The sequence below is a fragment of the Hemicordylus capensis genome, chromosome 3 (assembly GCF_027244095.1).
Source record: "Hemicordylus capensis ecotype Gifberg chromosome 3, rHemCap1.1.pri, whole genome shotgun sequence".
NCBI lineage: Eukaryota > Metazoa > Chordata > Lepidosauria > Squamata > Cordylidae > Hemicordylus > Hemicordylus capensis.
In genome coordinates, this window is record NC_069659.1 from 353,056,811 (window position 1) to 353,128,403 (window position 71,593).

Consider the following 71,593-nt stretch of genomic DNA (forward strand, 5'->3'; position numbering starts at 1 on the left):
GAGTTTACATAATATAATAAAATGCAATTTTAAAAATGCTGGAAATATTAAAACAGTTTTTAAATGGGCGGGGGGAGGGGGGATGTGCGTGTGGGGAAACCAGCACTGGGTTTTCTAAACCCACCCGGAGGATAGAAAATGCTTTCTTTCTCCGGTGCTGAGAAAGAAGGATCAAAGATACAGATCTGGAGGGGATCAAGTTGCACACTGAGAAAGCTGCCATGGCAAAGGCCTGGCTCTGTCTGTCGAGGCAGACTCAAAGTGTGATGATGGTGGGGTTTTGAAATAGTGGGTGCTGGTTGAAGAAATCAGCTAGCCAGCCTATCTCCATGAAGATAATTTGAGGCCAGGGTGGTGTTTTTCAAGACTGGTGTAATATTTTCAGAGCAGTGGGGCTGCTCCAAAAGCACATTCAGCTCAAATGTTCTTTTGCGCTCCTTAAGGATTGAGCGCTAGAAAAAAATGCTTCAGCAACTTTGAAGTGGAAGCAATTTGTGCCTGGTGTGGATGCGCCCCCCCGTGATGTCATCAAGAAACCTCCCTGCCCCATTCCTCAATCTGCTATGCGGATGCCCCAATCCACATAGCAGTTTCACACTTTTTAAGAAGCTTCCTTTAAAAAATATGAATAACGCAGCACATGAACAATGACATGCACGATGCCCATTTAACAGTTCAGATTTTTTAAATGGTGAACAGCACATCTGAAGCATGGATGGTGGGGGGGTCTGTCAGGGTGGCTTGTCCCCTATTACGGATGTCCCTAGAGTTGCCAGCTAGAAGTAATTCCTGGGGATTCCAGATGAAGATCTGCAAGATTGCTTTCCAGAGACGGCAGTTCCGTTCCTGAAGACCCCAGACCAGTCCTGCGGAATTAGGAAACCCCTCCACTGCAATAAGCTTTTAAGGGCCTTCCTCCAGAACACTGTTTGAAATCCACTGAACGAAAACAAAGCAAAAAGGGAGGCCTTGTTTAGTGAAGCTTGACAGACAGGCTCTGTCCTCCCCCTGCCCCACAAGAAATACCCAGAAGTTTTGGACTGTGTGGGAGGACAAGTTTTCCGGCCTAGGAGTAGAGAGGTGTGGCCAAGTTTGGGCCTAGTTCACACAGGCGCAGGAAAAAACATTCTATATTTAAACCCAGGAGTTTCTGGGGTGGGAGCGGCTTGTCTCTTCCCTTGGCAACCTCCCTCGCCCTGCCAAGCGAGCCGGAGGGAGGAGGAAGAAGCCGTGTGTGTGTATGTGTGTGTGTGTCTGGCAGCAGGCCGCACCCTCGTCTAGTTTGAAACTGTTACAGGCAGCAACCTGGTTGCCAAAGTGCAGTTTCATCAGAAGCGGGGCGGGAAATGCCTGAGGCCATAACAGAAGCTGCTTGTCCTGAGAAGAACAAGGCCGGCCTCTGTGTGGCAGCAACAGAGGGCCACAGCTACACACAGAGCCCCACACGTGGGAGGGGAGACTCCCACTCAAGACTGACTTGTTCACAAACGGACTTGCGTGCAGCAAGGTTTCCTCACAGGAAGGAACATGCGTGCTCTCTCTCTCATGCAGCCTGATTTTATCATATGCACACAAGTGTCCACACACAGAACTGATCCACCACACGGCCACAGCTATCTGCTGAAAGGCTGTGCCCTGGCCTGGAGCCTAGTGGGTGCATGGCATTGCTGGCTACCATCATGTTTCCATCTGTGTGGTGTGGCTACTATGTGCACCCAGCGCAAAATGGCCCTCAACTGACTGCAGCACTTCCAGAAGTGGACTGGTGCACAGAGTGCTCAGTGGGGCGTTTGTCCATTGGATCATGGAACTGGCCTCACATCCAATCGAGCAGCCTGCACCAATCACTTGAGACGGATCTTGGCACATGCCACCAGTGCAGTTCCTTAGGAACATAGGGACATCGGAAGCTGCCATATCCTGAGTCAGACCATTGGTCTATCCAGCTCAGTATTGTCTTCACAGACTGGCAGCGGCTTCTCCAAGGTTGCAGGCAGAAAGCTCTCTCAGCCCTATCTTGGAGAAGCCAGGGAGGGAACTTGGAACCTTCTGCTCTTCCCAGAGCCACTCCATCCCCTGAGGGGACTATCTTACAGTGCTCACACTTCTAGTCTCCTATTCATATGCAACCAGGGCAGACCCTGCTTAGCTAAGGGACAAGTCATGCTTGCTACCACAAGACCAGCTGAATCAAGAGACAGACATAGGTGTAAGCAAGGGGGAAATGGCATGTGCACAAGAAAAGGCCTGTGTGAGTTTGTGGCTAGAGGTTTTGCTTTTCCACATGGCCAGGAAGCTCCCTGGATGGGTCTTGGAGAAGCCACATGCTTAGGCACATTAGCACACATGTAAGAGCCCTTCCTATGCATGCACAGATATGCACATCCTGCAAATAGACACACACACACACACACACACACACACAAAATTTTCTAATAACACACTTAGTCTGGTTTTTATCAGTGTTGTTGTCAGCAGATTTTTTAATGCCACCTTTCCATTCAGAAAATGCCCAAGGCAACTTACAAAATCAAGGTCTACAAAATCAAAATACAATTAAATCAGAACAACCATGAGACAACAGGATGTTCTGTCTCACACACACACACAAACACCCCGTTCCTGGATGGTCTCCTCCTCTTCATGGGCAGCACAAAGCGGAGCGGCTGAGAGGGGTGCTGTGTTGGGGTTGAACAGGGACAGTTGCTTTTCCCCAGCTTAGCATAAGAGAGCCACCACTTTGAAAGGCGCTTCTTTGCCCTGCGGGGTGTGTGTGTGTGTGTGGGGGGGTGTGATTCCCAAACCAGTGTGCTACAAGAAGGCCTGAAGATTGTTCCCTCTTCCAGAAGAGCTCCCCATGTAAAAAGAAAGTTGCACGAGGCAGAAACCCAGGGGCGGATTAAGCTTTTTGTTGCCCGTCGGCAGGTAAGGATTTGTCGCCCCCTCTGGGGACAGCGCGGCGGGATGGGGTGACGGGGCCAGCGGCAGGGAGAGCGAGCCCCTTCCCAAGTGACTGAATGGCCCTGTGGCACACACGGAGAAAGGCCCCAAACGGGCTGCCTGCAGACAGGGCCATTCAGTCACTTGGGAAGGGGCTCTCTCTCGCTGCCTCCGTCACCCCATCCCGCTGCACAGGCAGCAGTATTAGAAGGTAAATGGGGGGGGGTTTACTTTCCTCTCGCCCCCTCCCCACAGCTGCCCCCAGAGAGGGGCAGCAAATGTTGAGGAGCGGCAAATTGCCGCTCCTCAAATTTTGCTGCTGGAGGCAAACGCCTACTCTGCCTCTCTATTAATCCGCCACTGCAGAAACCTGCAACAACAGTCACTGGGAGGATGCTGTTTGGGGCTGGATAGGGGCAGTTGCTTTCTCCCTGCTACGTACAAGGTAACCACCACTTGAAAAGTTACCTCACTGCCCAGTTAGCAGAGACATTACCATAATGCATTATACTACACATGGGGCTACCTTTGAGAATTCCTTGGAATTCAGTTAGTTCAGAAAGGGCTTGCTGTTCCTCAGACGCTGGAAATTTGCTGCCAGTCAAAGCAGACAGTTCTGAGCTGGATGGACCAATGTGGTGTGACCCAATCCAAGGATGTTTCAGACGTCTGATTAAGCCTGGAGTGGATTTACACTCAATTAAGCTTGAATTTATACATTCGCGTAAGCTTGGATTTATACTCAAGTTTGGAGCTACACATCCACTTCAGCTTGAATTCAGCTTGTTCAGGGAGCCTCTTTAGGTCAATGACAGAGTCCGTGCTGAAGGTCCCAGGTTCAGTCTTGAGTTTAAAAGGTCTTCTGCAACATGGCAGGAAATATCTCTGCCTGAGACTTGCTGCCGGGCAGACAGCACTAAATCTGACTCAGAACAAGGCAGCACCGTATGTTCAGACTGTGTTCATGTAGAAAAGAGACCTGAAAAATCAAGTAATTTCTTACAGCGAAAGGTTCAATAGGTAAGAACTAACTTCATCTGATGCATTAAATTAACAGAGGAGTTCTTGGGTATGTATATGGGTAGAAAGGTACAGTGAATAAAGAGTAGCATTGCCAAGTGGGACAGGAAACATGCTTTCAGTGCAGGCTTATAAGCAGGAGTGTGATACTGACCTGCACACGGCTGAGCGTACCATCACAGTGCAGTAGAGTACATGCTCTCTGAAGGGCCTATGTATGTGGAGACCAACTCAAATATATGGAAACGCAGTTCACCCTTTCCCACCCACACACCCGTGCAGGGAAGACTGTACACACTTGACGCACAAAAGAACCTCAAATACAAGCACACCCACTCATGTCAGTCACACGCAAGCAGCACTCTCACTCGGAAGAAGGCGGGGTGGGACCTGCCCGCTTTGGCAAACACCTTGAATTATTGCATGCACAACTGCCTTTCTGCGGGCTGATGGGGCACTTTCCGGGAGCTTGTTCCTCTTCCTCCCTTGCCAAGGGCATTGCCCCATCCCCGGCCTGGATGGCAACTGAATTGACAGAGATCAGCTATAAGGCTTCCCACTGCTGCGGGCCCTCAGTGCAGCCCTACTGGGACCTGCAAAATAAGAACATAAGAAGAGCCCTGCTGGATCAGGCCCAATAATGCCCATCTAGTCCAGCATCCTGTTTCACACAGTGGGCATGCCTTCTCTCCTGCCATAACTCCCCTGCAACTGGTTCTCAGAGCCATCCTGCCTTTGAGACCGGAGGTGGCCCACAGCCCTCTGACTACTAGCCATTGATGGACCTCTCCTCCATGAAGTTATCCAAACCCCTCTTAAAGACATCCAGGTTGTTGGCTGTCACCACGTCCTGTGGCAGAGAGTTCCACAAGTGGATCACGTGTTGTGTGAAAAAGTACTTGCACTCTTCAGACACCCAGCAAGGACCTCATGTGATTTAGTAACACAGGTTGCTGCCTTACACCAAGGCAGACTCTTGGTCCATCTAGCTCAGCATTATCTACAGTGGCTGGCAGCAGCTTTCCAAGGTCTGAGGCAGGAATCTCCCCCAGCCCTACCTGGAGATACCAAGGATTGAACCTGGGGTCTTCTGCATGCATATGCTCGTCCACTGAGCTTTGGCCACATCCCCTAAGGGTCATATCTTACAGTGCTCGTTTGTAATCACCCATCCAAATGCAAACCAAGGCACAGCCAAGAAGACTATTTAGGGGACGGGGATGAGGCCACTCTGGGAAGAGAATCTGAGGTCCCAGGTTCCCTCCCTGGCATCTATCTCCAATATCGGGCTAAGAGATATTCCAGCCTGCAACCTTGGGGAAGCCAGTCTGGGTAGACAATACTGAGCTAGATGGACCAAGGGTCTGACTCAGTATATGGCAGCTTCCTGTGTTCCTACGAAGAAATTACCCTTTGAGAGCTGCCCTTCCTTCTAATGACCATTCTTCTCACACCTTTCTCTGTGGCTGCCAGTGGAGCCCCATTGTGAACTGAGTTGAGCCTCAACTCTAGGCACCGGGTTTCCTAACAATGACTTGAGACAGCTGTGGACCTTGGAGTACAAGAAGTTCAAAGCTGCAAAGGGGACAATTCATACTCACTACTACAAGACCAGCTTTCCTCCCTATAGCCCACCTCCCTAGATCTCTGTAGATCTGCCAGGAAGAGAGGTCTGCTTCATGTGCCTGCTGAAGCTTGTTTATCATCCATGCAGGACAGGGCCTTCTCAGTGATTGCCCCTTGGTTGTGGAACTCACTCTCCATTGAGACCTGTATGCCCCCCCTCCCCTTTGATTTTTTTTTTTTTTTTTTTGGTAAAGCCCTTTTTATTCAGGCTTTTGGCCAGTGAATAAAGCCAAAAGGGTGGTGGGAGTTGTAGTCCAACAATATTTGGGGACCCCAGGATGAGAATCCCTGTGTTAAGCTTTAAGCCCACTTCAGAAATTAATCACCTGGATACACTGTACCCCAGGTAAAGCGGGAACGGGAGTGCACTGGCTATCCATGCTCCTCCGCACTGCTTGCCACACCCCTGGGTCTCCCTGTCTTCAGCACTGGTTTGCAGAAGCAGGTGTCACATGCAGGGAAATTTCCTCCTTTCATGATTTGGAACAAGCGCTGAAGATGAGGATAGCAGGGGTGTGGCTGCGATGGACGTCAGGAGCAGGAGATGCGGCTAGCTGGCACTCCCTCATTGCCTCTGAGCCTGGGCACGACTTACCCAATTATGATGCCTGAAGAGGGATTCCGTGGGAATGGGTGGCATCTTTTGACCTTCAGAGCAGTCCAGTACTAACCACACACACACACGACACAAAGTCTTATGGGGCACGCATAAATCCTAGGAGTGTGCATAAATCCTACCATGTTTGAAATGCGATATCTGAAGGTTAAGCACAATTCAGCTCAGGACATTTCCCGGATAAATAAATCTGGAGTGCCGACAGACAGGCCCTGACTTGTCCAAGAGCATCTGGGGAATGTGTGTTGGAGGGCAGCGAGGCAGCAACTGGCGAATGCCAGCGGCTCCTTTGCAGCTCCAGCGGGAGATTTGTGCTTTGGTGTCATCCTCCTGGAGCAAACTGTGCCCTGAGAGAAGAAAGAGAAGGAAGTGAGAGGAAGGGTGGTCTTCTCCAGATCTTGCAGGCCAGTCCTAGCATGCTGCAGAGAGCAGTTCTCCAAAGTCCTCCTCCAATAAAGACCAAAGCAGCAGACTGGAAACAGAAAGTGCATCACAGTGAGAATCTGTGCCAAACAGGACGAATGACCCAGCTGGGCCTGCCATTATGCCATGGCAGGGGTTCTCAAACATGGGTCCTAAATGTTGTTGGACTACAACTCCCATCATCCTCTGCCACGATAGCAGAGGATGATGGGAGTTGTAATCTAACAGCAGCTGGGGACCCAAGTTTGAGAACTGCTGTGAGATGACTAGCTGCAAAATGGGCTGGGACTATCCTACCTTTATATTTGTGTTGTTTAGAAGAGGGAAGGGAGAGAATCTTCCTCATCTTCCGACCTTGCTTAAGCACTGAGGGCCAAGGGCTTGGATATATTAAGGAGGCCTACAACCCACTGGTAGAGCACAGACTTTACTTGGAGAAGGCCCCAGATTCTGGGCTTGGCACCTCCCAGTTGGAGGACTGGGAAAGAACTTTGCCTTGAATAGTTGTTTCCAGTCAGAGAAGATCTGGCTTCTGTCACCCCTGCTTTAGTCATGACACATTTGGATTATTGCACTGCACTCTACATGTGGCTACCCTTGAAAAGTATTCGGAAACTACAGATGGTGCAGAATGCGGCTGCCAGATTGCTCTCTGGGACAGCTTGCAGCGCACATATTACTTCAGTCTTGAAGGCGTTGTACTGGCTGCCAATCTGTTTCTGGGTACAATTCAAAGTGCTGGCTATCACTTTTAAAGCCCCAGAGAAGTTTGTACCTTAGGGACTGTCTGCTCCCAACTGAATCTACCCACTTGACTAGATCGGCTGGGAGCCGATACCTGCTGAGGCCTGTTTGTGGAGCACGCACGGCAGGGCCTTCTCAGTGGCTGCCCCCAGGTGCTCTCAGCTGAGTCCTGCATGGATGGCTCCCTCTCTCCCATCCTTTAGGAAGAGAGTGAAGACTGCTCTTTTTGTTCAGGCTTTTGGCCAATAAGCAGCCCTTTGCTCTCTTTTTTTTCATTTTTAGCTGCATTTGTTCTGTTTTTATTGAATTGTTTTTGTCTTGTAATTAAATGTCCTGGGGTCTTAGGAGAAAGGGCGGCCAATAACTAGCTAAGTAAGTAAGGCTAAGCTAGATGAGCCTGACTTGGTAGAAGGCAGTTTTGTGTGTTGGTTAAGGGGAGAGCCCAGAGCTTGGCAGTAGAGCACATGTCTCCTTGCAGAAGGTCTCTGGTTCAGTTTCCAGGACTGGGGAAAACCCACCCTGAGACAGGGGAATTTTGAGTGGGTCAAATGGGGGTGGGTGGGTGGGTGTTGGAGCATGGCAAACTTTGTGGAAGGGACCAACTACCTGCTGATTCTTTTTAACCAGACATTTTCCAGTTCTGCAAACAAGCTTTCATTGTTCAGCTGAAGCTGCCACTAAATCCTGTTTTTGGAGAAAATCTTAGATGCCTCCTGCATAGATCTGCATAGAAAATCTTAGATGCCTCCTGCAATTTGTTCTCCAACAATGTGGCAAAGCATGCATTCTTTTCCAGCGAGCCAATTTGTGAATGCATATTCACAGCAGAAGTCTCCCGTGGAGGAATTTCCCACCTCTTGGGGAGGGAGCAAATAACAATCCCCTGGTTAAAGTGAGGCCTGCTTAATATCTGACATTTCCCCCTTACCTGTATGGTTGGAGCCAGCCAAGTCTATCTGAAGAGGCCTCAGACATGCCAACCAGCTACTGGGAATTATTCCAAAATCTTGTACTAATTAGTTCCTTAACTCCATATAATCCATGCACTCAGACAGGGAACATTTTAACATAGTCAGTCGGGCTGGCTTCACCACACAGCCGGCTGACTTTTCTCCCTGGAGACATTTGCTGTGAATTGGTTTTCAGGAGAAGGTGCGTCAGTTTTCCCTTTCTCCCGCCTCAGTTTCAAGAAATGGCCTATCCTACGACTGCAATGCACAGGATCGCATTATAAATTCGACTGAACTGTAGGGTTTTTTTCTGAGTAAAGAAGCATGTCAATTAATTGGTTAAGTTAGGCCTGGCTCACACAATTGTTTAAACCTACGTTTAATGTGGGTTACTGAAATTAGTGTGATTGTGCGAATCCATGCCAAGGCAGGAACCTCAGATTCATCTTGGACCTTGGCGTGGGCTCACATATCGGTAACCTACGCTACACCTAGATTTGAATGATTGTGTGAGCCAGGCCCATATTGATGAAACAAAATTGTAATTGACTGGAAAAGGTGCCCCCTGATTAATGAATAGTTGACTTTTTTAAAAAAGTTAATTATCCTATATAATAAAAGGCTAAGTGAGTGGCCGTGGCTTTGGAACGTTGGGGATCTGCGTCCCTGCCTCCCTGGGCTGTTCTGGGCCTGCGCGAAGCACAGGCCCAGAAGAGCCCAAGGGACACAGGACCTCAGACACCAGTGTCCCACAGCCACGGGCGGCCATTAGCCGGTGTGTGGCGGCGGGGGAAAGTGAGGAGGCCGAGGCAACCAGAAGCGGCCGCCCTGAAAAAGGCGAGGGCAATGGCGGCGGGGGAAGACCGAGACGGGGGACAGGGAAGCTGGGCGAGGTGGCGGCGAAGCCGCCAACGAGGCCCCTGCCCGCTCACAGCCGTCGCCGCCGCCTGCTCACCCGCCCTCCCAGCTGCCCAAAATGAAGCTGGGCAAGGTGGCGGCAAAGCCGCCAACGAGGCCCCCGCCCGCTCACAGCCGCCGCCGCCTGCTCACCCGCCCTCCCAGCTGCCCAAAATCACCTTCCCCGCTCCCCCCCAAAAAAGATTAAGGGCCAAAATGGCCCATGAGAAGGTCGCCGCCCCCGCCTATCGCCCTCCCGCCCACCCAGCTGCCAAAGACCACCTTACCCGCTCCAGCCCGAGGGAAAAGAGAGGCGCTCACGAGCAGAGCTCCTCTCTGTGCTAAGTCACTGCTCAAACTGCCGCTATGGATGCAAAGGACGCCTATTGCGTCCATTGCGACAGTATGGGCAGCAGCTTAACACAGAGAGTAGCTCTGTTTCCGAGTTCCTCTCTTCTCCTTCGGGCTGGAGCGGGTAAGGTGGGCTCCGGCAGCTGGGTGCGCGGGAGGGCAATAGGCGGGGGCGGCCACCTTCTCATGGGCCATTTTGGCCGTTATTCATCCACCCCCCCCAAAAAATAAGTAAAAGCAAAATAAGGAAGAACAAAAACAGAGACAACAACAAAACAAAAAACAAAAAGAGAGAGGGGACAAGGGGGGGGGGAAGAGACAGAAAGAGAGAGAGAGAGAGAGAGAAAAGACGGGATAGAAAGCTAGCGCCCGTTATCATAACGGGCTTAAAAATACTAGTTTTAATATAAGAAATTACAAAAACTGTGAGTGGCGGAAGCATCTTAAAAGAGGTATTCACAATAGCTTCATCCTCACACAGGAGGGAATCCCTCTTCTGAAATGCTATCTGCTAAAGCATGTGTCAGTATCATCTAAGAACTAGCAAAGAATGTTTTTCTTTCCTTTTATTTATATGCAGCTATATGTAGATTTAATCGATTGATTGACTGACTGACTAAACCTCACACAATTAATTAACTTGGGGTGGTGCGTGCTTGCTACATATCCAACACACATACAGTCTTCTGAGGACTGGGACCTGGGGGTGGGATTTGTTTGACTAGTAACTGGGTTAGCCTAGCACTGATTGGCCAGGAACATTTAACTCTGCTTCTTAAAAAATCATAACTTAACTTCCTTCCTTTCCCCCAGGAGCTGGGTGCTGATTGGCTGCTTTCCCCCCCTTTTTAGGCAGCAAGCCCCTCTCTTACTGGAGCTGATTTAAATGTTTAAAGGGTTGCACAACTCAAATGCCCTGGTGGGCCTGAACCATCAACAACTTGGGGTGCAGGGGCCAAGGTCAATTTTCAGCACATTATTACATCAAATTGAAAGAGATTATTAGTGACTTGTGGATCTGTTCCCTGTCAATGGGCCCATAGTTTTAACCAAGGAGAGTGGCCAGAGAAAAGGTCCTGTCCCTGCTCATTGAGTGGGGGCCCCCCTGGAGTGCATGCCAGCCCCACACAAATGCTGTCTTCTCCTCTCCCTAAATGGTTGTTGCTTTCCGCCTGCAATGTTAGGTATGCTTACACGGGAGTAAGCCTCACTGGGCATACCAGTGGAGCATATTTCTGAGAAAGTCTGCACAGGAAGGCACTATAAGGCCGTTTCCAGCTCTTGTGTTGCTGCAGGATACCTGGGGGCCAGTGAAATAGTCACTGCGGGCTGAATCTGGTTTAAATGCAGTGAAGAAAGGGTTACAAAAGATCAAATAAATACTGAACAAATACTGGAGCAGACAAGCATGCTGCATGTTTGGGGCCATCCAGAGGTGCACCTAGGTAATTTTTGAGCCTGGACTTAAAGCCCTTTGGAGGCCCCCCTCCCCTGCAAATTAAGCACCATCATGCTCGGCTGGGCGACCACGCCACCCGGGACAGACGAAAGAGGATCTGGGGGGGGGGCGAAGGGGCTGTGGAGGGCCTGGTCTTTGGCCCGGAAGTCCAGGGGTAAGAGCACATCTGGTGACATCCCCCCTCCAAATAAAGCTAAAATCCTGACCAAATCATGGAGGGGGAGGTTCAGCCAATGGGCTGTAAGTGTGCCAGTCGAGGAGCAAAGCTGGGGCCGGGAGGGAAGGAGAGCTTGCTTGCTCCGCAGCAGAAACAAGAAAGCCACTTGTTCCTTTTGGATGCCACATTTGTCTTGGCTCTCAGGGTTCCGCAAGCAGCTCCTTCCCTCTTTTCTTTTCTTTTCTTTTCTTTTCTTTTCTTTTCTTTTCTTTTCTTTTCTTCCCAGAGAACATAGATGCCATCTCTGACTGAAGCTATTCCTGGAGATTCTCTCCAAACCCCAAACCCCACCCTCATTATTCCCCCCGCCCACAGTTTTTCACATCATCAAGCCATTAAAATCTCTGGGAATATTTTTCTATATTTTATGACTGGAGGCTTGAGGCTGATCTTGGAAGACTGGCAGCCTTACCAAACAATGTGGTTGAAATACAGTAGAACCACATTCCACAGCACAATGGTTTTGTGGCTTGGGTCGCCGGGTGATGGACTACAGCTCCCATCATGCCCAGCCGCAATAGGCGAAGAACCACCAGCAGCTACAGCCAGAAACCTTATTTCTAAGATAAGAAATTATTTGGGCTTATTATTTCACTGTATGTGAAGCCCTTTGAGAAGGCTTGGCCTGAAAGGTGCTATACAGGTAAACAGACGGATCTCTCTCCCTACTGCAAACATCCAGAATCATACCACCCAAATATGGGATCTACAGTAGCTCAGGGGTTCTCAGAATTGGCTCGCCAGATGTTGGACTACAACTCCCGTGATCCCCCACCACCATGGCCTTTGGCACAGGATGACGGGAGTTGTAGTCTATCTGGGGACCCAGGGTTGAGAGCTCCTGCATTAGAGCTAACAAGGCTTTAAGCATCTTGTGTAGTTTGGCCTTGGAGATGTCTGGAAATCCTTGTGGTATTTTTCCTCCTGTGGAGCAAACTTGGCTCCCCTCCACTTATGCAACGTTTTTGACAGCCATACTTATCTGCAAATCAAAGGCTGACTTGAGTCCTTTGTCTTCTGCATCCTTCCATGCTTCAAGTGGGCTGTCTGCTTTCATTCCCTCTGCCCCAATTCCTTTTTAAAATACAGCTTGCAAGTTTGCCTGATTTATCATTCACTCAGCACCTGGAAACAAAACAAAACAAAACATTTTTAGAGGGTTGAGAAACGGATCCCAGAGAGTGGGAGAAATGGATGCACAACATTAGAAACCGACCACTCCCCGACTTGCGCAGGGCACAGCTGGCTTCTGCCCCCCTGGTCTCTTCCCAGGCTTAGATGTGGAGAGAGAATTATATGTGTGGACACAGTGAGCGTGGTTCCACAGTGGATCCACCACCACTCGGAGTATGGATCTTTGACTCTGTGGGGAGAACCCAGGAGAGAGGGGGAGGCAGTCGAGAAGAGACCACCCGATGCCTGCTGTTGCTTCCGCTAGGCCAGGGGTTCTGTCTTCCTTTCTTGGCTTAAAGTGATTATAAATGTGAGCTGCTGTGGAGACTCCGGTAGAAAAGTAGGACACAAACCTATTTCCATTACCTCCACCCATCTGCTTGTCTATTAACTGTTAATTCTTAACTGAGTTCACAAACATTCTGTCCCATTGACTAAACCGGGGGGGGGGCAGTTTTGTTTTTTTCTTTCCTTTTTTCTTACTTTTGCTCCCTTAGGCTTTTTTCTACATATTTGTTGTACAAGGATATATATGCAGAGAATCCCGAGTCTCTTGATACCTCCCCCACTTGCCTGAAGGTGTTCCAGTTATCCATCCTTAAGGATCCCAAATTTCAACATTTCACAAACAGTATACAGTGGATGTAGATGTACCCTTAGGGTGAAAGTAGACACACACTGTGATGATTGGTTCCCCCTTTGCTTGTTTTATGGTTCTTGTACATTTTGTCCCACAGAGCAAATAGCAGCTTTGGGGGAGGGGGGGAGGGAAAGAAAACAATGTGGGGTAGAAGCGGAGAGCTGGTCTGGTGGTAGAAAGCATGACTTGTCCCCTCAGCTAAGCAGGGTCCACCCTGGTTGCATATGAATGGGTGACTTGATGTGTGAGCACTGCAAGATATTCCCCTCAGGGGATGGAGCCGCTCTGGGAAGAGTAGAAGGTTTCAAGTTCCCTCCCTGGCAGCATCTCCAAGACAGGGCTGAGAGAGACTCCTGCCTGCAACCTTGGAGAAGCTGCTGCCAGTCTGTGAAGACAATACTGAGCTAGATAGACCAAGGGTCTGACTCAGTATATGGCAGCTTCCTGTGTTCCTGTGTTAATGCTTCTTCCTCCCAGCCCTGCAGTGCCAATCTGATCTCCTCCCCGCCCCGCCCCACCCCAGCACCAGTAGGAAGGTGTCTGAACGACCCAGGGAGGCGCTAATCGAGGCACAGCTGCCTCTGGTTCCCAGCAGTTCCAGTTGCTCCTCTCTTCCCACTTCCACTCCACCCTGGCATTAATGAGAGCCATGCTGCCTGCAGGGTGGCCATTCACCAGGTAGAGCTGAATGTCCAGATAGATAGATAGATAGATAGATAGACAGATCGAAAGAAAGAAGCTACCAGAGCTGCCAGTAACCAGATGGCTGCTCCTTGTTTAGCGCCCCCTCCCTGGGCTGCTGTCCCCCCCCCCGCCCCCAGTCTGGTATGGTCCAGATACAAGCTAAGTTCTTGGCTGAGAACTGGGCCCAAGTTACTGGCCTGGGTTCCTTTGTTTTCCCCTGTAGCTACGTTATTTGGGGAGGTTTCGTTTGCTTGTTTCTCCACCGAGCTTGTCCTGCTAATATTAACAGTGTGGAGCAACCTGATCATGCCTTTAAAGACGAAAGCTGCTTCTGCTCAGACTCTGCAATGCATTCTCCCCAAGATCTGTTCCTCCCCAGTTCTGCCTGGTTTGGGCAAAGGCCTGTCCCCCCCACCCCCAACCATGTTCTTGGCCCTTCTTCCACACAGATGGACCCTGTGCTGGGAACGGTGCCACTGGCACAGAAGGAAGCTGGTGGGGATGGGTGGGGGGAGGCAGAGGGGGGAGTGCCAAAGGATTGCTGCAGTGGTTCCAAAGGAACCCAGCAAAGCTTGAGGCCTTGGGGTCCAAGTTGGACAGGCACAAGAAGCCCAGATGTTCCCTAGCCCCATCTGAGTCAGCAGCAGTCCTACCACCATTGAAATAGAGTTGCCAGCTTACCAGGGGGGAAAAATAACCTGGCCTGCTCTTGTGTCTTTAAACAGCAGCCTGATCTGATGTGCCAATTTCAGCACTTGAAATTTTCAGCAGCATGGAGACAAGTATCTGCTTATGTCTGCAGATCAAGCTGCAATTAAAAGCACAAGAGCAGGGGTTGGTTAAAAAAAAAAGTTGGTAACATTGAATGTTGGTCTCCTGTTTTGAAATCTGATTCCCTGTCTCCTGATTCTGCTTTTGTTCTGGTGCTCCCAAGGTTTCCTACAGAATGTTATTGGCAGTTAAGGTAGCTGTCCAAGACCTGAGCTTGTCGGATCACCATTACAAGAAAACAACAACAAAAAAGAACACAACAAAACCTTTTGTTATCCTCTGTAAATTAATTAAAAGAAACCCTGCAGAACCTGAGCAGATTGATCATAGCAGAGCTCCTGACAAGTTCTTAGTTCTTTTGCAATAAATTGAACGTTGCTGAACATGATCTGTTTAAAAGATGAGAGTTAAATTCCATCCTAGACTTCAGCATTAGCTCCTCTGCTGGCAAACTAAGCAAGCAAATGTCTAGAGTCTAGACTGAGGTTTACAAGCAGAATAGTGTAAGAATTCATTGTATAATGGAACCACTTAATGGTTTGATGTTTAGTGTACACTTAGCAACATAAACTCTGGATCAATGCAAACATTACATTCTGCCTTGTCCTTGTCTTCATTGTGAGTCAAGCAGAGAAGAGAGTCTTCAAAGTTAGAGCTCACAGTTTGGAGTCCTATCTTGCATTCCTTCCCACAACTCACCCTCTTCACACATTATGTTGAACACTGTACAATCTATGCACAGTGTACTCATGTACAGTTAATCACACATCATGCTCAATGCACATACAGCAGTACACTTCCTTTGTTCCCTGCATTTGAGGAGTCCATACCCAGGTTCACTTTTAAAATAAACTCACTTGCAGTCATTCACACAAAAATCTATTATTAATTTTTATTTTATTGTTTACATTTTATATCCCGCTCTTCCTCCAAGGAGCCCAGAGCGGTGTACTACATACTTAAGTTTCTCCTCACAACAACCCTGTAGAGTAGGTTAGGCTGAGAGAGAAGTGACTGGCCCAGAGTCACCCAGCAAGTCTCATGGCTGAATGGGGAGTTGAACTCAGGTCTTCCCAACCCTAGTTGGGCACTCTAACCACTACACCACACTGGCCATGATGTTTTATGCACATACAACATAATGTCTGAATAGGGCTGTAGACATGCTTAATTCCTCGAAGAGGGACGCTGTAGGCACTCTCTTCTATAGCAGGGTGAAGTGCCTTCAGTCTTGCCTGGATGGCTCATTTTATTAGAACCTCTGTGGTTTAATTGTGTTGTCAATTGACTAAACAGGAGGGCGGACTCAGGATGTCTTAACAATTAAGGCTGTTTTAATCTTGTTTAAACAATCAATCTGCACTAAACGTTCCTTAGACTAAGAAGCGACATGCTGGGTAGAACCCAGATCCATTGAGTCCAGCACTCTCTTCGATCTACCTTAACATAATAGTATAAGAACAGCGCTGCTGGATCAGGCCCAAGGCCTATCGAGTCCAGCATCCTGTTTCCCATAGTGGCCCACTGGATGCCTCTGGGAAGACCACAGGCAAGAACTGAGGTCATGCCCTCTCTCTCGCTGTTGCTGCCCTGCAAGTGGTCTTGAGGGGCATCTCGCCTCTGAGGCTGGGCTAGTAACCACTGATAGACCTGTCCTCTGTGAAGTGATATTGTCTGCCCCGTTTAAAGCCATGCAAGCTAGTGGCCATCACCACATCCTGTGGCAGAGAATTCCATAGATTAATTATGTGTGGTGTGAAAAAGCACTTCCTTTTGTTGGTCCTGAATTTCCCAGCCTTCAGTTTCATGGGATGACCATCTTCTGCCAACCCCAGCACCTAATAGACAATTATATGGCCATATTGTGGTTCAGTTCCATAATGTTGCAGCATGAGGCCATGATTAATTTGATGGGAAATAAAATCAGGCTGGCTGGGGGAAGTACTTCTTTACACAATGCATAATTCATGTTTGGAAGTTGCTGCCAGTGGTTGTGGTGATCAAGGCCAGCTTCAATGGCTTTAAAAGGGGATCAGACAAATCCATGGAGAAATCTACCAGTGACTGCTAATAATGACGCTGTGACGTGTCTACACCTACAAGGATTAGAATGGTTTGGACAATGGTTTTCCCCGTGACACCCTATGGATGTGAAAGCTGAACTTTGAAGAAGCAGGATAGAAAAAGAATTGATGCTTTTGAACTTTGGTGCTGGAGAAGACTTTTGAGGAGACCATGGACAGCCAGGAAAACCAACAAATGGATCATAGAACAAATCAATCCAGAATTTTCACTCGAGGCACAAATGGCCAAGGCTCAAACTATCATATTTTGGACACATTATGCAAAGATCCAGCTCCCTTGAGAAGTCCATAATGCTGGAGAAAGTAGAAGGAAAGAGAAGAAGAGGACGGCCAGCAGCAAGGTGGATGGACTCGATTACGACAGCAACGAATGCACCACTGAGAGACCTCAAAGGCCAAGTCGAAGACAGATCATCCTGGATAAATAGATAATCTCTCTATGTGGTCTCTAAGAGTCAACACCAACTTGACGGCATTTAATCAAACATCAATCAATCACTCAATATGGAACCTCCATGTTCAGGGGCAGTCTGCCCCTGGATACCAGTTGGGGCAACCTTAGGAGAGGTTGTGGGCTTCCTAGAGGCATCTGGCTGGACACAGTAAAGGGAAAAAAAGGGAATGCTGGATTTGATGGACTTGGGTCTGATCCAGTGAGGGCATTCTTGTTTTCTGTACTGTGCTTTATTTTTATGCACTTCATGCTGGCATTAGCCAGGTGAACAGGGGGTTGGAAAATTGGATGAGGGGGGAAAATGAAATGGGAAGGAGAGAGAGAGTGTGTGTGTGAGAGAGAGATTGCATACTGTGGGTTGAAAAAATACAGCAGCTAGGAAGGAATGAGAAGTAAGTGGGTGACTCAGTTGGGAGGAGGCCTGGCGAGAGGGAGAAGGAGGTGAGGTGTTTGTTTGCCATCTCCAGCGTTACCGTTTCCACAGAGTCCCTGCCCCCTGGAATCTCTGGTGCCCCCTTGCCGCCTCCTTGGAGGAGGATCACGCCACTCACCAAACAATACAAGTTAAAAATATCCCTAGCCATTGTGGGGGCCATACAAAGATGTAGCCACCCAACTTGCATTCCCAGTTTTCTCTCTCCTGCAAGACCGACCTCAGAAACATTCCCTGCTGCCCTGAAGCTCTGCAAAGGACAGCCATGATCCGGGCATGCGGAGGAGGTCCCAAAGGGGCTGGGCTGGTTCAAGGCGCAGATGCTGATAATCACCAGTGCCTTCTGTGTACAGGAGGAGTTGTTTACATTTTATATCCCACTCTTCCTCCAAGGAGCCCAGAGCAGTGAACTACACTGGTTTCTCCTCACAACAACCCTGTGAAGTAGGTTAAGCTGAGAGAGAAGTGACTGGTCCAGAGTCACCCAGCTAGTATCATGGTTGAATGGGGATTTGAACTCGGGTCTCCCCGATCCTCGTCCAGCACTCTAACCAGATGCTGTTGGATTACAACTCTCTCCCGTCCACCCTAACCTTCAGCCACTGTGGCCAGGGATGATGGGAACTGTAGTCCAATAGCACCTGGAGAACCAAGTTTGAGAACCCAATAGCACCTGAAGACCCAACTCTTCACCCGAGCTTTTTCAGCTTTTTAAATATGTAGGTTTTAATTTCATGCTGTTTTTAAATTGTTAAACTGTTTTAACCTTTTATATTTGTTTTAATTGTTTTAATGTCATTGCTAACTGCCCAGAGGTGAAAGTTTGGGTAGTATATAAGTTAAACAAACAAACAAACAAACAAACAAACAAACAAACAAACCCCGGGGGGGAGGTCTGGGGATGAAGGGTCTGATTGTGCCCTGAGCTGCACTGGAAAGATGGGTTTTGTGGGAAGGTTTGAAGGAAGAGGCCCTGTGGGCGAGGCATTCTGGGAAGCAGAAGTCCCAAGCATTGCTTCTCTTTCTTTCTTTAACATCTGTATATACTGCCTAAAGCTCACGTCTCCGGGAGGTTTGCAGTAAAGCAACACAAATTAAAACGAAATCAAAACATTAAAGTGAGGAGCAGCAAGGGAGAAAAGAGTTTGAGTGAGGAGGCAGAGCGCAGGCGGGGGCGAAGGGGGAAGGCACCCTTCCCTTTATTTATTTATTTACTTATTTATTTGATTTGATTTGATTTGATTTATATACCAAAAATAGCTCAGGGCGGTTTACAACAAACAAAAACAATTAAAACCCATTCACAGTTAAAAATCAAAACTAAACCAATTAAACAATTACAATTATGTAAACATTAAAAGCACGCTGTTGTCGGAATCTGGTCCCCCCACGTCACACATGTGTAACAGACACCCACAAGGGACAGAGATGGCTGCCCTTGCCAGGCCTTTTTTGGACCCCGAATGGGGGAAAGGGAGCTCACGGAGGCCACCCGGCGGGGGGGGGGGGGAGTTCCCCAGGAGAAATAGCAACATAACACTTGAAAGACAGTGAGTGCCGGTCCCTTCTCTCATCAGATTGTTCCTTCCTATCAACGTCTCTCTTTGATTTTGCTCTCTGTAGTGGAACCCGACGCGTTTTGTGGCTATCCAGTGGAGGCTGAAGACAACTGGGGGTGCTGCCTCTGCAGGGAGGAGAGCTGGTCTTGGGGAAGCCAGCACAGGGGCCAAGGAAACCACGCCCTCCTCCATGGTTTGGGCACATTTGTCAAGGCCCTTCTGCTTGCACTGGAAGCCAGTTTTTCTCAGTGAATTGTGGCAGGGGCTCCCACCACCACTGAAACAGAGTTGCCAGTTTACCAGGGGAAAAATAACCTGGCCTGCATTGTGGCAGGGGGTGATGGGAGTCGTAGTCCAGCAACCCCTGCACTGAGGGCAGATCGCCAATGACATGCCAATGTCTGTGCGCTTTTGATGTTCCCTGTGAACAAGCCTGATCTCTTCCTAATGTGCCCTCAAGATCTCACCACCAGCAGCCTTGCCTCCATCCCCACAGCAGTGCCTGCCCTGAACCCAGGGCCAGCCACTGGAGGTGTAGATGTGAAGAGAAGAAGCTGGGGAGAAATGGACCACCTGGAAGCTGCTTTCTACTGAGTCAGGCCTTTGGCCCATCTAGCTCAGTATTGTCTACGCTGGCTGGCAGCGGCTCTCTATGTTTCCAGGCAGGAGTCTTTCCCAGCCCTACCTGGTGATGCTGCCAGGGAATGAACCTGGGACCTTCCGTCCGCATGCAAATGTGCAGATGCTCTTCCCCTGAGCTATGGCCCCATCCCCTCAGGGGAATACCTGACAGCACTCACATGTAGTCTCCCATCCAAATGCAAACCAAGGCAGACCCTGCTTAGCAAAGGGGACAATCCATGTTTGCGACTGCAAGACCAGCTCTCCTCCCCTTTGCACTATTAAGCTGCTTAGCTCCCATTAGCTTCAGCAGGATCGAAGCAGCTGAATCGAGTGCAACATGGCTGTCCAGAAAAGAGGGCAATCAGGGGAGGGGGGGCTGCCCCTGCCCCTGCCTTCAGCCGGTTCCCATTGAATTCAATGGGACATAATCCCAGGGGAATGCTGGCTCCATGAAATCCCTGGGGAAGGTCCTCTGGGCGCCCAAGGTGTGCAAGATGTCAGCCTCTGCCTTGCTGTCTCCAGAGTTTCTGACAAGGTTCAGGCCATTCCTTGCAGGGTGCTTGAAGGCTGCTGGAAGGGAACAGGCGGTGCTGAATCCACTAGATTAGCAACTGTGCCAAGCTCACCATGTGGCTGTGTGGGAGCGACACATGGCAAGGCCGCTTCCCAGGCAAGATGGGGGAAGCCACAGGGCTGAGAAGGGAAACGAGAGCCCTGGGAACGGAGATGATGCAGGAGCCTGCTGGGGCTGGTGAGTCTTCCCTGTTTGGCCCTGGGAATCATGCCGAGTAGAGTAGTGTCCGAAAATCACCTGGTAGCAAAACTGGATGCTGCTGTCTGTGACTTGGTTTCGACATCCTGGATGGCTTTGTGCAAGCCCCTTCTCCACACATCTACCCATAACACACAAGCCAGGAAAGACTAGACATAATCTGGTGAGGCAGATGTCCTCATGGAATCTGCAGCATGGGGGAGAAGAGGAACCCACCCCTCTTCTATGGGATGCAAAATCCAAGGCGGGGGGGGGCAAATGAAATTCACACCCCTTGGACGTCTTTCCTGTGGCACACTAGCCCAGCTGCACAGGCAGCTCAAAGAGTTGCATGTCCTCTTAGCAGTCCTCTTAGGGGAAGAGCCGTCCAAGGGGGGTTGTCTCTCTTGCCACAGGATGCCTTGCTGCAGCACAGAGAATGCTAGAAGGCCGTTCCTTGAGAACGTGCACTAACATGCACACACCAGAAGCTCTGCCCCCAATAATCTCTTGCTAGAAAGAAATTGCCAGAGATCCTGGCAGGACTTCTTGGATTGTAAGCACCTTCTTTCTGGGATAGCCAAAGACTGGGGTGGAGGCCTCCCTGGCTGCAGAGCCAACTAGGTTGATTTGCTTGAGCAAGAGGGTTCAGGGAAGAGTTCAGGGCTGAGGGGAACGACAGTAGTGTAGAGAGGAGGAGCACGTGTGTTGCATGCAGAAGGTGCTAGGTAGGTTCAATCCCTGATATCTCCGGATAAGCCTAGGAAAGAGACCGATTGCAGTCATCCCATGAAACTGATTGCGGTTATCCCACGAAACCGATTGCGGTTATCCCATGAAACTGATTGCCAAGAAATTTAGGAATGACAAAAGGAAGTGCTTTTTCACACAATGTATAATCAACCTATGGAATTCTCTGCCACAAGATGTGGTGACAGCCAACAGCCTGGATGGCTTTAAAAGGGGCTCAGACAAATTCATGGAGGACAGGTCTATCAATGGCTACTAGTCTGGTGGCTGTGGGCCACCTCCAGCCTCAGAAGCACGATGCCTCTCAATCCCAGTTGCAGGGGAGCAACAGCAGGAGAGAGGGCATGCACATACCTATTGCCTGTGGGCTTCCCAGGGGGATCTGGTGGGCCACTGTGTGAAACAAGATGCTGGACTAGATATTATTATTATTATCATTATTATTATTATTACCTTTATATCCCACTCTTCCTCCAAGGAGCCCAGAGCGGTGTACTACATACTTAGGTTTCTCCTCACAACAACCCTGTGAAGTAGGTTAGGCTGAGAGAGAAGTGACTGGCCCAGAGTCACCCAGCAGGTCTCATGGCTGAGTGGGGATTTGAACTCGGGTCTCTCCGGTCCTAGTCCAGCACTCTAACCACTACACCACACTGGCTCCAGCAGGACTTTTCTTATGTTCTTATGACTCGGCTGAAACCCTAGAAGCCTCTGCCAGTCAATGTAGACAATTCTGAGCAAGGTGGACCAAGGGTCTGACTCACAAGAAAGCAGTTCCTGTATAAGCGATATAAGGAGCAGGGTTGCTCCTTGGAGCTTCTGCCGTCATTGGATGCAATGATGGCTACTAATTTAGATGGCTTTAAAAGGGGATAGGAACACAGGAAGCTGCCTTCTGCCGAGTCAGACCCTTGGTCCAGCTAGCTCAGTATTACCGACCCAGACGGGCAGCAGCTTCTCCAAGGTTGCAGGCAGGAGTCTCTCTCTGCCCTGTCAGGAGATGCTGCCAGGGAGGGAACTTGGAACCTTCTTCATGCAAGCAGGCAAATGCTTTTTCCAGAACACTGCAGCCTAGATACCTGTAGCCCCATATTTCTGGAGGCCCATAAAAGGTATTGGGGGCAGGTGGGGGGTGGCAGCAGTCAAGAGGTCCGAGGAGGCGCAAATGAAATCTGTGAACAAGGCTGGGGCAGGGGAGGGCCCCTTCGCATCCACGCTGCTGCCTGCCCGAGCGCTTCTCTGTGGGAGCTTTCAACTGCAGGGCTGCTCAGCTTCGGCCCTCCTGCAGAGGTTGGCCTGCGACTCCCATAATCACTGGCTATTGGCCACTGTGGCAGAGGATTATGGGAGCTGTAGTCCAAGAACAGCTGGGTGGGGGGAGGCTAAGTTGAGCAGGCCTGCTTTAGAGGGAGGCCATCTCAAGGTGAGCGGCTCTGAGGCAGGGCGAGCTGGGAGGGCCGATCGGCCAGAAGGCAACTGTGGGATGAGGGAGCATCCCTTGCGCACGACACATGCGGAGCTGGCGCCCTGCCCAGCCACGTGGCCTCCCGGCGGCTGGGAGCACGAGGAGGCCTCCAAGCAGCGGCTCTCTCTCTCTCCCCCTCCCTGTGCAAAGCACTGCCCAGCACTGCCAGACGCAGCAGCAGGCCAGCCAACCACGGCGGCGTTCCCGGGGGGGAGGGAGGGAGAGGATTACTGGGCACTGCGCTGCAGCTGCTGCGTGCCACTGCTTGCCCACACAGGAGCACCGCACTCGCCCCACTGCCCTTTAGGAACAGAGGCAGCTGCCTACCTTTGGCCGAGTCAGACCCTTGGTCCAGCAGCTAGCTCACTATTGTCTACCCAGACTGGCGGCGGCGGCTTCTCCAAGGGTGCAGGCAGGAGTCTCACTCAGCCCTGTCTGGGGATGCTGCCAGGGTGGGGACTAGGAACATTCCCCAAGGAGAATATCTCAGTGCTCACATATGTTGTCTCCCATTCAAATGCAAACCAGGGTGGACCCTGCCTAGCAAAGGGGACAATTCATGCTTGCTACCACAATACCAGCTCTCCTCCCCGGAACAGGTTAGACAGGTTCATGGAGGAGGCGAGAGAGTATCAGTAGTCACAATGGCTATATGGTGCCGCTAGGTTCAAGTACAATATGCTACTGAGAACCATTTGCTGGGAAGTCACAGCAGGAGAAGGAAGACCCCCCCCCCGCAAGTTACTTGTGGGCTTCCAGATAGCCGGCCTTTGGTTGGCCATTGTTGAGGACCCTGGTCTGATCCAGGCAGGTCTTCTTCCCATCCCCATCCTCTTCCAAAGCCATCTGACTTTAAAGGCTCACAGGAATGACCAAAGGGCAGATCTTTTATGATGTTGGTGCTGGAGGCAGCCTCTGGAAGATACCATTTCCTCTTGCCATTGTTATGGGGCACAGCAACTGCAGGTGCTCAGGAATCCTTTATTCAAACAAAGGAGGTTTCAATGAACGTGTGTGTGTGTGTGTTGGGGTGGGGATTAAGATGGGCTGGGTATAAAACCACAGGGATAATTTGGCAGGGTGGGGTTGGGGGAGGAGAAGCAGATGGGTTTCCCCTTAGCTTCCTAGAACAGGAAAGGTAGATCCATCCAATGGCCTTTATTTGGATGTGCTGGTGTTAAAATTGTGGCATGCAAACTTTGTGAAGGAAGCAAAACCCTCCCTTGGACTAAGTGTAAACGGAAAAGATGAAGTGTAGAGAAGTAAATGCAAAATCTGTCTGCGTGTTTGAGAGTTCATGGTGTGGGAAAAGCCGCTGCTCCGAGAGGACGACGGAGCAATTCTTAGATGGTTGTCTATTGTGGCAGTCAGCCTGAATTAATTTGTTATTATTACTAATTTATTATTTATTCAAATTCTATACTGCCCTTCCAAAAATGGTTCAGGGCGGTTTGCACAGAGAAATAATAAATAAATAAGATGGATCCCTGTCCCCAAAGGGCTCACAATCCCAATCCCAATAAATCCCAATCAAAACAAAGACAGCTTTTGTTCTTCCACACCTGACTCATGGCTCTCCTGTAGAACAGGGGCAGCCTACCCGAGGTTCCCCAGTTGTTGTTGGAGTACAACTCCCATCATCCTCAGCTGCAACCAAGAACAGTCCAAAGGAACCAGAGGATCTTGATTGAGTTTATTGAGTTCAGGTGCCCAATGACACAGTACCAAAGAAGGAGATTTGCAAAGCAAATGCATTTGACTTCGGGGCTGGGTGAGGCTGGTGGGAAAGGCCCATCATTCTGAAGCATGAGTCAAGAATTACTCATCAGGCTGCTTTGACTACTAGTGAGTAGGAGAACAACAGGTCTTCAGTTGCACTCACTCTCTCTCTCTCTCTCTCTCTCTCTCTCTCACACACACACACACACACACACACACCCTCCCTCCCTCCCTCCCTCTTTTGTACTCACAACTGCAGGTAGCCAGGGTTCTCAGCCATCCCTGAGAGAGCCCACACACATGGAAGAGGGAGCCCTGCCGTGCGGGATTCCCAGTGTTGAGGTTGGGACCCTAGATATTAAGATCCTTCACACAACCCAAATCCCTGGTGGCTAGGGAGGGCTGGGGTGGGGGAGAGGAGTCTACCTCCTTCTCCCCACTGGAACGGTAGTCTCCTGTTGTGCCGCGCACACGATCACCACCGCAGCGAGTGGCGCAGCATTCTGGAGGCTGGGGAAAGGCTGCCTGGCCTCCAGAAATCCCACAATGCACCGCACAAGGAACATGGTGCCCTGGGGGATTCCCTCTCAAGCCAGGCGCTCTAGGCACCGGGCTCTCTGTCTGCTTGGGCTCCAGGCAGCCTGAGGAGATACATGACTGAGATCCCCATGTGAGCAGCCTCATTGTTGGACTACAACTCCCATAACCCCCAGCCACAACAAATATGACGAATACGGTGACTATTTATATACTGCTTTTCAACAAATGTCCCCAAAGCGGTTTACATAGCTATAAATACATAATTAAAATGGCTGCCTGTCCCCAAAGGGCTCACCATCTAAAAAAGAAACATAAGGTAGGCACCAGCAACAGCCACTAGTGCAGGGAGTCTCAACCTTGGGTCCCCAGATATGATTGGACTTCCTCCTGTAATCCCCAACCCCAGTGGCCTTTGAGTGGTGATTATGGGAGTTGAAGTCCAATAACATCTGGGGACCCAACATTGAGAATCCCTGCACTAGAGGGATGCTGTGCTGGGGATGGATAGGGCCAGTTGCTCTCCTCCTGCTAAATGCCCTTCAGCTGTGGAACAAGGCCATAGCTCAGTGGCAGACCATCTGCTTTGTGAGACCTCTGGGGACAGGAGTCCATCTTATTTATGCATTTATTTTTATATGTAAACCGCTTTGAGAACTTTGGTTGAAAAGTGGTCTATAAATATTTGTCATCGTCGTATTTGCATGCAGGAGGTCCAGGTTCCATCCCTGGTGGCAAAAGCATCTCCAGGTCAGGCTTGGAGAAACTGTTGTTTGACCATGCAGAGTCACTGCCCGAGAGAGCAGGCAAGACTGACCTAGAGGAACCAATGGCCTGAGGCTGGAGAAATCCAGTTTCCATGTAGGGATAGGGCCAATAGCTCCGTGGAAGGCATCTTGATTCTGCTTTGCTTCCAAAAGGTCCCAGGCTCACTTCCTGGCAGCATCTCCAAGTCGGGCGGGAGAGACTCCTGCTGTCAGAAATACTGACGAGCTGCTTCCAGTGTAGATAATACTGAACTGGATGAACTAAGGATCTGCTTCCTGTGGGGCTCATGTCTGGGCAAAGCCTGGTGGCCACTCAGGTGGCCAACCTGTGTTGGGCTGTACCACTTGGAGGTGTGTGTGTGGGGGGGAGTAGGGGCTCACGTAACTGAATGTGTTTTCATATAGAACATTTCTCCCCCCGCAAAAAAACAGGTGTCAAGGAGAAAGGTTCTAGCCTAGCCTTCATCTTGTGATGCTAACTTTCCATGTTCAGGGAATGTCTTGTGGTATAGAGGAGCACTCATGAGCCCCCAGCGGCTGTCTCAACCGGCACAACCCAGGGACAGGTTGGCCACCTCCAATCCCAGTCTCACTCCATTATCAGGATACAAAGATTACTACAGTCCCGGCACCCGCGGTTTTAGGGATCCATGGTTCGGAAATGTAGACCTGACCTCGGTATACGTGGTTTGAAAAAAATCAGGTTTTTAAAAAATCACCTCTCTGGGGCTCAGTGCAAGAACCTCGACAGGGTGGCCAGAACCTAAGGGGTATGCACATCCCCTGACAGGGTGGCCAGAACCTAAGGGGTATACTCGTGGGTCAAATGGGCCGTAAGCCAGAATTTGGCTTTTAAAAAGCCAAATTTGGCCACCTAGCTGCACAATCAGGCACCTGTGTGGAGTCTCCAGTGGATGGTCTATGGAGTTGTGGAGGAGGGAAAGGGGATTGTGGCCACTCCTGGCCAAAAGGAGTGCCACCCTGGGGAATGTACGGTGGGGCAAAGAAACCTTCCCCATAGGCTCACTGGGTAGCCTTGTGCAAGTCACCATCTCAGTTCTTCATCCTTAAAATGGGAAGGGCCTACTCAGTGACTGTCACAGATGTCTAAATTGCAAGCTTCCACTCTGAATGTTCAAAACTATCTCCAGTACCCTCCTACAGTTGGGATTCTCACTGGGGGCCCAAATGTTGTTCCAGCCACAGTGGCTGATGGGATTTGTAGTCCAACAACATCTGGGGGACCTATGGTGGGAAGCCATGAACTACATTGCTGGCATGTGTAACTGCCAGCTTCTGTACTGCAGATATCCACCCCTAAGGATCCAGGGTGGTAAACAGAGTGGCTTGACCCAGCCTGTAAGTGGAAGCAAGAAGCCCAACATCCCCAGAGATCCAGGCAGCTGCTCCCCAGAAGTGGCTGCCCTGCAGCAGCGAACCGGGGCGTCCCAGAATGCTTTGCAATGCTGCAGAGGTTCCTCGGATGCAGCTGCCCATGTTTGTTTATCATAGTTATATACTGCCTGATGAGTGTGTCTCTAGGCAGTGTACACAATTCAAAACACAACATATATAAAACAGGGTAAAAGCAATTAAAACGATTTCACAGAATAAAAAGGTCAAAGCCATTTCAACCATGAAGCTGCCTTGTTCTTCTGGATCAGGCCACCCGGCCCAAGAGCCCCCAAACAAGGCTTCTCCTGAGTCCTCCTAAGAAAACCTTAATGGCTGGTGCCAACCAAACCGGGCACTTTGTTCCGCATGCAAAGCAGACGTTCTGCCTCTGAGCCAGGGCTCCACCCAGCCAGGAAGCTGCACACTCCGCAGTCTCCAACTGCCCATTCGCAATTCGGGATTGTGACACGCAGCGCTGCTTAATTGTGACTACACGTGACTGCTTAGGTTGCATTCGCATAGTTCTCCGAGGCCGCCGCCCGCTTCACAGAGTAACCATCAAGGAGGTCCCTGCCCTGAGCAGCTTACAATACATCAGCGCGTGCGTCCCTTCTTCCTGGCTGGCAGGGTTCGGAGAACCAGGCTTCCCCTTGCAAAGCGATAGACAGCAGCAGTTCCGACGGCCTGCGGTTACGGTAGGCGCCGATGGGCGCCCAGCAGCACGGGCCTACCGGGCGCAGTGGTGGCACCTAGTGGTGGAAGCGCGCCTCTGCAGGGAGAGAGCTGTAATCGGCCTCTTCCCCACCCCCGCGATCAATCCGTTCGGCTGCCGCCTCCCCTGCTCTGCAAAGGACCGAGCGGGACTCCTTTTGTGCACGTCCGCAACGTGCCGCGTATTAATAGCATATGCTTGCCTGCGGAAGGGGGTATCATGCTGCTGGGGGAGGGGGAATTTGCTGATTGCCATGGGAAAAGGAGCAGCTGGGCGGGGAGCCCCGATCCGCGAACGCTTTCCCTCCGACTCCTCCTCCCTCGCCTCTCCTGTCCAAGGGGCGCAAATCCTCCTGCGCGTGCCCGCCCTGTTGCAGCTTAAAGCGGGGCGGGGGCGGGAACGGAAGGGTTTGTGGGTCAGCGAGTGAATCCAGGGAAAGAGGCCACCAAGGCAGGAGTCGCCTTTCAGGGAAAGCGGTGCGGAGGCCCCCCGAGGCTAGGCGCCAGGCGTTTCGAGTCGACGCGAGAAAACTCGCCCGACAAGCGTGGCTGCGGGTTCTGCACTCTGCATGCGCCCAGAGGCAGCCTCTTCCGTGTTATTACTATGACTTGATGTGTTTTCGAAGCTGAGCTCCTGACTCTAAAGCCCGTGTGTGTGAGAGAGAGAGCGCGAGAGAGCGCGCAAAGGGATATAAGAATCCCCCTGCGAAATCTGCCAAGCCAAATGCCCTCTGGAAGCCCACAAGCAAGCCATGAAAACAGTAGCCCGCCTACACGGGTTGCCCTTCAGGCACCTGGTATTCTGCCTCTGAACATGGAGGTTCGCTTTATTTATAATCCGAGTCAGTTGTTGCTAGAGCTCTCCTCTCCTGCCTAAAGGAGTCTCTCCTTTTAAAAGCCTTTTTCTCTCACGGCCACATGCTTGGGCCGGGAGTTCCTTAAGCTGAGGACGCCTTGCAGGAAGGGCTGCCTCGCTGAAGGACTTGCCCGTCCGTTTCCCGGGGAGAGCGGAGTCCTCCACTCCACCGTGCGTAACGGGTGTCCGTCTCTCTTTGCGCTTGGGCAGGTTGGGCTCCCCGTTCTGCTCCCCCCTCGCGCGCGCCGGCGGCGGCAGCAGCAGCAGCAGCAAAGCGCTTAGTGGAAACAAGATTGGTGGGGGAGGGGAGAGACAGGTTTAAGACACGGAGAGGCGCTGGAAATTAAGGAAAGGCTGCAAGGGAGAGGAAGGCAGCAGAGCAGGAAGGCTGCTTGCGGGGAGAGGAGGCGGCCGAGGTCCCCAGAAGATCCGGGAGAGAAGCCAGCCCTGCCAGCGTGGTCCTGCGGAAAGGGAGCCGCGGAGCGGGTGATCGGGGACCGCAATGCGCAGCGTTGCCGGGCAGTCCGAGCGGGCTCGGTTTGTCTCTCTGCAGGCCCCGATTCCCGCTCTAGAGGAACCAGAAGGGCGTGCCAGGACTGCCGGCCCGACGCGCGCTTGGCTTGGGAAGAGATGTCGGGACGGGGGCCATTTTGCCTCGACTCGGACGTCGCCCGGGGCTGACGAACTGGGAGGGGGATTGTGGCATGCCCAGGCTGGGCATTATTTGGGGCGGGGGGGGGGCAGTTGAGGTTCATGCTGCCTAAGGGGGGCTGCTGGACCACGGAAGGGAGGTCGATTCCAGGAGACGCAAAGGGTGTGCAGCAGCAGGAGGGGTACGTACTGGGGATGGGTGGGGGGTGTCTTCTGCATTTTCATACCCACACGCCTGACTTTTCTTCTTTGGCAGCGCAGATTTAAGGCGGCGAGTTGACCTTTACTGCTTGGGAAATCCCGTATATATGTACACAAAGAGAGAGAGAGCATATTCTGTCCTTTTTATTTTTATTTTAAAAAGCATTCGGAGGTCTCGTGTTTTCTGCTCTCCAATTCCTCCAGGTACACTGAGGGAAATAAGTATTTGATCCCCTGCTGATGTTGTCCGTTTGCCCTCTGACACAGAAATGACCAGGCTATAATTGGGATGGTAGGTTTATTGTAGCTGTGAGAGACGGAATAACAACAAACAAACCCTCAAAAGCCCAGTGCCCAAAAGTCAGCGATGGATTTGCATTGTAGTGAGGGAAATAAGTATTCGATCCCCTATCAACCAGCAAGATTTCAGGCTCCCAGGTGTCTTTTCACTATATGCAGGTAACGAGCTGAGATGAGGAACACCCTCTGTAAGGGAATGCTCCTAATCCCAGCTTGTTACAGTACCTGTATAAAAGACACCTGTCCATAGAAGCAAGCAATCACTCAGCTTCCAAACTCACCACCATGCCCAAGACCAAAGAGCTGTCGAAGGATGTCAGGGACAAGGTTGTAGACCTGCACAAGGCTGGACTGGGCTACAAGATTATCGCCAAGCAGCTTGGTGAGAAGGTGACTACAGTTGGCACGATAACTCGCAAATGGAAGAAACACAAAACAACTGTCAATCTCCCTCGGTCTGGGGCTCCATGCAAGATCTTACCTTGTGGAGTTGCAATGATCATGAGAACGGTGACAAAGCAACCCAGAACTACACGGGGGGAACTTGTCAATGATCTCAGGGCAGCTGGAACCATAGTCACCAAGAAAACAATTGGTAACACACTACGCCGTGAAGGACTGAAATCTTGCAGTGCCCGCAAGGTCCCCCTGCTCAAGGCAGCACATGTACAGGCCCGTCTGCAGTTTGCCAATGCACATCTGAATGATCCAGAGGAGAACTGGGCGAAAGTGTTGTGGTCAGATGAGACCAAAATCGAGCTCTTCTATGAGCCCAAGAACACCATCCCCACCGTCAAACATGGAGGTGGACACATTATGCTTTGGGGGTGTTTTTCTGCTAAGGGGACAGGACACCTTCACCGCATCGAAGGGACGATGGATGGGACCATGTACCGTCAGATCTTGGGTGAGCACCTCCTTCCCTCAGCCAGGGCATTGAGAATGGGTCGTGGATGGGTATTCCAGCATGACAGTGACCCAAAACACACAGCCAAGGCAACAAAGGAGTGGCTCAAGAAGAAGCACATGAAGGTCCTGGAGTGGCCCAGCCAGTCTCCAGACCTTAATCCCATAGAAAATCTGTGGAGGGAGCTGAAGGTTTGGGTTGCCAAACATCAGCCTCGAAACCTTTCTGACTTGGAGAGGATCTGCAAAGAGGAGTGGGACAACATCCCTCCTGGGTTGTGTGCAAACCTGGTGGCCAACTACAAGAAACGTCTGACCTCTGTGATTGCCAACAAGGGTTTTGCCACCAAGTACTAAGACATCTTTTGTGAAGGGATCGAATACTTATTTCCTTCACTACAATGCAAATCCATCGCTGACTTTTGGGCACTGGGCTTTTGAGGGTTTGTTTGTTGTTGTTCTGTCTCTCACAGCTACAATAAACCTACCATTCCAATTATAGCCTGGTCATTTCTGTGCCAGAGGGCAAATGGACAAAATCAGCAGGGGATCAAATACTTATTTCCCTCACTGTAAGTATGTACCCACATCTCCATTTATTGTCTGTCCGCTTTCTCTCCTTAGACATACTGTTCTGCATCCTCGAACCTATTTTCTTTGCCTGCCTCATGATCTGTCCCTACCCGCCCCCGCCCAACATCCATCTCCAACGCCCTCTGTTATTCAGCATGTACAGTCCGATCCTGTGCATATTTACTCTGAGGAAGTTTTGACAGGGTTCTGCAGGGCCTCCTGCCATGTAATTGCGACTGGGATGGCAACCTTTTAATTTTAAAAGTGCAATCTTAAGCCGCACGCCAACAGCTCGCAGCCTTTATCTGAGTCACAGAGTGCAATCCTCCCTTCACTGGAGGGAATTTATTTCTGGAAAGTGTGCATTTCATCCTCCCTCTCACATCTAGCCTTTTGACTATTCCTTCCATTCTGCAGAGGGACAACTGAGGCTGGAGATGGACTGACTGTGTATGTGGCTTTACAGTATTCGAATGAAGAGGCATCTCGCTGTGGACAGTGCTTGTCTGCTAAACCAGCGGTCCCCAAGCTTGGATCCCCAGATGGTGTTGGACTACAACTCCCATCATCCCCAGCCACCGAGGCCACTTTGCTGGGGATGGTAGGAGTTGTAGTCCAGCAACATCCGGGACTGAGCTTGGGAACTGCTGGGCTATACTGTGCCGATTAATTTTCTGTCAAAAGCAATGTGGGTTAGAGGGTCGGTCTAGTCCGGGGTTTCTCCTCCTTTTCCTTTGAACCTGGAACGCATCCATGTCTGCATTCATCCATTGCCCATTTGTCCTTCCTTCTCCCCTTTCTCCGTGCTTCATACTACTCTTAAGAGAGGAATAAAACATAAAATTTATGAGTTTCCCTGCTCTCCTCTTCCACTTTCTATTTTTATTATGCACAATAATATAATGTCAAATATATATATGGTGCTTTACAGAGTAACAAACAGAATATCGGGTTTCTGTCCTGAGGAGCTTACAGTCTAAAATTCGACAGGAAGTGGCTGCAGAGTGGGAGGGGAAGGGACTGTTGAGGGTAAGATAAAGGTAAAGTGTGCTGTCAAGTCAATTTTGAGTGGACTCCTGGTGCCCACAGAGCCCTGTGGTTTTCTTTGGAGGGGTTTACCGTTGCTGCCTCCTGCACAGTATGAGATGATGCCTTTCAGCATCTTGAAAATAACCCTGGAAGATATGTATTCAGTTGTATCTAGGTAGGCTCAGAGAGAGACTAAGCCAGATACATACACAGAAGTCACATACACAGTCTCCTCTCATGGAGCTGGTCTTGTGGTAGCAAGCATGACTTGTCCCCATAGCTAAGAAGGGTCTGCCCTGGCTGCATATGATGTGTGAGCACTGCAAGATATTCCCCTCAGGGGATGAAGCTGCTCTCGGAAGAGCAGAAGGTTTCAAGTTCCCACCCTGGCAGCATCTCCAAGATAGGGCTGAGAGAGATTCCTGCCTGCAACCCTGGAGAAGCCGCTGCAAGTCTGTGAAGACAATACTGAGCTGGATAGACCAATGGTCTGACTCAGTATATGGCAGTTTCCTGTGTTCCTAAGTTGAACAGTGAATGCTGCTGGGTTTGGCTATGGGGGGATTGGGATCGAATTCTTACTCGGCGGTGAAGCACCCTGGCTGGTCCTGGGCAACCCATGAGCTCTCTGCTGTCCATTGGGACATTCAACCCCTCTCCCCTCCATGCACACAGCTGAGTGAGATTGAGAAAGGCCCCTTTTCGTCTCGAGGAGCGAGCCAATGTTGGCCAGGCAGGACAGAAAGTATGCGAGCCCATTTTAATCGCTGTTTCCCCACCAACCTCCACCCAGCCCAGGTTTTGCGTCTGAGTTTCAAGCCAAGGGAAAGCAAAGACACAGTACACAACCCGGGAGGAGTCTACACTGTAGGGCCTTTCGAGAACGTTCTGCTGAAAAACACATCTGCAGCAGCAATTCTACGCAGACTTACCGCGGAGGAAGCCCCACCGAATTCAGTGGGACCTACTTCTGAGTAAGCCCGTGTCCATGCCTTAGATTATGCTGCCTAGCTGTAACCCTAAACACTCCTACTCGGGAGTAATTGCCTTTGTGAGTAAACCTGCTTGTCGCCGTACGTTGGGATGCCTTGCCTACGGGGAAGAAAGCCGAAGAAGAGAGCTCTCTCTTAAAAAGGCGCTTTCCATGCCCTTGCCCAGGCGGCCACGTCTCAATTCGATTTCCAGATGCAGGAGAGAACATGTAAACACCCAGTTCAAGCTCTGCTTCTGAAGCGGGTCAGATCCAGTTTCTGTTTTCTTGCCGCGTCCTCCTGGGGCTTGCGAGCTCAGAGGCAGAAACCTATGGGGAGAAGGGAGTCTCGGAGCGGGTGGGATGTCTGAGAGCGCCGGGAGGCAGCTCTGCCCTTCCCCTTGCTCCTTCCCCGCCGCACACACGAGGCGCAGAGCACGCGGGACCCCGGGGAGTGGGGTGTGGTGTGGTGGCGGAGAAGCGCGCATGGCGGGGCGCGGAGGCGCAGCTCGGACTCCACGGCAGGGAAACAAAAGAGCCCGGAACGTGTAATGGAAAAATACACCCAAGCGGCCTCCAGGGAGGAGAGCGGTACCAATGGGCGAGAGCCGAAGGGGGAGGCTTGGCAGGCCGGCCGGCCTGCGCCATCCAGGTTGGGGTGTCGGGGGGGGGAGGAGGCAGGAACGAGACATGCCCCCTCTCCTCCTCCACGACGGCCCCCCTTTCAGCATTGTTCACAGCCGCCGGACTGGGTGAAGCACGCCGCAGCGACGGGTGGGGCTGCAGCTGCTGCGCTCCCAAAGCAGTCCTAACCAGCCGGGGGGGGGGGGCGCCCAAGGAGGCGCAGCTGCCTCTGCTTCCGGGCACCCCTCCCTCCAGAGCCACACTGCCTGCAGGCCGGCTGAGAGTGGAGCGGAGCCACCCCAGCTGTCCCCAAAGGCAGGGAAGGTTTGCCCGCAGCAACGTGTGGGACGGAGAGAGGGAAAAGCTCTGGGGTGCCCAGAGGGCGGTTTGTGTCTTGCCACTGGGGAGCTCATGGTCGCAGCGGCGTGAAGGAGGCCCGGGAACCCCCCTGCTGCGAACACACCTGCTGGGGCCCAGGGAGAAGCCGCGTGCCGGGCAGGGAGGGGTCTCCATGGTAGCCAGAGTTTCGCTCCAGCACCTGTTTCCAGCGCAAGAGTTCTGTGTGACCCAGATAATATTAACGCTCCAGCCATTTCACAGAGGGGGAAATGAGCTCGGCCCTGGATTAGAACACAGAACATAAGGACAGCCCTGCTGGATCGGGCCCAAGAATGCCCATCTAGTCCAGCACCCTGTTTCACACAGTGGCCCAGCCGATGCCCCTGGCAAGCCCACAGGCAAGAGGTGAGGGCAGGCCCCCTCTGCTGCTGTGGCTCCCCTGCAAGCGGCATTGAGAGGCATCTTGCCTTGAGGCTGGAGGTGGCCTATAGAAACCAGATTAGTTGCCAGTGATGGGCCTGTCCTCCGTGAATTTGTCTGAGCTGCTTATAAGAGGCTTTATAGGACCCCTTTTGTGTCCTCAGACCAGTCACAGTCTCTTCTTCTCCATCTGTACAATTGAACTCGGAGCCCCCAGATGTTGCACTCCCAAAGACCCTTGTGGCTGGGAATGATGGGAATCATAGTTCCGACAACATCTGGGGAACCCAGGTTGAGGAGGACTCCTGGACTAAGGGTAGCTTCACCAATTTGGTTGAGAAGATAAGCTTCAGGGCTGGGAGGCCATTTGTAATTCAACTTATGCAGCATAATGTGAGAAGTAAGGATAAGGTGCTCTTGAGCACGTGTGAAGTGTCTTTCCTTTGCCAAGTGCAGATCAGATTTCCCATTCTCTTGCCATCTTGGTTAGGAATCATGGCAGGGGCCTTCAGGGAAGCAAAGTCAAGTATGCAGTTTGGTGGGCAATGCTTTCCAGGATATTTATTTGCCCTCTCCAGGTGTAGAATCCAGCCCTTGTACAGCCCCATTCATTTCATGAGAACGTCCCACTGGATTCTGCCCAAGTTCATTAGGCTGAGAAGAATAAATGGATGGCCTTGTCTGTTTATCTGAAGGGCAGATGTCCAGGTTGCTGTTCTTTGAATATGTGCTTTTGAAAGCTTGATCCAACATGGGGGTGGGGGCGGGTCCGTTAAATGGAGCCTCCATGTATAGAGGCAGTATGCCTCCGGATAGCCACTACCGAGGGGTGAACTACCTGATAGGGCTGGTACCCTCGTGCTTTGTGAATGGGCTTCCTGGAAGCCTTGCTGAGGAGAGCAAGACCAGCTCTCCTCAGTCACCTGTGGACCCCTAGATGTTGTTGGACTACAACTTCCAACATCCACAACATTTGGGGGTTTTAAGACTGGGGACTCCTGTCTTGGGGGGTTGAGGTCCATAAAGAACTAGCATGTTGTGTGCATGACACACAGTGCATAAATGCTGGCAACAGAGAGGAGGGTGTGTTGCGGAAAATGTGAGGGTGTGGCATTTTGAGGGGGCGGAGAAGCACTGGTGACTCACCTACTGAACAGGGCGGAGGTGGGGGTGGGGGGGAGGGAGTGCAGCACCAAAAAGGAAAAAGCCCATCACGCACGCTGCTTGTTCCCCATCTGAATGCATTGATGTGCTTCAGCACAGAAGAGGTGGCTTGTGCCTCAAAGGAATTTTGTGGAAATAAAGTCTAAAAATAGCCAGAGGCTTACAAAATGGGTTGGTGGCGGCGGCAGCAGCAGAAGGGAGAGGATTGGTTGACTTTGGCACATATGTATACACATACACACACATATATATATATATATGAGAGATGACTAAATGGGTCAGGGACCTATGGCTGCAGAGCCAAGAATAGGTGGATGTGCTGTCTATTTATCTGATTAACAGAAGGAAGAAGGGTGGAAAGGAAGATGATTGGGAGTGGGGTGGGTGGGTAAATGAGCCCGGGGTATGGAGAGGGGGCAGAATGGGGGTGAGAACGAGAAAATGTGGTTGGAAAATATTGTGCAGGGGAGCAGAGAAAAGCGGCATGGGGGAGAAGTGATGTTGGGGGGGCACAAGATATGGATGGCAGAGGAGATGCAGCTTAGTGGTAGAGCATCTGCTTAGCATGTAGAAGGTCTGCTTAGCATGTAGAAGGTTGCAGGTTCAATCTCTGGCATTTCCATGAGCCACAGCCAGAGCAGACAATACTGAGCTGGATGAACCAATGGTCTGACTCAGCACACAGCAGCTTCCTATGTTCCTAAGAAACAGGAGGCAGAGGCTGGAGTGGGAAATGGTGAGCCCTTCTCATCATAACCCCATACCTGTGCCATTCCATGGACCTTTCACTATCCCGTGACCCTTGCCTCCCTTGCAGAGTCTAAATTTAGACTGTAACCTCATTGGGGCAGAGATTTGTCTTTTCCTCTTTCGGTTTGATGCTACTCTTTCGGTTTGCTGCTACTCTGTGAAGCTCGGTGTATATCGGCGGTGTTAAATGTAAAATTAAACAAATGAGAGAAGTAGCATTCTGTACTAGCCCAGGAAATATGACTATCTCCCACCCACCAACCCTAGCAGCAAAGAATAGAGGGTGGGGGCAGGCTGGTGGGGGCCTTGAATACACCCTGCTTGCTCTTCTGGCAGCAGAAGCCAAAAGTGGCTCGTCCTAAAGAGAAGGGGGCTGGCGGCAAAGGAGGAACAACTCTCTCTCTCTCTCTCTCTCTCTCATATATGAGATATATATCTATATCTCCTGCCCTACCCCAGAGTTAAAGAGAGCAGCACTGCGGGCAGGCTGGCTTATTCGTCAGGTAAACCTGTGTGGTCACGAAGGGCCACCCTGCAGGCAATGTGGCTCTCAGTAATGCTTGCTGGGCAAGGCGGGGTGGGAGAGAGGATCACATGCAGCTCCAGAATGGAGAGAGGCAACTGTGTCTCCTTCGCTCGCTCGCCAGCGCTCCTGGCAGAAGCACGACTTCAAGGCAAGGCAGAAGAGCTGGAGGCAAGGCAGGAGAGAGGAAAGGGCATTTACGGGGCTATAATCCTCCTGCCCTGATGGTGTGGAAAGGCTGGGAAGTGGGATGCAGTTAACTCACAGCAACTGGGAGCAGCAGCCCCTCTGCTGAAGCCAGCCTTGGCCTGACCTCGCCCCATAATCCAACAGTCCACCAGCCGTGGGGAAAGGTCAGCCAGGTTACCTCTGGCTGCATGAACCAATCTCCATTTCCAGAGAGTTCAGAGGGAGGCAGATCTTTCCCCGTGGAACAAAAGCAGCGCTCCCCAGAGAGTCCCATGACCCGAGGAATCCAGGGTGTGTGGGAAGCGGTTATGTTTGAGTATCACGGCTGCCTTTTAAAGGAGGTCTTCCTTCTTGACAGCTTTCCCTGCACACTTTTTGTAAACCAGGAAGTCCCTTTTAGGCAGAGAATTATTCACTGCAGTGGGTGGAGATGGCCTCAGAGTTGCCTGCCTGCCCAGTTCAGGGCTCTGCCCTGTTTTGGTGCCTGCTACAGGCCCTGCATGCTGTGTTTTCATCCGAGTCACACGACCGGCCATGTTTGGAGGCTCAGTGCATGCGTCTCCATTTCATGTGCTCTGGCCGCAGCATCCAGCCGTGACTAAGGCCAGCATGTCTTGGATGCACGATGAAAAGCAGATCCAGCTGGGGCAAGGAAGGAGAGAACGAGTGAGGCTTGCTGCTGGCATCTGATTCACGGCATCTTTTATTGGTGCCTTTGGAGTCAAAGCATTCCTTGGGCTACTGCGTTTCTTCAGAACTCAGTGGTGAAACAGAATGGCAGAGCTCGCTCTGCAGTCTTGACAGCTGATGCGCACGAGTCGAGGATAATTGTTTGAGATCAGCGCTTTTAAAAAGGAAATTTTAGAACCGCACAATGGCATGAGAGTGGAATTGCGTGCGTAGCATGTGCCATGACAACACACACCTATGCATTTTTGTCGCCTGTGCACACCTACTTTGTTGCCTTGAGTCACATCCCATGACATTTAGAAGCCTACACAGAGTGGGAGAAAATCCTCAGAACTGGAAATCTGACAGCACTGTTGCAGAAGAGTGCTATATTCACTGGTGAAGGCTAGGGAGCAGCCGTGGAGACGACTATGGGGAGCGTCTTTGACAGGAGGAGGAGACAGGGTACACTTGATTAAAGTCTGGGTTCTAGAGGCACCTGGACTACTCACTTCACTTTCCTCATAGCTATCATTCTCTTCTTACACCATCTAACATCATACAACTTTTCTAGACTTGAATTTTTGAACTGCACAAATATTCTTTTAGAACTACACTTAAAAAGAAAAATGAAATACTGCACGATTTGTGTCTGGTTGCACATTTTTAAAAGCCTGGTTGCAGATGACTGAGCTGACAAACAGCAGAGGGTATAGAACATGGGGCTTGGGCCCTTTGCTACCCTTTCCCCAACATTTCCCAGGTGGCTCTGTGTTAAAATACATCTGGAGCTTGGCAGAATCTGGAGCGGACGGGTTTTTCAATAGAAAGTCGGTGGTTGCTGTGTGTGGTCTTTTGCTGGACTAAATATGCAATCTTAAATTTCGTCAGCTTGCATTGGCTCCCAGTCCGTTTCTGGGCCCAATTCAAAATGCTGGTTTTAACCTGTAAAGCCCTAAATGGCTTGGGACCAGGCTACCCAAGAGAGCTCCTTGCCCCATATGTCCCTACCTGTACCTTAAGATCTTCTTCAGAGGTCCTCCTCTGGGTGCCCCTGCCAAATGAGGTGACATGGGTGGCTACCAGGGAGAGGCCCTTTTCAGCGGTTGCACCCCGTTTATGGAATAGCCTCCCCAGTGAGGCTTGCCTGGCTTCATCGCTTTGTTCTTTTAGATGCCAGGTAGACCTTTTTGTTCACCCAGGCCTTTTAAATTCGGGTTTTTAAATTCAGTGTTCAGATTTGTTCTGCTTTTTAACTAATTTTAAAATGAGTTTTTGTGTTGTATTTTGTATTTTCTTTTTACCTTTTTTTTGGTTTGTTGCAATTTAATGTGTTATGTGTTTTTGTTGTATGTTTTAATCCCCTGTTGTGAGCCACCCAGAGAACAATTTGTTATGGGGCGGCTAACAAATAAAGTTGTTTATTATTATTATTTCTTGTTTACACAGTCAGACAGGTGTTATTGACTGGTTTGTTTTATCCAGACATCGAGTCCTTCCCAAGGACCTGGGATGGCTGAATTTTATTGTCAATTGTTATAGATATCGTCGCAGAATATAGGCTGTTCTCAGTAAAGCTGCTTTTTTAAATCAGCTGATGGTGATTTCTGTGACTCCTATGGTGTTGAGGTGCTCTTCAAGGTCTTTTTGGTCTTTTTCTGCCACAGCCTTTCAATTTCAGTTTGTAGATCTTTGTATTTTGTGATTTTTTTCCCTATTTCTTTTTCTTCTATTCTGCTATCCCCTGGTATTGCTATGTTGATTATTTTCACTTATTCACAGTATTCTTCATGACTTCTTTGAAAGTCATATATTCATGCATTGGTCTATGTTGATCCAGTAATATTTAACATAGCGTTGTTCTGTTCTCCTTACTGAATTAATTTACTGAGCTGACTGGTTGAACTGTAAAGCAGTTCAATTCAATTAAGTGTATTAACCAGTCAGCTCAGTAAATTAATTCAATAAGCAGAACAGAACAACACTATATTAAATTTTGAAAAAAATGAAAACTCTCATACAAAAAGACCATATACAACTAGCATGCAAGACACAGAAGAACTGAATATAGGCCATGAGTTCCAGAATGAGCACATCTGATTATTGATAATTCTGGCTTGTGTTCTCATCACTTTCAGCAAGAATTTTGCCATAATTTCTTATTACCCCTGTTAACTGAGCAAAGAGACACCTTCAAGTGGTGATTCTCTTGTATTTAGCAGGGGGAGAGCAACTGGCCCTATCCAGCCCCAGCATAGCATCCCTCCAGTGACTGTTGCTGGTGTCTACCTTGTGTTTCTTTTTAGATTGTGAGCCCTTTGGGGACAGGGTGCCATATTATTTATGTATTATTTATTTTTCTATGTAAACTGCTTTGAGAATTTTGTTGAAGAGCTGTATATAAATATTTGTAGTAGTAGTAGTAGTAGTAGTAGTAGTAGTAGTAGTAATATCTGAAAAGAGATAAAACAGAAGATCTTCCATAGGATACATAGTGCTCAGTGGGTCAACTAGCCTTTGCTGTAGTTCTAAATAAAAATTACAAAGGAGTTACACTTGACTTAATGTTTCAACTTTGTCTTCAGGCAGAGAATTAAAAAATCCCTCTAAATTCCCCATCTAGCCAGGCTGAAGGTAGGAGCAGCAAGGGTGAATGTCCTCCTAAACTTAGTGATATTTAGATTCTGTGAGTAATGTCATTTGATCTACTCTGTATCTTCTTTTGAATTACATGACACTGGAACAGTTGCACAACTGAAAGTATGCCAGAGGAAGGACCCACATTCTGCGGTTTCTCTGAACCAGTTGCAGTTTGACACCAGCTGCTCCTGTGCTGACACAGTGTCTGACCTTATTTTCACCTCTGTTTAATTTGGTCCATTTTTATTCCACTGTCTTCAAATGCAGCCCAAGCCACATGCAGACATGAAGACAATCTATTAATGTACACAAACAACACAATACAAATCCATCTGAAAACACAAGAGTCAAAACAATCAGCAGCACCTACACAGCATAAAAACGGTTAAAGCAGCAGTGGGGGCGTGGTGGGGGAATCATACATCCAATGCTTGCCAAAATATATGATAATAGAGCCCACCTCAAATCTGGGGGTAGAGGGAGCCCCAGGGAAGGAATTGGCACCCCCCACTAGGAAGGCCTTGTCCTGGGTACCTGCCAACTCTATTTCCAATGGGGAAGGGCCAGCCATCAATCCTAGCTGCAATTTCCAGATGGCGATAAGTTGCAGGATGTTTAAAGCTTTTGCACAAGTTCCAAGCATGATCTTATTCATGATACACATGCTGCAGCAAGCTTCAGTGTTAACTTCTGAATGCAAGCTTATCCTTTATATACACACCAAGCAGAGACCTCATGTAATTTTCACAGCGCCACCTACTGACCAGTGCTTGCATTCCAAGAAGAACCCACCTTTCCCCGCAGCTGCCACAATAAAAAAAAGGGTGGTTTCTTCTTGGAATGCAGAAGCTGGCCAGCAGGTGGCACTGTAAAAACCGCACAAGGTCTTTGCTTGGCATGTTACAGAGGATAACATCGTGCCAGGAAGGAGTGTGGAAGTTCGCTGTAGCGTGTGTATGGGGAGTAAGAAGAGTGTGCCTGGAACTTGCCCGAAAGCTTTGAGCATCCTGCGGTTTATTGCCATGTGAAAAGTCTCTTGAGTCAGAGCATTGGCCCATCTAGTTCAGGATGCCCACTCTTGATTGGTAGCAGGCTCTCCAGGGTTTCAGGGAGGGGTCCTTTCTCAGATGGCAGGGACTGAACCAGCAACCTTCTGAATGCAAGCAGGGGCTTTACCACTGTGCTACAGTTCCTTCCCTCTCTCAAGCCAGCAAAATACTGTCTGGTTAGGTAGTCTAGATCAGGGATTCTCAACGTTGGGTCCTCAGATGCTATTGGGCTTCATCTCCCATAATCCCCAGCCCCAGTGGCCTTTGGTTGGGATTATGGGAGTTGAAGTCCAATAACATCTTGGGACCTAATGTTCAGAATCCCTGGTCTAGATGATATTCCAGCCGTGGGTAGCGACACTGGTGGCAGAGGCTAATTTTTTTGAGGGCTAAGTCTTTTGGTGGTGGCCACTGCTCACCCACGGCTTGCCTCCACAGCCCCCTGCCCACCTGGTGCTTGCCCTTGTGGCCCCCACTCATCTGCTCACTCACTGCCACTGTTAGGCCTGACATGCTTGTCCTGGAACGAGTCCATCCCATATGGAACAGGCGCCAGGATGGTGATGTCATTATATAAGGGAAGGAAGCTGGTGGCAACCGTGGCAGTGGGTGAGCGGCCGAGCAGGGGCCACGGAGGTGTCTCATGGGAGGTGGGGGCTGCAGAGGTGAGCAGTGGGTGAGCTTCATTAGCGCCAGGTGGTGCATGGCAGCCCCTCCTTGCCCCATCTGGCGGCCAGGGCGTTCTGCACACATTCGCTCCATTACGGATCTGCCCCTGTATCCCAGTCCTAACCGAAGAAACTTGTTTCCTTCTGCAGTGGTGGGTTCTCCCTGCTGCTGTTGGCCTAACGTTGCCTTCAAGCCACTGTTTACAGTGTGCTGTGCGTGTTTTTCAGGTCATCGCCCAGTTCCCAGTCACCACCTGGCTGATGTCGGCTGAGCTTTGGATTGCCGCTGGTGATGTGGCCTGCATGCATCCTGCCTGGAACCAGACCCACAGCACCCCCAAGGCCAGGCACATGCGTGGTATGCCCTGCCACGGCTGAATCGGGCAGGCGCTTTAGCTCAACCCAGACCCCCTCCGTGTCCGTGTTGGAAAGAGTTATTCCAGGGGCAGCTGTGTGTCTGTCTACATCCTGTCCTGCAGGCTGGCATCTGTCAGTGGAGAGGGGAGAGGAGGAGATAAGGCCAAGGGATCAACGTGTGTCTATTTATAGGCTGCAAAGTAATTGCTGCCGTCCCATCCTTAATCCCCCCCTGCAAACTGGCCCCTTCCCTACGTAAAGAGAGAGGGCTGCTACGTGGGTCCCATCACATGCTTCCTCCCACCCCTCTTGGTCACACTTGGTCACACGTGTATAGTTTGTGTTCTCCGTGACACCCTCAGAGAACATAGGAAGCTGCCATATCCTGAGTCAGACCACTGGTCTATCTAGCTCAGGATTGTCTTCACAGACTGGCAGCGGCTTCTCCAAGGCTGCAGGCAGGAATCTCTCTCAGCCCTTTCTTGGAGATGCTGCCAGGGAGGGAACTTGAAACCTTCTGCTCTTCCCAGAGCGGGTCCATCCCCTGAGGGGAAGATCTTGCAGTGCTCACACATCAAGTCTCCCATTCATATGCAACCAGGGCAGACCCTGCTTAGCTAAGGGGACAAGTCATGCCTGCTACCACCAGACCAGCATTGCCTCCCAGAAACGGCTGAAAAGGCCGCTCTACGGCATAGTTCTGAAATACAGATTAAGCAAGAATGGAGGAAGCAGTCCAGGCTGGAGATCCATTGACTGCCCATCAAGAATTACTCTCTGCAAAGGATAACTCGCATCAAGAGAGAGTTGAGACATGTCAGATTCCCAGCTGACGCTTCCACTATTATATTGACCTAAGTCACCACTTTGATTATGAAAAGGCCCATTCACACGTTATGCACAATACTCGTACAATGAGTGTACAGTGCCCACAGGCACCGATCTGTACACAGATACAGTCATGCATGTGTTATGCTGAACACAGGTACTGTACGCCAGTGCACTTTCTCTCTGCACCCTGCATTTGATGGGCCTGCATCCAGGTTCACTTCTGAAATGAACACAGGCAGGGGCGGAGCCACCACTGAGCGAACGGGTTCAAAGAACCTAGGCCGCCACCCTTCAGGGGCTGCGGCTCGCGCTGCAGACATACCCCTGCATTTGATGTCAGACACGGGGTGGTGGTGGTGGTGTAGCTCCCAGATGGGGCAGCGTGGTCCCGTTTGGGAGCTAAACCACTCCCCCCACCTCTGACATCAGATGGGGGGCGTGGCTGCATCTGACATCAGATGCTGACGCAGGGGGTGGGGCTAGTGGGCCTCAACTGCAGGCTGAGCCCAGGACGCTGCTGGCCTCCCTCTGCACCTGAACACCGTACAGTCCTTCCCACAGACACATGTACGAGAGTACAGACATCTCTACACACATAGAGCATAATATCTGAATCGGGCTAAAGCCTGGCAGATCAGAGAGATGCTGGGCCAGAGCAATCCTGCCCCCCACTTTGTCCATTAAGGATCGTGGCCGCTGGCAATTTCCAGCCTTCCCAGGGGTTCCTAAGTGTGGGTTCCCGATAAAGTTGCTAGACTACAGTTTTAATCATCCCCAGGTCTTCGGCCATTGCAGCCGGGGACGATGTGAGACAACAGCAGCTCCTCCCCATCCTGTGACCACCATATTATTTATTATTATTATCAACAACAACAACAATGTTATTTGTTAGCTACCCCATAACAAATTGTTCTCCGGGCAGCTCACAACACATTAAAAACATCCAATAAAAAACACATTAAAAACATGACAGAAAGCACAACACAAAACAAAACAAATACAAGATGCAATACATTTTTAAAATTTCTAAAAATAAATAAAATCAATTTTTAAAAGCCCCAGGAAAGAGAAAGTTCTTCAGCTGGCATCTAAAAGAACAAAGCGACGGCGGCAGGCGAGCCTCACTGCAGAAGCTATTCCATAAACGGGGTGCCACCACCAAAAAGGCAGCACCAATCATGAAAGTGATTCCTTCCAGTCGTGAAAGGAATAAAGGAAGCTGCCTTATACCGAGTCAGCCCATTGGTCCATCTAGCTCAGTATTGTCTGCACTGCTTGGCAGCGGCTCTCCAAGGGTGCAGGCAGGAGGCCTTCCCAACCCCCACTCGGGCATGCTGAAGTCCTGGAGAGCTGCTGCCAGTCAGTGCAGACAATACTGAACTAGATGGACCAAGTGTTGGACTCAGTAGATGGCAGCTGGTCACTGCAGAAACTGGGACCAGGAGCTGCTGTGCAGCTTTGTTTCTCTCTGGTGTGGAAAGAAGCAGCCAAGTGCTGCTGGAAAAAGGTTGAGTGGCTGCCGAAGGGTCGAGGTGGGAGGGGTTGCTGCGGGCACTCCCCTGTGTGAATCAGGGCACAGGAGTGCATTCTCTGCCCCCAGTTTTATGTATCCCGTGGATGCCATTAGAGCGGTGGGGGCGGGGGAGGGAGAAGAAAGCAATTCCATCTGCCTCTCGGCCATGCGGGCTTTGCATTCGCATTAGGATGGACAGTCTGACCCGGAGGCCACTTTTAGCCGGATGTGCGGACATGGCCACGGATGAGGCCGTGGAGTCGCGAGGAGGGCTGCAGTGAGTGGCCGGTGGGGCCACCTCTCTGCCATGCAGCGGAAGGCCTGCGTTTGGGCTTCCTGGACGCCAGCTGGCTCCCTTCCCAGCTTGCCGCACGGCCTGGCAGCTGCCGCAGGGAAGAAGCCATGTGGCTGCAACCCGGGCCAGAAACACAAAGGCCTCCATGCCTGGGGCCGAGGGCGGGAGGGAGCTCAAGAAGGGGCAAGACTGACTCGGGACCCAGAAGGGCTCTTGGCTCTGACCGGCAGTGCAGAGGGGCCTCTGGGCGCAGAGTGCACCGCCTCTCCAGCTAGAGAGGCCGGAGCAGAAAAGCAGTCTTGGCTGAGGAGGTGGTCAGGCTGCCAGGGCCCAGGGGGCGTTTTGCAGGCAGAGCCCCCGGGCAAGGCGGCCAGGGACGGTGCCCCTGAAGGTTGGCATAACTTGGGGCTAAATGTTAAAAGTTTCAGCCTGAGGTGCTCCATCTTGGGGGCTCAGATGTTGTCGGACTACAATTCCCATCACCCCCAGGGGCTGACCTCTGCAGCGGGGGATGATGGGAGTTGTAGCCTAGCATAATCTGATGACCCAAGGTTGAGAACCTCAGGCTTAAACAGTCTCGAATCTTGCACATCTCAAGGGATGCCTTTCTTCCCTCTGGACTCTGGGAAGTCCTGCTCGTAGCACAAGATCTCCGAGTGCAGATGGGGCAGGCAGGGCCAGTCATCCCAGAGTGGCCCACTGAGCAACATCGCTGGTGAACTTTAGAGACTAAGACACTTCTAAGGAGGACGGAAGGATTTCCCTGCTAGGTCAGACCAAGGATGCCTCTTTGGTCTAGCCTCTTGTTTCCAGCAGTGGTCAGCCAGCGGGAAGCAAGGTAAGATGGCAAGAGCACTTCATGATGGTTTGCCTGTCATCGAGCTGGTTGCCAAAAGCATACTACCCCTATATAGAGCCAGCGTGGTGTGGTGGTTAGAGTGTTGGACTAAGACCGGGGAGACCCGAGTTCAAATCCCCATTCAGCCACGAGACTTGCTGGGTGACTCTGGGCCAGTCACTTCTCTCTCAGCCTAGCCTACTTCACAGGGTTGTTGTGAAAGAGAAACTTAAGTATGTAGCACACCGCTCTGGGCTCCTTGGAGGAAGGGATATAAATGTAATAATAATAATAATATACATGAGGGTTCTGTTTAGCTATCACTGTGGCTAATAGCTATGGATACAGCCGCTGTCCTCCCCAAATGGGCCAAATCTCTTTTCCCATCCTTCAATACATTTGGTGGCAGTTTGCACGGTATGGGAAGAAAGACCTTCTCTTGCCTGTCCCCAGTCTCCTGCCAGCCAGAAACAGGATGCTCCCAAATTCTAGAATTATGAGAGGGGGAGGGGGTGCAGGAGGGGAAAACAAACCCTTCTCTACCCATTTTCTCCACATAACGGCATAATGCAGGAATCCTCAAACTTTGGGCCCCCGTTGCTGCTGCTGGACTACAACTCCCATCATCCCCAGCCGCTGACCACTGGGTATGATGGGAGCTGTAGTCCAGCACCACCTGGGGACCCAAGGCAGGCAGGTTTGAGAACCCTGGCATCCTGTGGTCAGCCTCGATCATCCCTCCATCCGCCCCGCTTTCCTTGTCCTCCAAGCGTCCAGAGATAGGAAGGCTTTAAAAACAAACCCCAAACCGAGGAAGCCGAGAGACAGCAGCAAGCCAGGCGCCACGCTGCTCCTCCCAGCTCCCCGCTCCCTTCTGTTCCGGCACCGGCTGGCCCGGAGGAGGAGAAACCCGGGTCGGTGGGGCTGACGCCGGTCCATTCGGAGCCCGGCCGGGGGCTGCTGCGCCATCCTCCCCCCCCCGCGGCAATGATGTGCCCCCCCCGCTGCGCCTGGCAGCTGCCCCCGCGCCTGGCCTGGCCCCCCTCCAAGGACAGCCTCGGCGGCCGGGCTGCTGCTGCGATGCCTGCAAACTAGACTAACTGCGCGGGCGGCAGGGAGGGCCCAGCTGGGGCCAGCCCGAGACGCCGGGAGGGGTGTGTGGCGGGCAAGCTCCCCCCCCCCGCCCGCCGCAGGAACCGGCCGAGGATTTTGCCATAAAAGGCCGCAGTGGAGACAAGCAAGGCGGGCGGGGCGGGGCGGGGAGCAGAGCAGCAGCAGCTCCCTTAAAAGGACAGGCCTGCTGGCCCAGGCGGGCGCAAGAGCAGCAGCAGCAGCAGCAGCAAACCCCAGCAGGAGAGGCGGCTGCAGCAGCCGTCCGCAAGGGAGCAGGCGGGTTGCGCTGCCGCAAGCGAAGCCAAAGCCCGCCCGGGCCAATCGGAGGCGGACTCGCCGCGCAGGACGGCCGGGTTTTGCGCGGACACCGCTGAGGAGGAGGCGCTCCAGAGCCAGCGCCGCCGCGCAGTGCAGTCCGGATGCCAAGCAAAGCGGTTGTGCCTGTCTGGAAGCTCCTGTTTCTCTTCGCAAAATGTGGACCGCGGAAGAGCCCCAACCCATGACATTCCAGGCCCCTTACAATGATTGGGGTGGAGTCCGCGCCCCCCCCCCCCGCCCGCGCGTGCAAAGTTGCATACTGGTTTACATTTGTGATTCATTAGGATTCTGTTGCTGCTGATGCTGCTATGAATATTTATATACCGCTTTTCAACAAAAGTTCCGAAAAGCAATTTACACAGAGCAATATAAATAAATAAATATGGCTCCCTGTCCTCAAAGGGCTCAGAATCTAAAAAAAACCGCCAACCATCACCACCACCACCACCAGATAGAAGATACCAGCAGAAGCCACTGGAGGGATGCTGTGCTGGGGATGCATGGGGCCAGTTGCTCTCCCCCAAGGAGCCTGTCTGCTCCAGTCAGGTGGGGGTGGGGGTGCTCAGTTAGCAGAGGACACAGCAGATGTGTTACATCTCAGCCTTCTCCTAAAAGGCTGCATTCATACGAGTTATTCTTGTTTATCCTCACAACAACCCTGTGAGGTAGGCTAGTCTGAGATTAACTAGCTCCACATCACCTCATGAGCTTAGCAGGGATTTAAAACCAGGCTTCCCTGGTCTAGCCCCAAGGCCCTATCCACTATACCACACTGCCTCTGGTAATAATGCTTTGGAGGGAGACAGAGGTCACAGCACCCTCATGGTGATCAGTGCAAACAGTCCACTCTACTAGAATCAGGCCTGGAAAGTGTCCATTTTGCAAGTGTGAAACAGAAGATGTTGTGCAAGACACTGACTCGGGGGCTTGGTGCTCGGGGATGCCACACACACACACCTCCACACACAGTCCCCAGAGCAGATTTGCACTTTGACTGACTTTGTGCATCCTCTCAGTGCAATTCTACAAACAGAAACGGTGTCTTCACTGGCCACCAAAGAGCCTTCCTTGTCTTTGTTTTCAATGCCTTCTTCCAGCACTCTCTCCCTCTGAATTGCCCCTTCCTCGCTTCCAAAGGGATGATGATGGATTTTCTCCCGTGCAGACCCGCCCCGCCCAATCCATCAGCAGGTGGTGGTGGCCGATTGACAGGAAGAAGCATTCCTCTGGTAGGAATCTGCTGAGCAGCAACGTTCCAACAGCAGGCAGGCATGATCCGCCTGAGCTCAGCAAACCGCTGCTCCTGGCTGCAGCATGATACGGGAGCAAGGGCAGGATTGCTGGACGCAAGATGACGATGATGCTTTTACTAGTGCAGTTGGAGGGAGGAGAATTTCACAGGATGCCGCTTCTCCCAGCACCACCAGGACTGACCCATGACACTTTGCTGCCTGGAGCAAAGTACTGATGGCACCGCCTCCCTTCTTTCACATTCCCCCCCCCTTTTCTGTTAAATATCACACCCCCAGTTCTTCCTTCTTTCAGATAGCTCCCCCTTTCTTACATGGTACTTTTGCTCTTCTGCTGCAGCCGTCTTCCAGCTTCCTCCTGCCTCACCTTGCCTGATTTCCTCCAACTGGGCTCTTGGAACAGGCGGAAGACCAGCAGAAGAACTACGGGGGGGGGGGGGGGAGGGATTATGAGACAAAACCAGTGGGAGGGGAACGCGTTCAGCACCCCTCTCTCACCTGCTACTCATTTGCTTCCAATGGCACCTTCCACTGTACGGCTGTGTAGCCCGTAAGATGCAGGGTGTGAGCCACTGACAAGGAAGAGGCAAGCCTCACTCTGGTGACTGAGGCTAGCCTCTTCCTTTACACTTCTCGTTAGAACACCCTAATGACAGGAAACGAGTTGAATACTCTCAGGCTGATTTGGATCAGGATCAGGGGTGCAAAGATGCTTCCCCTGCAGCTGTTGTGTAGAGCCCCAAAGAACAAGAAGATGCTTGCTGTTGAAAAGGCCCTTCTTCTTTGCCTGGATTTGGAGCAATGACTGTCGGGGCACAATGGACGCTCTTCCTTGTTGCTGATCCTGAGCACAACTGAGCACCCCATGCAGTTGCATTCAGCTCCCCACAGGTATTTTTTTTTTAATATCTAGGGAAAGGACAGCTGTGGGGAAGAGCAGCCTAACCCAGGGATTCTCAACCTTGGGCCCCCAGATGTTGCTGGACTACAACTCCCATCATCCCAGTCACAATTTTTGCACAGCGCATAATTAATCTATAGGATTCTCTGCCACGGGATGTGGTGATGGCCACCCGCTTGGATGGCTTTGAAAGGGGCTTAGACCAGGAGTCCTCAAACTTGGTGTTGTTGGACTATAACTCCCATCATCCCCAGCCACAGTGGCCAAAGGGTTAGACAAATTCATGGAGGCCAGTTCTATCAATGGCTATTAGCCCTGGTGGCTATAGGCCACCTCCAGACCCAGAGGCAATATGCCTCTGAATCCCAATTGCAAGGGAGCAACAGCAGGAGAGAGAGCATGCCCTCACCTTTTGCCTGTGGGCTTCTCAGAGGCATCTGGTGGACCACTGTGGGAAACAGGATGCTGGACTAGATGGGCATTCTTGGGCCTGATCCAGCAGGGCTGTTCTTATGTTAAGGGAAGAGCCATTCTGAGCAGAGAGCAGCAAGCAGGGAAGGCTTAACCATCTCCCTCCTGCACGGCGGACCTGCCATTTTCCATCCATCGCCTCCGGCCATTGCTGTTGTAAAAAAAGAAACATAAATCCAGAGAAAGTGACTCCCAGTTCCATGATGCGATATGTCGTTTGGTCTGCGGAAAAGCCATGGTCGGCACAGCCCACCCTCCTCCAGTGTCGCCCCTAACAGGGATTCCCAGATGTTGTTGACTACAACTCCCAGAACCCTCAAGCAAAAGCCACTGCAGCAGGGGATCCTGGGACTTGTAGTCAACAACATCTGGGCATCTCTGTTAGAGGGAACCCTGCCCCTCTCCACCATTGACTCCTGGACTGTTGCTGGTGTCTGGTGATCTGAGTCACGATCCCAGCAGAATCCTGACCCTCTCTGGAAGCCAAAGCACCCCAGTGAAGCGTGAAGGTTGGGGGCAGGTGATACACACTGGATACACATTGCTCTCAGCAGAGTAACTAGCTATAATTGAACAAGGGTGGGCCAGGGTCCCTGGGCCCCAGGAGTGAGGGGCCCCACCAGCTGAGCAACAGCTTGCTCTTCACTCTTGCCCTCCCCCTTCTCCAAAGAAAAAGTGGGAAGTGTGGGGTGGGGGGGAGGCATCTTCATGTTTTATCCCAGAGCCCATCTCAACCTTGCTACACCCCTGATTGCACTTTGCATATGTTCAGAGATTCCTTTCCTTAGCACTGCTCCACTGAAAACAGGATGCAGGTCATTGCAAGTCATTTCCATTCAGCCTGAGTCAAAGGTAAGCCTTCTTTCCAGGGCTTCTCCTGTGCCCACCTTGTGGAACCAAGACCTGGGTCTAAATCAGGCAGTAGCATCTTGAGGTGGTAGAGCAGACTGTGCCAATTTGCCCTGCAGGTGGGGGGGGGGATGCCATTTTTGAATGTACCTCCCCCCCAAAAAAATCCCTACTCCTTGCAAGAAGAAAACTAGGATGTCAGGGAGAAACGTTATAGCTGACTTTGCTCCTTGCTGTGCTAGTTTTCTACTTGCAGGGAGGTGTTTTTGTTTTTGTTTTGATTTGAACACATGGGAACTGGTTCTCTCCCACCTGCGGTTTGAAGTGGCACAGCCCATTCTCTCACCTCAGGACTCCACCGTCTAATTCTGCTGCATGCCTGTAGAAAGCAGGACGAAGCTTTCATCAGCAGCTGCACGAGGTCCTCTAGTTTTGCCCCTGGCTTCCAAGCTCGCTCCACTCTGCAGGGCCTCTCTGGGCACGAAGGAGGTACGGGGGAGGTAGGAGACAGAGGAGAACGAAAGCTCACACAGAATCCTGCTTGGCGCTCAGCGCCTCCTTGATGCGGCCCCCAGAGAACCTCAGGCCCAAACAAAAGCGGCTCTTTGTTAGGGTTTTACAGCCCAGCTGGTGACATTTTACCACTTCTGCCGTCACACAAGATTCAAAGGGCCCAGATGCACCGTAAAACTGGGGAGGCGAGGCCAAGCCGGTTTCCAGGGCCCCGGGGCCTTTGTTGGACTCTTGCCCACCCGTAAATCTTCTAGCCCCACCCCAAACTGCTCCCCCCACCAAGCAGGCGCCCTGCTGCTCATGCCAATCTCTGCCTCCCTCTCCCGCTCGCCCTGGATTGCCCTTTGGAGGCATCTTGCACCCTGCCGCCGCCGCCACCGCCTCCTCCCTCTCTGTCTGATTCCAGGCCAGGCTCTTCTGGACCAGGGATGGGTGTACAGGATGGCCGGGCCAGCGCAAAGGTTACTGGCTTGGCCAGCATTTCATCTTCCTGCTCAGGTACTAGAACAGGAGGGCGGGTGGCACCTGCGTAGGTAGTTGCATCATTCTGCAGCAGAGACAGACCCTTGTTCCGTCTAGCTCAGGACTGTCAGCACTGACTGGCAGCGACTCTCTCCAGGTTTGCAGGCAGGGGTCTTTCCCAGCCCAACCTGGAGATGCTGCCAGGGAGTGAACTGGGGGCCTCCTGGATGCAAAACAGGTGCTCTGCCATTGAGCGACGGCCCTCTCTCTCTCCCCACATAAGCACATCAAACTGTTTTATCCAGCCAAACACTATTAAATCAGGCCATTGGTCCCGTTAGCTCAATATTGCCTCTTCAGACTTTCAGCAGCTCTCCCAGGAAAAAGAATCTTCCCAGGAAAAGAATCTTCCCAGCCCTGCTACCTCAGTCAGAACAATACCAGAACAGAATGACATGCAGACATTGCTGTTTCCTGCTTTTAAAGATACACACCTGTACATCTTCAAAGGCAATCTGCCAGTAATTTTTTAAAGCCTCCTTTCCACCAGAGGGGATGACTACTCTGCACATGCTCAGAGAACTGTTTCCCTAGCTCCTTTTTAAAGAACAAAACAGAACAGACACTAGTTCTCCAGAGAGGAAAGATGCTCTGTACGCATTTAAAAAATGGTTTCCCTAGCTTCTTCCTTTTAAAAAAAACCCCAGCAGCTAGTTCTCTTCACAGCAGAAGGACACTGCTCATGCTCAGGAGCATTTTGCTCTTGGGTTGTTTTTGAAAAGAAGAACATCACTTGGATATAGAAAGGGGGCTTCAGAAAGCCTTTAAAAGGGGCTTAGACTAATTCATGGAGGACAGGTCTATCAATGGCTACTAGTTTGAGGGCTATAGGCCACCTCCAGCCTCAGAGGCAAAATGCCTCTGGATATCAGTTGCAGGGGGAGCAACAGCAGGAAAGAGAGAGAGGGCATGCCCTCAGCTCCTACCTGTGGGCTCCCCAGAGGCATCTGGTGGGCCACTGTGGGCAACAGGATGCTGGACTAGATAGGCCTTGGGTCTGATTCAGTAGAGCTGTTCTTATCATCTTAAAGGCACTCTGCATATGCTCAGAGGCACACAGCTCAACGTGCCATAATTTCCAAAGAGAAAAGTGGATAACCCAATTCATGCACACCAGACTGCACGTATTGTTTACACATTTGTTCTGTGGAGACAGTCTTTGTTCCTCAGAGAAGTACTTGTGATGTCGTGATCTCACATGTTGCCAGCACTCAATATTTTCCTGCTGGGAAAAGTGTGGTTTTGCTCCCAGATCTGTAGAATGAGGTTGGGTGAGTGTCTCAGGAACGTATTGAGCAGTGCCTGTGCCATCATTAGGCATCAGTGAAAAATGTTTGTGTCAATTGGGGATTGTTTTAAAGTACAACTGAGTGTGCTTTTTAATATCATTTAACAAAATGTACTTAGAGGCAAAGTGCTCTTCTTGCTGGGCCCGTCAAGCACAGGAGAGCTCAGTGCGTGAATGCCAGCAAAGCTTCCCTCTCCCTCTGCGGGAGCCCTGTCCCATCATGGGGGGTGTAGTGGAGGGGGGTGCACGCAGGGACGGAGCCCTGGTACTTCTCGGCTCCTCTGGCTGTTGGGGTGGGCATCATTCTCTGACTGTTGGGGGCTGTCATGAGAGCGCCTGCACTTCTGAGTCTGCAACTACATCACTGCCCCATCATTTCACAAGCCCTCCTTCTCCTTCTCCTCTATAGTAGGCTGGCTTTACATGTTTTGCAGATGCGTTTCCCTGTTCCAATGCAGGCCTGCCCAGCTTCGGCGATTTTTTCTTTTAGGAAGGAATGAACAGAATCTCGTCATTGTAAATGTGTCTCCTTTGCAACAAGAATATTCACATTACCCTCCTTCTTTAAGGAGATTTGCAAGAGGAGGATCTCACATACACTCATAATCCAGAACAGCGGAAAGCCAAGCAAAGAAGCAATTGGGAGAGCCAGGATCTAAACCTAGCGCTCCGAGATCCAGTTCTTTATCCCAGGGGTTCACCACCCTGGACCCTCAGATGTTGTTGGACTACAGGTCCCACCATCCCCAGCCACCATGGCCATGGTGGCAGAGGGTGATGGGACTTGGAGTCCAACAGCATCCAAGGACCCAAGGCAGGCAACCTAAGCTTTATCCAGTCGATCAAGCTGGTCAAATTCTGGGCTGTTGTCTTCTACTTCCCTCAAATTCTAGTTGTAACTTTTTTGTTCTTGTCTGCTGCAAACTGAGAGCTGAGTGCGAGTGTGAGCTCCAGAAGGGGCTGCATCGTACCTCAACTACCTCCTTGGAGATCTGGCCATGTTTCCAGAGCGCATGATGGTGTATCATCTGATGGGCGGCAGCAGGGCTGGTGGTGGGCAGGCTGCTTCAGAAATAGGTACCCTTCTGCTACTGAAGACCTACTCTTTCACCTGCATATGTGTGGAGCAATGACACCATCTAGTGCTTTGCCTGGAAATTACATGCACTACTTCTCTCTTCACCCCCTTTACCTCTTCACGCTGATACATCCATCTCAAATTACGTATCATCGACGCTTAACTTTTGCACCGACCACATAGGTGGCCCTGAAGCTCTAAACGGAACTTAAAATTCATTGTTTTACTTACTTAACAAATTTCCATCCTGTCCTTCAATATACAATATTTCCAAGGTCCCCTTTGCTAAGCAAGGTCTACCCCTGGTTTGCATTTGAATGGGAGACTTGATGTGTGAGCACTGTAAAAGATTCCTCTCAGAGGATGGAGCTACTCTGGGAAGAGCAGAAGGTTCCAAGTTCCCTCTCTAGCAGCATCTCCAAGACAGGGCTGAGAGAGATTCCTGCCGGCAGCCTTGGAGAAGCTGCTGCCGGTCTGTGTAGACAATACTGAGCTAGATGGACCAAGGGTCTGACTCGGTAGAAGACAGCTTCCTATGTCTTATCCACAGTTCAGTGGCAGAGCATCTGTTTTAGGAGAGGAGAGCTGGTCTTGTGGTAGCAAGGATGACTTGTCCCCTTAGCTAAGCAGGGTCCTCCCTGGTTACATATGAATGGGAGACTACATGTGTGAGCACTGTAAGATGATCCCCTTAGGGGATGGGGCTACTCTGGGAAGAGCATCTAGGTTCCAAGTCCCCTTCCTGGCAGCATCTCCAAGAGGCAGAGCTGAGAAAGATTCCTGCCTGCAACCTTGGAGAAGCCGCTGCCAGGCTGTGTAGACAATACTGAGCTAGATAGACCAGGGGTCTGACTCAGTATATGGCATCTTCCTATGTCCCTATGTCCCAATGCTTTAGAATCCCTCTTTGCTATTTACAGGGCCAGGTGCTGGTCGGGGGTGTTAGCGTCTTAATGTTCTGGTGTTAGGTAAAGTATGCGCATAAGAACCACAAGTATGAACAGCTTTAAATATCCATAGCCACACTTCTTGGGATGCTGAGAACATCAGCAGGCATTTAAAGATACATGCACACCAGGGGTGCACAACTCAAATGCCACAACAGGCCAGAAACAACCATGACTTGATGTGTGGGGGGCTGAGGTCAATTTTCGGTGCATTTATTATTACAGTAACATTAATTATAAATATATGAATTAAAGCAATTACTAGTTACTTGTGAGTCTTTCCCTCCTGCCAGGGACCCACAATTTTAGCCAAGGATAGTGGCCAGAAAATAATCTGTGTCCCTGCTCTGTCAGTGGGGCACCTGACTATACCAGCCCCGCAAAATGCCAGGTTCTTTGTGGCTCCTGCTGTTGCTGGCTTCCTGTGGGCCAGCAAAAACATCTCCATGGGCCAAATTTGGCCCACGGGCCTTATGTTGTGCAGGCCTGATGTGCACACATGTAATACATCCACACTTCATGGGTTTGCTGCTGCAAACATCTGTGAAACACTGGAGAATCCTGCAGCAAGCTTAATAGTATACAAGAAGCTGCCTCTTACTGAGTCAGACCCTTGGTCGTTGTAGTCCAGTATTGTCTACACTGACTGGCAGCAGCTCTCCAAAGTTTCAGGCAGGAGTCTTCCCAGACCTACTTGGAGATGCTGCCATGGATTGAACCTGGGACCTTCTGTATGCAAAGCCGATACTGAACCCCTGAAGTGCAACCTCATCCTAGTGGTGGCCCTGAGGGGCGCCAAAAAGGTGCAACTGCCTCTGCTTCGGGGCAGCAACTCGGGTGGCTCCTCTCTCCCGCGCCCTTCCTGAGAGTCACGCTGCTAGCAGGCAGGCCATTCATCAGGTAGAGCTGCGTGGTTAACTGTACCCTAGAAATGCTGCAGAAGATTCCTGGTCTGAGCAGGAGGTTGGACTTGAAGACCTCAGAGGTCCCTCCCAACCTTATGATTCTATGATCATTTAATAGAATCATAGATTATTCCTCAGGAATATAAATAAAAGAACTGTGTTGTGTAAGAATGGGGAGATTTTTTATGGTTGATTTTAAATTGTTGAATTGTTTTAACTTTTTATATGTGTTTTAATTGTTTTATGTTAACCACCCAGAGATGAAAGTTTGGGCAGTATAGAAGTTTGATCAATCAATCAATCAATCAATCAATTAGATAAAATGATGAAAATGATGAATGGTGATTATTAAAAACAATGAAATTATGTTGTTGTTGTTGTTATCCTGCCAATACACACCACTTTACAAAGTAATATAAGAAGGACCCCACCCTCAACAGGCCCCTGCCTCAAGGCGTTTACAGTACATTTGACATGGAGGTATTCAACAGAGGGTGGGGGTCAGGGGTGTTGCTAGGAGAGAGGGGGCCGGTGTTCGCCCCTCTCCCCAGTGGCCCCTCGAAGTGAAGGAGATAATGAAGAAGAAAGGGAGGGGTGGAGCTGGAGGGGCCCTCAGGAGCTGGGGGCCCGGCCAGGTTCTTTGAACCCATCCGCTTCATTATAGCGACACCCTTGGTGGGCACGGAAGGGGCAGACCAGGGCAAACGCTGGAGAGGAGCAAATGTAGCAATGGCGTCTTAGACTCATTTCAGGCGAGAAAAGAGCTACACCAGAGACTCCGTGGAAAAGGTGAATTTTGGGGAGGGGTTTCCAGGAAGGGAGGCGCTATCATGAAGGTGTTCTGGGAAAGCGTTCCAGGCATAAGAGGCCGCAAGGGAGGGACCATGGAAGGAGCAGAAGACCTGCTGGAGGCCAAGGGCCCTGGCGTAATACGATCAAAAGTAAGAGGAAGGGGGTACAATGGGGAGCGAGGCCAAGGGCAAGGGGCTATGGAGGGCCTTGGAGGTGAGAAGAGAGAGAAGCTGTGCCGGATCTGGACAGAGATGGAGAGCAGGTGTTCCCTCTAAGAGGACTTCCCAGGTGTTGTTGACTACAACTCCCAGAATCCCCAGCTGCAGTGGCTTTTGCTTGGGATTGTGGGAGTTGTAGTCAACAACATCTGGGAACTCCTCTTAGAGGGAACACTGGTACAGAGTGAGGTATCGCAAGGTCCAGAGTAAGGGTGAATGTTCTGGATAGGAGAGTTCTGGATAAAGCTGAGAGGTGGGTATGATGGGCAGGGAAGAGAGAAGGTTGCAACCATCAATGGCAGTAGACACCCAGAGCATGAACCAGAGTATGAACCGCTGTTGGCAGGGGGCAGAACCCGTCCCAGCCTACTGTGCTCTCCTGACAGTGTTGTAATAAATGGCAAGACACTTTCTATAATTTTCTGCAACACCCAGTGAACAAAGATGTCTTGGGTTGCTCCTGGGTGTAATCAATAGTACATTGGTCCCATTTCACAGGAGAGGGAAACTGAGGCACACGTGAGGCTGCCAGCTCTAGGGGCATCTATAGTGCCCCAAACTAATGGCACATTGTCAACACACGGGGCAGAGACCAGAAGTTCATGAGCTCTCAGCATGCCTTTTTCAAATAAACAAACGGAAGGAAGTGGGGGCTGGAGGGACAGGTGGATGGCCCATGGACTGGGGATTGGTGTCCACACTCAGTCCACACCTGTTCCTCCCAAATTAAAACTGGGTTTAGATGCACTCCTGGTTGGCTTCAGTCTGAAGCATTCTCATTTGTTAAGTCTCCTTGAACACAGTGAAATTCCCAACCCAGGAAACGAGGGCTGCCAGCTCTGACTGGAGCTATTCCTGGAGATTGTTTGCACCCGACATCTTTCACCAAGCCAGCAGATTCTCCAGGCTTGCTTTCAAGAGTCGTTTGGAGACTGATGCCAATTCTTCCAGGCCAGTCCTTACAAAACATCCTCTGAATCTAGCTGTTTATTTCGAGCAAGCATGGAGTCAGTGCTCCAGGAGTTAAAGATAGAACCCATCCTAAGAAAATGAAGAATGCTGATTTTTTTTAAACCCCCCTGCTGGTTTTAACAGTGAAGAGAAGTGCACCTTTACCTTAATAATTAGTCCCCAATACTGAGAAGCCTAATGGTCCAGTCCAAATGCCGAGAACCTGCTGAACATGCATTGCTTTATGAAGTTTATCTCATTATTCCTCACAGCAGCGTCCTCCCTCTCCAAAGCACCCTTATTTCCCTCCTTCCACAAGGCAAGCACTATCATCCTGATTTCATGGATCAAGGGGCTCTTCCAGACAGCAATAAACGGTAGGATGTTCAAAGCTTTCACACAAGTTCCAAGCACAATCTTACCCCTTGTTAACTATGTACATACATGCTGCTGCAAGCTTCTGTGCTTCTTCCTAGTGCAGTCTTACCCTCTGTACTTGTGGCAAGCAGGGACCTTGCACAGTTTCCACAGCTCCACCTGCTGGCCAGTTCTTGCATTCCAAGAAGAGCCCATCCCTTTCCCCAGTCACCAGAAGTGTAGTAACAATAGGTGGAGCTGCACAAATCATGCAAGGTTATTGCTCGGCATATGTACAGAGGGTAAGATTGTGCTAGGAAGTACCAAAGACTCCTGCAGCAGTGTGTGTACGAAGAGTATGATTGTGCTTGGAACTTGCATGACAGCCTTGCACACCCCACATGTTATTGCCACCTGAGAGGGAGAGGGAGGGTTTCCAACATTCCACTGTGCAAATAAGGGACATGAGGCAGTGAGTATGCAGGAGTAATTGAGAGCCTGCATCCTGTATGTATGTATGTATGTATTTTTATTTGTACATTTATATTCCGCTCTTCTTCCAAGGAGCCCAGAGTGGTGTACATAGTTAAGTTTCTCCTTATGGTTTTTTGGGGGTTTTTTTACCACTTTCAACTTAAACTACGGTACAAGTTACAACTTAGATTGCTTCTCCTCTACTTATTGATATAAGCTTGATTAGCCAAACTGGGTGTGATGTAATTTTGTTCTCTAGAAAAAGAAGTCTCATTAGCCAGTAAAAACAGGTTTCACACATGAGCACTATCTAGCAATCATCGCTTGCATGATTTTCATGATCTCAACACCTGGGTAATGCTAAGTTAGCCAATCACTGATGGCTGCTAATGTTGATGTTTTCATTAATATCTCCAATATGGGACTGTTAGCAACCCTAAACCTGTAGACCACCAGAACCACAGAATACTCTGGTAGGGAGGGAGAAGGGAAAGGAGTTAGAGCTCATTAATTATTTTGTTACAGGTGGCCCTCATTTATTTGTGGGGGTTTTGTTCCCACTAGTTTCTGCAGATAACAAAACCACAAATAACGAAATCTTGAGTCTATGGGGATTGGGGAGGGTTAGGATCCTTTTGCTGAAAAAAAGACTAAGAAAGCAGGGAGGGGGCAAAAATAAGGGTAGAAAAGCACAATGCCTTGTTCTCCAGGTCTCCAGGAATGGCCTCAAATCCTTGTTGGGAATTCTCTCTGGTAGGAGAAACCCTTTTTTCATTATAGCAGAGTGCACAGAGGCACAACACAGCAGAATTTAGTTAAGGAATACGTGTATGCTGAGAGTAAAGTAACTTGGAGCCAGTTCATAGTTTCAAATCAATATATATGGCATTTATTAGAGAACTCCATTCTAGATAGGAAAGTGAGGAGTTAGGATCTCTAATCTAGCTAGCTAGCTGGATGCAGATGGATTCTGCATCTTCTTTGCACACATGGTGTAGGGGAGAGGAGCTTGTATGTTGCAAGGCAGAAGGAACAGGAAGAGAGGAAGGGAAGAGGAAGTGCAAAGAAGGAAGGAAGGAAGTTAGTCCCTGAGAGTAGCAATCTACATTCCAAAGGGATAGTGTCAGAGCAGTAGAGAAGGGATGACCAATGTCTTGACCCTCTAGCCCTCTTACTCACTAGTCTGTCCTCCACTGTCTTTGAGACAAGAGATAGCACAAAGTCCTTCACTTCCAACAATCCTCTTATTTTTCAATTTTTATTTTAACAAAAATGAGCCTCAAAATGCCTCCATGCTTCAAAATGGCAGCTAGAAATGACATCGGAAGTTATTTTTGGCCACTCAGGAACAACAGATAGGCGAAAATCCTATATATTTCATGCCGCACATAAAGAAACTGGGTTTCTATGACCCATCCGTGAATACATGAAACTGTGATCTGCAAAACTGTGGATAATGAAGGTCTCCTGTATCAATGAAAATAACTGGTTTGATCCGAGCCTTAGGTTCTGCCCATTAGCTGAAAATAATACCATCCTCATCCTGTAAGGGTCAGACAATTTTGGGCTGAAATAAGAGATGTCCCTGCTAATAAGGGACTGCCGGTAACCATAGAGAGTGGGGCCTACCAGGAGAATTTCCAGACAGCAGGGCTTTACTTCAAGTTTTCTGCAAGGCTTTATTGTGAGTTTGAATCCCCCCCCCCAAAAAGATGCAAAAAGTGGATTTTTTTTTTACCCTGCATATAAATCGGGCTACACTCTAACGTGCATTGAAAAACCCGAATCGTGTGTGAAGTGCTCCCCGATAGCTCACAGGGACTTTGGGGTGAATCTGGCCGATATGTGAATGCACACCCTCCATTCCGGTGGAGATGCAAACTAAAAGCCCTGTGTGGCAAAGCTCCAGCTGAACAACAACCCGTTTTTCACTCTCGACCTTCTGCCTGAGAAGTGGCAGAGAAGGCAAAGGCCCATCTTCACCTTTAACCCAGGGGGCCCACTCCAACCTTGCTACACCCCTGGCCTTGACTACACACTGGTTAGGTAGAGATGGCCATTCTTCGACCTAATATCTGTACCAGCTGAGTGGTAAAATCCTCTCCGCCATGTGGTGAGATGATAGCCCTGACCAATCTGCTCTAGCATGAGAACCTGTCGTCTAAGGGCCTGGGTGGTCTCCTCACACCACACACACTGTAAATGTGTTAGTGTTTACTCCAGGGAGTAGCCCCGGGGTTCTCAAACTTGGGTCCCCAAATGTGGTTGGACTACAGCTCCCATCATCCCCAGCTGCAATGGGATGATGGGAGCTGTAGTTCTGCAACTTCTGGGGACCTAAGTTTGAGAACCCCTGGAGTAGCCATTTCTCCAGTGCCTAATTTCTAAAAGTGAAACTGTCAACGGTCATCCCATTAAACTGATTGCCAAGAGAATTAGGACCAGCAAAAGGAAGTACTTTTTTACACAATGTGTAATCAGCCTATGGAATTCTCTGCCACAAGATGTGGTGACAGCCAACAGCCTGGATGGCTTTAAAAGGAACTAAGACAAATTCACAGAGGACAGGTCTCTCAGTGGCTACTACTGGTGATTATAGGCCACCTCCAGCCATGGTGGCAAGATGGCTCTAAATACCAGTTGCAGAGGAGCAACAGAAGGAGAAAGGGCATGCCCTCACCTCTTGGCTGTGGGCTTCCCAGAGGCATCTGGTGGACCACTGTGTGAAACAGGATGCTGGGCTAAATGGGCTTTGGGCCTGATCCAGCAGGGCTTTTCTTAAATTCTCATGAAGCCTGCCTGGGAATCATATCCTTTGGCCTGCACAGCTGTGGTTACTCAGTACCAAATGGTAACCCTTGCCACACAGACAAAATGAGTAACTCACCAGGGTTAATGTATAACTACTACAGTATAATGTATAAATTGGGTGTCCATAATATCCTGCTGAATCAGAGCTAAACTGTGTTCGAGCCATCCGTTTGTGTGTCTGCTTACTAGATGACTCATTTGAGTATCACTCAGGAAGCACAGCAGTCAAGGGTTATCAAGCTAAACACAACATGGTGTGAGAAGTGGAATACAGAACAAACCTCTTTTCTCCTCTGAGTCACTAGGACTGCCTACCTACATAACTGTCTTCTTTATTTATATCTACTCAGTCTCACATCCAATTAGTTCTCCATTCAAACTTTACACACAAGTAATCCATTTCTTAGTGGCCACCTAATGGTGCAGCAGGGAAGTAATTTGCCTAGGGAGCAAGAGGTTGCCGGTTCAAATCCCCACTGGTATGTTTCCCAGACTATGAGAAACTCCTATATTGGGCAGCAGCGATACAGGAAGGTGCTGAAAGGCATCATCTCATACTGCACATGTTCAAAGACACTCTTTCCCTTGCTGTTAACAGCACACTGTTTGCTCTGCATCCCAGGGGGCACTGAGTTTTGAGTTAGTGCTTCTTGGCCCTCCGCAGGTCATGTAGAGTTTTGGGAACAGTAGATGCTGGGTTGAGCTTCTGCAGCTCCTGAGCTGTGTTACAAGAAAGAGCAGTTGTGTTCTGAGGCCTGTGTGGTCCTGGCATTTCCCCTGCTACCAACACAGAACTGTTCCAGGCCTGAGAAATGGTGGTGAGAACTAGGATGCCCTGGTGCAGGGCAAGGATAGCAAGCAGGGTGGTGAAACGTCGGGTTGGTGGGGTGTCTTGTCAGCATAGTTTTGTTGTTGAGATTGTAGGGGAAGAATGGCAGTTCAGTCCCCAAATAGAAAAGCAAAACCAGTTTGGTGAGAAAGCAGCAAAGCAAGAGGTCTTGAGAGTAGACAGTTCTTTAGTATTGAAGAACTACAGGGATTTATTGAAAGAAAAGGTTACAAACAAATGTGAAAAAGCCTGCAGCTTAGTTTCAGCTGTAGCTCATGGCTGAAGAGAGAGACCAAAACAAACAGCCATCTCTGGAGAGACAAAATGGAGACTAACACTGGAAGAAGAAAGAGGGGAGGAGTCCAGCACTTTTATCCATGACCCTAACCCAGGTTGACCCTAAACCAGGCAGCCAGGTTGGTCTCTGGGTCATCTCGGAGAGACCATGTTACTCCTTTACTGATGGAGTTACACTGGCTGCCAATAGGTTTCCGGAAAAAATACAAAGTGCTAGTTATAACTTACAAAACCCTAAACGGCGTAGGCCCTGGGTATTTAAGAGAGCGTCTTCTTCGTTATGTGCCCCACCGCCCATTGAGGTCACTTGAGGAGGTCCATCTCCAGTTACCGCCAACTCGTTTGGTGGCTACACAGAGATGGTCCTTCTCGGTCCCTGCCCCGGGATTGTGGAATGCGCTCCCTGCTGAGATACGATCATCCCCATCTCTGGCAATTTTCAAAAAATACCTGAAAACCCATCTTTTTGCCCAAGCTTTCTCAGCTTCCTAACATTCTTGGGTTTTAATCTCTGGTTTGTTTTTTTAAATTGTTATATTGTTTTTAAGTTTTTGTATATGTTTTTAACTGGTTTTATGTTATTGTAAACTGCCCAGAGATGAAAGTTTGGGGCGGTGTACAATTTTGATAAATAAAATAAATAAATAATAAATAACCCCCATCCCCAGTGGTCACTATGAGACATTGCAGCTGAGACCTGATGCTGTCAAGGTCCTAGCTCCAACAGAGATAGCATGTTTCGTTGCTTACAAGATTTATTTTCTTCTTTTCGTTTTGTTAATTTTTGTTTGTTTTGTTTTTAGAATACTCTCTCTTTGTTTTTGTATTTGGCATTTCTCCCTTCACCCCGCTTTTTTACTGTACCCATTTTTACCTGAATAGAAGATGACTCTGAATTTAAGACGACCCCCTTAAAAAATACAAGTTAATTACAGGTTATACTGTATTGACCCAAAAGGAAGAGGACTTTGAATTTAAGATGACCCCCTGATTTTTAACATCAAGGAACCTGGGGGAAAACTAGTCTTGGATTCAGGTAAATACAATAGGGGTGTGCATGAACTCTGGTTCGAACCACGGTTTGAGCACCTTTTGGGAATGGGGAGCAGGAACCTTAAGAAAGAGGAGAGCAGGTCCTCTCCACATGGTGTCTGCACATGTGCGGGTGTTGCTGACCAGGCAAATGGCGCCCGCATATGTGTGGACACCATGTGCATGCTGGTGCCGCACGAGGTTACTTGGAATGCATGCCTCCCCAACGAGAAGCTGCATGGGGCAGCAGAGAGCAGCTACGGACCTGCTTTCCTCTTTCTTAAAGTTCCTGCTCCATGCAGGTGCTTGAACCGTGGTTCGTGCACACCCTTGACATACAGGAGGCTGTGCCTTGTATAACATTTAACAGCAACTGTCACCCACAGTCAGTGGTTTTCCTTGCTCTCTCCCTCCCTCCCTTTGTTCTCCCAATCTTTTCCCAAAACGTCCAGTGTTATTGGCTGTGCTTTATTGATTGTCAGGAGGGGGAGAACCTCCTTTTGGCATCTTTGCTGGAGCCACATTCTGTGGCTGCAGAGTGTGTGGTTCTCAGGGGAGGTCTGGGCTCCCCCTGCCCACACAAACTAACATTTTCCGGCATGCCCAGAAAAACCCAAACACCCTCCTTAATGGAAAACTCACAGAGGCTCTGTGCTTATCCACATGCTCCGTTTGCAGCCAGCTATATATTAATAGTCTGCCGAACAGAAATCTGCCTCACATCTCTAAGCAGATACAATTCTGCGCTGCAAAAGGTATGTGGGCTGCATAGATCATGCCCCAAAGTTGCATGAAGGCTCTATCCAGTCGCAAAGCAACCTGCTTTGATTGTTATAACAACCAGTTAGTATGCATACTTGTTCGTTCGGGCAATTCATGAATGTCAAAATGAGAAACATGATTTCAATCAGCGATGATTAGATCTTGATGACTTAAATGGCCTCGCTTCAGTTCAGCCTGTGCTGCTTGTAGCCGGCCTTGAGTAAAGCCAGTAGTGGTTTTGGTTCAGCAGCCAAAGGGCCTCATCAGTAATGAGCGCAAAAGCCCAGCGATCAAGCTCCTCTGTCCCTTGCTGAGCCCAATGAAGCTGAGGTGGGTGGAGCTTCTGCCACACTCTCCGTCCTCCCCTCCGAACTTTGAGGAAGGATCTGGAATGACAGCATGCCCGGCGAATGGGAAGCCCAGCTGGGCAAGGATGATGTCACCAGCATAGGCTCTCATTGGGCAAGATCGGGGTACTTCACCTAGCAACAGCTGCAAAGGCCCCCTTGTTCTGCATTAACCCCCTGCGCTCCAGGGCCAAGCAGCAGGCCTGCTGCTCCCCCTCCCCTTTGCAAAGTTATTAATCACTTCTGTGGGCGGCTGTGCAGGGTAATGGGGGCATCCGTCTCCCTGCACAAAGGAGCTTGCTGGCAGGTGAAAAGGCATATTGGCTGTAACAAGCCTCAGTCCCTTTGTTGTTCTGCGTTCCCTGGTACCCCCGCACATGGGCACTGGGGCTGCGCAGGCTGCTCCCCCTGTGAGTGTGCAGATGGCAGCATTGTTGTCTGAACAAAGCCAAGGGGGAGACCGTGTCATGTGCTGGCAAAGTGGAGGCCTGCAGCTGGCAGGCGGCGGGCAGCAGGGCAAGCTCAGCTCAAGCTGCTGCCGTGCAACCGGGCCACCCAACAGCATCACAATAACGTGAGACGCATTCTTGTCCTGGTAGCAGTTCAGCCTGTGGCCAGTGGTTCTTGCACCAGAAAGTGGATGGAGAGGAATTCTTCTCCTTCTCACATAACACCAGAACCAGGGGTCATCCCATGAAATTGATTGGCTGGAAATCTAGGACCAACAAACGGAAGTCCTTTCTCACACAACGCATAATCCACTTGTTGAATTCTCTGACACGAGATGTGGTGACAGCCAACAACCTGGATGGCTTGAAGAGGGGTTTGGATAACTTCATGGAGGAGAAGTCTATCAATGGCTACTAGCTGGAGGACTATAGGCCACCTCCAGCCTCAAAGGCAGGTTGCCTCTGCGTACCAGTTACAGGGGAGTAACAGCAGGAGAGAGGGCATGCCTTCATCTCCTGCCTGTGGCTTCCGGTGGCATCTGGTGGGCCACTGTACGAAACAGGATGCTGGACTAGATGGGCCTTCTTGGGCCTGATCCAGCAGGGCTGTTCTTATGTTCTTAACGGACCTCCCTCCAGCTTATGCATGGGTCTGTTAATAAAGGAAGGGGCCGAGAGGTCAAGCATCTACTTCAGTCCCTGTCCCCTGCAGGTGTGGCTGGGAAGGCCCCGGTCTGAAATCCTGGAGAGCTGCTTCCAATCTGTGTAGACAATATTGAGCTAGATGGACCAGTGTCCGGACTCAACATAAGGCAGCTTCCTACGTGACAACTGTGTATTCCTTAGAGAATACCAGGTTCACTTTCAAAATGAACGCAAGTAGAATCATTCACACAAACACATGTACGAGTGTACAGAAATCTGTACACACATACAGTATCATGTCTGAATCGGGCTAGAGAATCAAACCATTAAAATTTTGGGAAGTGGTTTAATAACCACTTCAGATACTTGTAATACTTTTAGATACATTTCACATAAACAAAAACAGAACTCTTTTGCATGCAATTCAATGCTATTCTCTCTCTCTCCAAAATTTTAAAAAGGTTTTAACAAAGTACATGCAACAGAAAGAGAAACAGGAAAATACTGTTTAGGATGAAAGGTAAGGTGGCAAGAAGGAAGAATTGCAGTGCTAGAGAAACACAAGAAGACCCTACCCTCTGTTCAAGAATACTCCACACCCAGGTCTTCCTGCAGGACAATAGCCTGTGGACTACTTGAGCACCAGGAGAACTACCAGTCCTGCCTCCCAACCCATCCTGCTCCTTCTTTTCATGTGGCTCACTGGAAAATCTAGTTTTTCCAGATATAGCTGGAGCAGAAGGGAGCCTCCACCACCAGCCCTCAAAAGAATTTCCTGCATGCCTGGTTATTCAAGTGGTGGCCTCTTTTGTGTTGTGGGGTGAGGTTCCAGTTCAGGTTCAAGGCGACCATGAACATAAGAACATAACATAAGAACATAAGAAGAGCCCTGCTGGACCAGGCCCAAGGAGGCCCATCTAGTCCAGCATCCTGTTTCACACAGTGGCCCACCAGAAGCCTTCAGGGAAGCTCACAGGCAAGAGGTATCTGCATGCCCTGTCTCTCCTGCTGTTGCTCCCCTGCAACTGGGATTGAGAGGCATCGTGCCTCTGAGGCTGGAGATGGCACTGATAGACTTGTCCACCATGAAATTTTAGGTCAGGAATTCTAGGAGGCTGTTCTCGCACACAGCCTAACCCAGGACACCCTTTTTAGCCTGGCTGCCAGCTGAGGTTAAGGTAGTGAGCGCTCCCTTAACCCAGGCTTGCTGCTCGTGTGCAAGCCGGGCTGATTCCAGCCCAGCCGCACACAGAGACAGGCAGGTGCCTAGAGCACCTGTCTCTTGGGGGAATCCCTCAATACGCTGCACGTGTCACACGGCGCGTTGTGAGATCCCAGAAGGGCGGGCTGCATCACCCTGGCCTCCAGAGCTGCACGCTGCGCCACACAGCACTGCTCATCTGGGAGCGTGGTTCATGCTCCCCAAACAAGAACTTGCTCATCTGGTGGCGGGGGGAGGGAAGTTTACCTAGCCTTCCCTCCCCCACCCCTTGCCTGCCCGCTGCCCCGTCCACCTGGTCATGTGAACAACCTCTATTTCACTCACTGAAAAACCTCTCAAAATTGTTTCTGGGATGAGTTTTGCTCCCTGGTACATCTTGTGGCAGCGAGTTCCATAGTCAATTTTGCATTGTCTGAAGAAATACTTCCTTGTGCCTGTCCTGAACCTTCTGCCAGTCAGCTTTGTTAGATGACCCCCAAGTTTTAGTACTGTATGATAGGGAGAACAATGCCTCTATCCACATTGTCCATAACGTTATAAATCTTTGTCATAGTCTCCCTTTGTAATCATTTATCTATACTAAAATATCCCAAATGTTCAGCCTTTTGTTTCAGGGAAGTTACTCCAGCCCACTGATAATTTGAGCTGACCTCCTCTGTACTTTCTCCAATTTTATGCTGTCCTCCAGATGAGATAATCAGAACCATCCATGGTTTGGTAAATGCGGCTGTATCATCGATTGAGAGTTCTGAAGCTTGGGTCCCCAGATGTTGTTGGACTACAACTCCCATTATCCCCAGCCAGGCCATTGTGTCTGGGGATGATGGGAGTTGCAGTCCAGCAACATCTGGGGACCCAAGCTTCAGAACCCCTGCCTTAGATGATCGTAGCTGCCTGTTTATTTTCAATTCCTTTCCTAGCATGTTGGAGCTGAGCCAGTATTCAGTGGGCCACTCCTCTCCGACTTACACCCACGAGAAGCTAGACATGATGTACAATCCAATCCAATCCAATCCGCTTTGGGTTCCTCCATAGCCTGTCGACAGGGAAAGCCAGCTGGTGACCAGCTGCGAACAGCCTTCCCCCATCTCTTTCCCCCCACTGAATGAGGTCAGGGGGCGAGCAATGGAAGGTCGTGACCTCAGGGGCTTACTTTAGCAAGCAGATGAGGGTTGTGGCAAGCCGGTCAGCCAGTTGAATGCCACCACTGCCGTAGGCCCCTGATGGCTGTGCTGGTAGACAGGGCCCAGGGACCCACAAAAGAGTCCCTTTCTGCATGGATTAGACAAGCCAGGATTATATCCACTGAACCTCTGGACTGAGGCTTGGTATCCACAGAGGGGCACACACCCGCCTCTGACTAGATCTCTGTAATCATAGCCTGGATCTGTAACTGGATCAATCTTTGTGGGGACAGCTGGCTAAAAATAACACAAGAACAGCCTTGCTGCATCAGGCCCGAGGCCTATCTAGTCCAGCATCCTGTTTATAGTGCATATAAAACAGTGGAACGTAGGAAGCTGGCGTGGTGTAGTGGTTAGAGTGCTGGACTAGGACCGGGGAGACCCGAGTTCAAATCCCCATTCAGCCATGAGACCTGCTGGGTGACTCTGGGCCAGTCACTTCTCTCCCAGTCTAACCTACTTCACAGGGTTGTTGTGAGGAGAAACCTAAGTATGTAGTACACTGCTCTGGGCTCCTTGGATGAAGAACGGGATATAAAATGTTGTCTACCCAGACTGGCAGCGGCTTCTCCCAGGTTGCAGGCAGGAGTCTCTCTCAGCCCTATCTTGGAGATGCTGTCAGGGAGGGAACTTGGAGGCTTAGATGCTCTTCTCAGAGCAGCTCCACTCCCTAAGGGGAATATCTTACAGTGTTCACACCCATAGTCTCCCATTCACATGCAAACCAGGGCAGACTCTGTTTAGGAAAGAGGACAAATGCCTTGGGTCAGATTTTTTTTAAAAAAATTAACAAAATAGCGCATTTTTTTGATGAGAGATCAAAAAAGCCTCCCTCCTTAGGGCTTCTAGAAATTAATTCTCTGAATGGCAAGTGCATTCATCTTGCCTTAAGTATTCATCCTTGTCAATGCATATACATGAACTCTAAGGCTCCAACCCTATGTCTCCAGATGTTGTTGGATTAAGAACATAAGAACAGCCCTGCTGGATCAGGCCCAAGAATGCCCATCTAGTCCAGCATCCTGTTTCGCACAGTGGCCCACCAGATGCTGCTAGAAGCCACAGGCAGGAGTTGAGGGTGTGCCCTCTCTCCTGCCATTACTCCCCTGCAACTGGTACTCAGAAGCACCCTGCCCTTGAGGCTGGAGGTGGCCCACAGCCCTCCGACTAGTAGCCATTGATAGACCTCTCCTCCATGAAGCCATCCAAACCCCTCTTAAAGCCATCCAGGTTGTTGGCTGTCACCACATCCTGTGGCAGAGAGTTCCACAAGTGGATCACGCGTTATGTGAAAAAGTACTTCCGTTTGTTGGTCCTAGACCTCCTGGCAATCAATTTCATGGAGTGACCCCTAGTTCTAGTGTTGTGTGAGAGGGAAAAGAATCTCTCTCTCTCCACTTTCTCCACACCATGCATGATTTTATAGACCTCTATCATGTCCCCGCAGTCGTCTTTTTTCTAAACTAAAAAGCCCCAGGTGTTGTAGTCTTGCCTCGTAAGAAAGGTGCTCTAGGCCCCTGATCATCTTGGTTGCCCTCTTCTGTACCTGCTCCAGTTCAACAATGTCCTTTTTAAGATGTGGTGACCAGAACTGTACGCAGTACTCCAAGTGTGGTCGCACTATAGTTTTGTATAAGGGCATTATAATGTTAGCCGTTTTATTTTCAATCCCCTTCCTAATGATCCCTAGCATGGAATTGGCCTTTTTCACAGCTGCCATACATTGAGTCGACACTTTCAACGAGCTGTCCACAACAACCCCAGGATCCCTCTCCTGGTCTGTCACCGACATCTCGGATCCCATCAGCATATACTTAAAGTTGGGGTTTTTCATCCCAATGTGCATCACTTTACACTTGCTAACACTGAACCGCCTTTGCCATTTTGTCGCCCACTCCCCCAGTTTGGAGAGATCCTTTTGGAGCTGCTCACAATCCGTTTGGGATTTCACTACCCGGAAGAGTTTGGTATCATCTGCAAATTTGGCCACCTTACTGCTTACCCCTGCTTCTAGATCATTTATGAATAAATTAAAAAGCATCAGTCCCAGTACAGATCCCTGGGGGACCCCACTTCTTACTTCCCTCCATTGTGAAAACTCTCCATTTATACATACCCTCTGTTTCCTGTCTTTCAACCAGTTAGCAATCCACACATGTACTTGTCCCCTTATCCCATGACCGCTAAGTTTCCTCAGGAGTCTTTGATGAGGAACTTTGTCAAAAGCTTTTTGGAAGTCCAGGTAGACTATGTCAACTGGATCACCTTGTTCCACACACTCGTTGACTCTCTCGAAGAAGTCCAAAAGTTTGGTGAGGCAAGATTTACCTTTGCAGAAGCCATGCTGGCTCACTCCCAGCAGGGCCTGTTCTTCTAGGTGCTTTACAATTTTATCCTTGTGGATGCTTTCCATCAATTTGCCTGGAACGGACGTTAGGCTAGCCAGCCTGTAATTTCCTGGATTGCCCCTGGATCCCTTTTTGAAAATCGGTGTTACATTAGCTACACTCCAGTCCTCTGGGTTGATGAAAGATTACTACTTTCATCAACCCCAGCCACATTGCTATTGTGGCTGGAGATGGGAGTTGTAGTCTAACAATATCTGGAGATGGAAGGCTGGGAAGAATCCTTGTGCCCAGGAATCATGCAGCATGCCATGTCATATATGAACAATGGAAGCTGCCTTAAGTTGAGTCAGACCCTTGGTCTATCTAACTCAGTATTGTCAACTTTGACTGGCAGCAGCTCTCTGGGATTTCAGAAAGGGCCTTTCCCTGCCCTATCTGGAGAGGCCAGGGATTGAACCTGGGAGGACCTTGTGAACCTGGGACCTTGTGCACGCCAAGCAGATACTCTGCCAATGAGCAACATCCCCTCCTCTGCTTACATACTGAAGCTGATGAGATATGTTTTGAATTGATAACCTATTTTAAGACAGTTATGTTTTTCTAGT

At 50.2% G+C, this 71,593-nt stretch overlaps 1 long non-coding RNA gene across 1 annotated transcript; it reads right to left on the minus strand.

Annotated features, from left to right (window-relative positions):
- Positions 1-2,463: 2,463 nt before the first annotated feature.
- LOC128351320 (uncharacterized) lies at positions 2,464-8,869 on the minus strand. The gene is made up of 3 exons (XR_008319707.1): positions 8,298-8,869; positions 6,325-6,549; positions 2,464-3,919 (listed from the first exon to the last, which is right to left on the minus strand). It is a non-coding gene; the product is annotated as an uncharacterized LOC128351320 (long non-coding RNA).
- Positions 8,870-71,593: the final 62,724 nt, after the last annotated feature.